Raw genomic sequence first — 70471 nt, 5'->3', positions numbered from 1 at the left:
ACACACATTTTATTACTAAGATATTTCTTCTTTTCTAAATTTTGGCAGAACATGAAGTTTCTTTCACATTGAACCTTTATCAGAAAGGATATATCATTGGGAAGCCTAATGAGGTCTGTCTGAAATAAAAGTCCCAAATTGAAGATCATTAACAATTTCTAGTTTATAGTGTGTTCCTGATGATTTAAGTGTGATTGACTGTGATAAGCTAATTCATTTCTTAGTATGGATGCTTTTCTAATGTAGGCTGAAACTTGTCAGACGGAGACTTTTCAACCTCTTCTTCAAGATTTTAAATCACTGCATCCATATGATAGGGCTTCAGAGACCCTATTTTCTGTAAGTACCCTGCCCTGCTCACAAGTTCCCTTTATTTTAATTTGCATTTATTGTGAGCTTTTTCAACATGGTCCTCGGGTGTTTTTTTTTGTTGAACATGGATTTACTGAAAAACCATTGTCAAAATCATTGTTTGGATGATGATGTAAATAATTGACCTAATAGTGACTTTAATCTTGCTTTTTTTTTTTTTGACATAAAGCCAAATGTAAGATGCCTATTGAACTTTCGAGTAGCTGGTATTGTTTCATTACTTTATTAGTTAAATGCTCATTAAGCAATTATGTGATCTTGACCTGTGAAAGATACCCTAAGAAATGAACTACTCTAGTCAAGTAGTGTGCCCAGATTCCACCTAGGTAACCCATACCATATTTCTATTTGTTAACTTTATGATAAATAAGAGGGTGAGCCTTGGCGCAATGGTGAGGTTTTTCTATTATGATGGAAATAGCCTCTCTGCATGTAGAGGTAAGGTTGTGTACATCTAACCCTCCCCAGACCTTGCAATGGCGGAGGCTTTGTGCCATCCTTTTTTTTAATTAACTTAATGATAAAAATACCACACCTTTGACCTCAATATAACAGTGGAAAGATTTCTGTTTTTCTTGGAATCAGAAAACTATGGTTTCATAAAATGTATGCATTAATGCCACCCACACACACCCCATATACATATGAATGCATGTTCATATTCTTATAGAAAGTGTTATATGGACATGAAAATCGGATCCGGACACACTTTCAAGTGTCTAACACAGCAAGAAGGAAAAGGGGGGGAGATTCCCAGATACGTAGATAGCATAATTTAACTAAAGCATGCATGATTTAGATATTTGATACCAGAAAAATTAAAAATATTATTTGTTAATATTTTTCAACAAACATCCCAATTAGCTTAAGGATCTTAGAAAAATCACATTTTGCAAAGTTATTTAATACTTACCTTCTTTATCAATCTCTAAAAAGAACAAAAGCTCATTTTTAACATTTGTTATTGTGTGTCAAACTAATTGTTAGAAGAGTCCAACTTTACCAATTTCTAAAGCTGCAACCAAAAAAATGTTATAGGTATCCAAGTGTCAATACATATTGAATTTGGGTATGTATCTAACATGGATTCTGGGAGTTGGAGTAGAATGTATAGGTAACACAGCCCATATATACGAAACAGGCTCACATATAATCACCAAGAATTAAATTTTTATATAAAACTACAAAATCATTAAATGTTCTGATCTTATTTTACATTTTAATTTTGGTTAATTGCATGTGTGATGCATGATATTGGTGAAAAACCAAGCTTTTGCACTTCCTAAATAGATTTCTAAAAAAAATTAAGTTTCTACATCACCTGCTTCTATTAAGTGCTTTCCAAGATTTTGCCTTATCTGCCCTTTATGTCATAGACAAATAAAAAATTCTTGTATCCTCTTCCATCATGCCTTAAAAATTGCTGTAGTTACCTTTTTTTTTCTGTATGTTCATTTATGTCCCTACAGGCAATTGAGTCAGGGTGGTTGCCAGGAGATCTTCTTGATGATATACCTAGCAAGTATATTGATGGGACCCTTGTTTGTGAGGTTAGCTATTCTTCTTGCATTGACTGTAGATCCTAATTTCTTTGTAATCTGTATTATGTAAGTGATTTTATTGGTTAAGAAAATTGTGATCTTCCTATCAACTTGCAAGTTGTGTTCAGTATATATCTCTTTTTTTATGGTTTCCGTCTAAAAGTCAATGATGCTACAGGCTGGACCAATGGGAACCATTATCCTTATGTTTCAGATAAAGTAGTAATATGCCAGCTCAAGTTTGGTTGTCCAAATTAAGGTTGCTTAGTAGAGAGTATTACTGAGCTTGATGCATATATTGTCTAACCTAGTTGGTTATTGGATATATACGAGGTGATGGCTGGAGTTTTGGATCAATGCCAACACTTTAACAATCAATCAATCAATTAACACTTAACCCTGGCAGAATCCTATAGACCTTTATGAGGCCTACCGAGTGCCACATATATAATCTCATTATGTTCAATATGAATCTTATAGTTACATTATGAATAACAAGCTTTTGGGAACATCTGCCACTAGGTAGCAAACCCATCTCATGTGGCCTTGGCGAGTACACGTCCCTTTCGATTTTGAGGGAATAAGGAAAACTTATTTGGGCATTGTCAGGGGAATAAGAGTTCTTCTGCTGGATAGGCGCTTTTGGAGTTTGATTGGAGGGATAAGTGCAGGAAATAAAGTGCATTTAAAACGCATGGGATTTTGCTATGATTTAGATTTTATCACAAGGGCGAAATTGCCCTCTTACTTCTTTGTGTGTTTAGTAAGTGGATAAAGGTAAAAAAAAAGTACCTTTGGCTTATACCTTTGGCATGGTATAACTCCTTTTCAATGGTATAACTCTATTCTACCAAAATGGTGGAATAGACTTATACCTTTGGCTTCCCGTTTATCCCCTTCCATGGTATAAGCCTATTCCCCCTCCCTTTTTGGGTGTTTGGTAGGATGTCTCCCCATTTTGGGGGAAATTTCCCCCCACTTATTCTCCATCCAAATAGGGCCTTAGGGTTGTGGACCCGCTTCCGAATCTCCTTGGGAATCCGACCTGCTTCTGGTAACTAAGGTTGGGTCATATGTTGCTATACATCTATAAGTGGGTGATAGTAGTTAGTTGTATCTTGGAGAGGCCTTGGTGATCGGAGAGCGCAATAAAAGAGAATATAGAATAAAACGATAATCTATATGAGCATTGACCTCTTCCTTAGCCCCCACTCTCTCTCGCTCTCTCTCTCTCTCTCTCTCTCTCTCTCTCTCTCTCTTAAATGCAGTATGAGGTACATGGTCTTTTGACAAGCCAAAAATAAAAAAGAAATAGCTTGAAAAGATCGATAAGATTCTGAAGAAACATCAAGGGAAAAAAGGTGACAGGGGAATTAGAACTGAAGGGAAAAAAATTGGGCAAAATAAGCTATAACAACCAAGAAAACAATAAATAGCCTTAAAGTGGCAAAGCGAGATTTCAAAACATTGAAAAAGGGGGAAAAGTTCACATGTAGACAAGGGTTGGCTAGATTTTTATGATGGAAGAACCTGAAATTTTGCAACTGAAAGAAGTTGGTGGGAAAAATTGAGATTTCAACTGGAAAGTTGTTGCTCCTCCAGCAGCTAGCTGACGGCTAGTGGTTAATAAGAAAGTTCAAAATCCCAAACTACACATTTAGCAAGAGAAAGATATTTGTAGATGAAAGCAAGCCAAAGGGGTTGCAACTTGTGAATAATATCTCTAGGTTCTGCATAATTGCTTTAAGCCTGGACACTGCTTATTTCCAAAGTGCACAAGAAAAATTCAGTAAATTCATTTATGCACTAAATTATGAAGAATATATTTCTGTTTTCCATTTTGCTCTATGCTTTCCTTAAGGAATTGATTGATAGTCTTAAAGTGTCCAAGTATTGAAAGTGTAAATTCGTAAGTACAAAGGAACGCAATTTGTATTGAAAATCTGTGTAAGTAAGTTCGTTCAAGTTTTCAAAATCGTTATAGCATGAACAGGCATTCAAAACAGTACAGGTTACCAGCATCAAAACATGGATACAAAGCTTTGGATGTGTCCAAGTGTTTGACTAGGTAAGAGGGGAAAAAAGGAGGTACGATATATGTAGGATAAATTATATATTTTAACTAAGCTATATGTTTATGCCTTTAAATATTGTTTGTTGAAACATTAAAAGGAAATATAAAGAAGGTATTGTTTGTCGAGGTCTTTCAATGAACATGATTTCAAACTTCCCAATTAACTTAAGAATATAAGAAAAATAATATTTTGCAAAGTTATTTCAAAATACCTGTCCTTGGTCAATCGCTAAAGGGAATGAATACTAACTTCTATTTTGAAAAGGGAGAGCCAAACTCATTGTTGGAAGAGTTCAACTCTCCAATATCTAGGAGCGGCAATCATAAAACTTCATTTGTATCCGAGTGTTTAATATGTATCTGACACAGATGCACATCCGGAATGGATTTTTGGAGCTGGACACGAATTTAGGTAACATGATTAAAAACTAAGGTATGGACCATATTAGTCTGGACTTGGTACACTATGCACTATGTTCTGTATTGGTGCTGTCCTAGCCAAACATGGCTTGGGCCAGCCAAATGCTTGTTAGGACCATTTTTGGCCTCCATTTCTTTTTTTTATTCTTATTTTTTGATGCTTCTTTTACATGAACATATGGTAAGTTAGTGATTTAAATGCTTGAATATTCGTCTTATGTATATTTTCCTTTGCTATGTATTGTATTTTATCATGACATAAATCGTTAAAAAATACATCAAACAATTATATTTGTGCCTTACAAACTTTCCCACAATCGGAGCTCCAAGGTTCAATTCCTGATGCATGAAATCTCCCTACTGCTTCTCACTCTAGCTCCCACCTTCAAATATGTGGAAAAACAAGAAGAAAGGAGTCTTGAAGTGCTCGGTACGCAATGATACCGAATATACCTTCAAATATGTGGAAAAACAAGAAGAAAGGAGTCTTGAAGTGCTCGGTACCCAATGATACCGAATATATTCATGCTCAGTTTTGGCTGGATCCACTCTGATCTGGCAAGATACACAAGGTGCTGACCTGATTCACCAAAAGTGGGGTGTATCAAGGCTCCCCTGTACCGGTGTCCCACGAGTATGGGGGCCATAGACCTGGTACTTCCATCCTTGGTTGGTAAATATAGTAATTTTCAAATAATTCTGTAAACAGATAATTCTCATAGACAAGGGATGCCCGTACTTTCCTGAAAATGTTTGTTAGTTAACCTTATATGCTCTGGAATTTCAGCAGCTGGCAGTGGATGGGGGCTAAATCCTTTTTGACAATAAAGCCTAGGCAATAAATTCTGGTTTGATTTGTACACTTTCTGTTATATATAAGTTATCTAATGTAAAGATTTCCTTGTTTATTGATACATTCTCTATTGTCCCCCCCACCCCCCCACCACCCCCCGAAATTGGTTTGTCATATTTTTCTTTGCCTGCTTGCTGAACAATGTAGAGCTTTATGTAAAACTTGTTGCAAATTGGTTCTGAAATATTTATTGAAAAATTTATTTCGGTATCTCTATGCTTTTGTTAAGTGTTGATTTCTCTATGCAGGTGCGTGACTATAGAAAATGCATATCTGAATCAGGATCTGCTGTGGATGGGTTTCCTATTGTAAATAAAGTGCGGTTGCGAATGTCTCTTGAAAATATTATTAAAGACATTTCATTGATATCTGATGATTCTTGGACCTACAGTGATCTAATGGTCAGCTTGCCAATTCTCTAAATATGTCCTGCTAAAGCATCTTTTTTTAATGATTACTAAAAAAGCATTTTTTTTAATTGAGATTTGAACTCATGTATGTTATGATTCCGTGCTATAGGAAGTTGAGTCACGCATAGTGAAAGCACTGCAACCGCAACTTTGTTTGGACCCTACACCAAGGCTGGATAGGCTTTGTAAAAGCCCTACTTCTAGCAAGGTACTGACTATTTGCTAAGATTATGAACAAGAGGAAAACCACATTTTCTAATGCAATTTGTTATATACTGATTTCACATATTTTATCTGCAGCTTAATCTTGGTATTGAAAGAAGAAAGAGATTACGGCAAACTCCCGAAGTGACAGTCACATCCAATAATCAAACTCATGGAAAGAAGGTCTGCATTGATAGGTTACAAGAGAATGCTAATTGCAGATCGGGAGACCAAGGAACCCTGTTAGGCAATGCAACAATGCAGCAAATTCATGAGAACATGGCCAAACAAAATGTACCAAGCGGTGTTACATCCTTAAGATCTAACAATTTTGCACAAGAAACTGTCCGACCATCTTTATCTCTGCCCTCCCAATCTAAGTTTCAGCCAGCTGGAAACTACCCCGCTGTTGTGCATGATCGTGGCTCTGGACCTCCCATGAGTTTTGCAGGAGTTAACACCACTATGCCTTCATCTCAGAACTTGATGGGTTCTTATACTGACAATATCAATAGTAATGCACCCCATTCCATGAAGAGGGAAAACCAAGATGCCCAATCGACATCCTTACTAGATATGAAGAGACGGAAACAGACACCAATAGGACTAGATGGTATTCAGCAACAGCAACCAGGGGCTCAGTTAGTTGCCCCTAATGGGCCTGATATGCCGTGGAAAAACCAACCGTTACATCCTCGATTAGATGTGGTAAATGGAATGCAGTACTCTTCTACTGTGGGTGGTCAAAGATATGCTTCTCCGATGATAAATAATATTCCTAATCAAGAGGCAGGGTCATCCTTTTATTTTAACCAGCAGGCTATGAGATATGGTGCTAAAGAAGAGCAGATTGACACAGAAAAGAGGGATAGACAAGAGCTGGAGCGGTCTAAAGATGCTCTACAGACTCTGATATCACAAAACAGTACAGGGGACCAGCATCAATCACGATCTCAGAATCTATTGCAGCAAGAATCCATGAGAAACCATCTTCCAGCCCTTACACAGTGGCATAATGCCCGACAATTGGCTGAGAAGGATATGAAGAAGGATGATATGCATCAGAAGAGGAAATCGGTGCCCAGTCCACGAGTCTCTTCTGCACCGATGGTTCAGTCACCCATGTCATCACGATCAGGCGAGATTTCTAGTGGTTCGGTAGGTGGCCAGTTTAGTGCTGTTGCAACAACTTCTGCACTAGGTTCACAAAAGGATAAAGTAGCTGCAAATTCTAATCCTGCTGTTGGGGCCCCTTCTATGACTTCCAGTCCCGGTGGTTCTGTGCATTGGCAACACCAAGCTTCAGTGGCTGGGAAATGTAAAACAAATTCTGTCCCCAAAACACAAGCCATGAGTGGAGTTGGATCTCCTGCCAGTGTTAGTAATATGAATGTTCCACTGAATGCTAATAGCCCATCAATTGGGACTGCACCTATGTGTGATCAAATAATCCTTGAGAGATTTGCAAAGATTGAAATAATAACACAGAGGTATGCTTATATTCAGAAATATCACTTATGGAAAAGATAATCCTTTGATGCTTTTTTCCTTTCATTTTGGTATCACATGCTATTATCGATTATATATTATTTATTTGTATCTTTTTTAACATTCAAGCTACATGGGCCACCTAATTCTTTAAGCGGAAGTTTCTATGATTTGTGCTTCTTGTTATTCCTTCTCAATAGTAATAAACTAAACTATATTGTAACATATTGAAGGAAAAGGTTGATACAATGAGTACAGAGCTAATTGAGTAAACGCATTATGTAATATATAATAGAATCCTACAAGAAACAGTAAATCAACACCTAGGGACCCTATCAAATGCCTCCAAGTGCTTTCATTTTCATTGCTCCTAATCTCCACTTGTATTCTTTGAATTTGCAGTTCTTTCATTTAATCATTGTGCATTGCTTTCTTCAATGATACAATAAAATTTGAAATTTTGGCACTTCATGGGATTTTACTTGAGTGGGATTTGTGAAAATGTTAGTTATATGTTATCAACTACTTAATCCTTTTCTAGTCATAGTTATGTATGTGTGTGTATTTTAAACCTCATCTGCTGTACATTGCATTGAAACTTGGCAGATACCACCTCAATCTTAAGAAGAACAAGGTTGATGATTGCCCTGCAAGGAAGCCTGTAACACATGCAAATCAAAAAGTTGCAACATGTCTTTCTGATTCTTTAAATGTTGAGAATTTCAGAGACCCAATAAGACCGATGTCCAGGTCTGTTCTTGGTGGAACCATTAATACCTGTAAGACCAGAACAATATGTTTCGTGCGTGCGGAACACATGTATCAGGGTTTGTCATTGCTCTCTGAAACAAAGCTGAATGCATAATATTTAACTGAAAATTGGCAACTCCAGTCTACTGACTTCAATGCACTTTGTTACAGCTGTTCCTCCTAGAGCTCACTACCGGATGACCTTGACCGAGAAGCCGTATGATGGCACAGTAGCAATGCATTATGGAGATATTGATGAGTCTGATTTTCCTAATACTCAGGAATTTGTCACATTACCCACAACTGTGAGTTCTTTAATGCTTGGTCTATTACCTCTTGCAATGAGTTGAATCTATTCATTAACCACTTGAATGTGTATTTGCAGCACTATGCTGATCTTCTTGCAGCTCAGTTTTGTGCTCAGGTAAGTGTTGTTCTCCATGACACTTGAATCTCAAAAAAAAATGGTGAATCATATTCCATTATCCAGATTTTGAACTCATATGTTCTCTGTTTTGAAGATGGAGCGTGATGGATATCAGATAGCTGAAGATCACATCCAACCTATACCGATGCGCATGGTTGCTCCTTCCAGTAGCATGACTACAATTCCAGGAATGGCATCAGATAATGCTGCAGCTGAAGTGAAACACCCGGAAGTGGCTCCTGGTCCACCATCTCATGTAGCGGCTCAAGCTAACGCAAATGTTATGGGACCTCTGAACGCAGCACAGAATCTTCCCAACAGTGCACAAATGCTGGCTTCTGCAAATAATAGCCAGGCATTGCAAGGTTACCTGCCGGGGGCTGCAATGCCTGCTAGGACACAGCAGCTTGATCAAACTTTGCTTCAGCAACAGCAGCAGCAGCAGCAGCAACTACAGCAAAATGTGCAATCACAGATGCAACAGCAGCAACTTCCATTGCCTCACATCCAGAGATCGTCCTCACTGCTCTCAACCAATGCACTCTCTCAATTAATGGGGCAGAACTCAAATCTGCAGATTGGTAATAATCCCATGGTCAACAGCAAGCAGACTGCTTTGCAGCTTCAGATGCTGCAGCAACAAGCACAGCAACAGCAGCAACAACAATCACAACTCCCCAGGAAGGTGATGATGGGTCTAGGACCAGCCATGAACATGGGAAACATGGGCAATAACATGATGAGCCTGAGTGGTCTGAGCAATGTCATGGGCATGGGGGGAGTTCGGGGCATATCCTCCCCTATGGGGCCCATGTCAGGATTAGGCAACGTTAGCCCGAACCAGTTGAACCTGGGATCTGCATCCAATTTTGGTGCAGGACATCGTACAGGTTCCATATCGCATGCACAAGCTGCTGCAATGGCATCAAAGCTGCGGATGGTACAACAAAACAGGACTGGTATGTATGGCCCTCAATCTGGGATTGCTGGTATGGCAGGCAATAATAACCAGATGCTTTCCAGCTCAGCAGGCCTGTCTATGTTGGGGCATGCACTCAACCGAGCCAACGTGAGCCCTTTACATAGGAATGTAATGTCGCCCATGGGTCCACCTAAGATCCCTGGGACAAACTTTTACCTGAATCCTCAGCAACAACTACAGCTACAGCATCAACAGCAGCAACAGCAGCTTCAGCAGCAGCAGTTACAGCAGCAGCATCCGCAGCAGCTTCAGCAGCAGCAGCACCACCACCAACAAATAAGTTCTCCGCTGCAACAGGCACAGGTGGGATCCCCACCGGTGGTGGGTTCCCCCCAGGCAATGATAATGCAACAGCAGCAGATTAGTCCTCAGCAAATGGGCCAGCAGCCTGCAATGAGTCCTCAGCAGTTGAGCTCTGGTGCATTGCAGCAGATTAACAACTGTGGCAATGCAGGGGCTGGGCCAGCTAGCCCTCAGCTGAGCTCACAGACACACGGGTCAGTTGGTAGCATCACAAGTTCACCCATGGAGCAGCTGCAAGGTGCGAACAAAGGTGGTTCTGTCACCAATGTTTAAGTTGGGATGCAGTAGGAAGATACATTTGATGGACGCCCCAGGTTTCTGAATTCAGTTCCATCCTGCATCACTATCCCAAGGCAAAGATGAATTTGTCCTTCAAGGTGGGTGATTGACATTAACAGTTGCCTCTGAGTTCCTGAGCATGTGCCTTGATCTGTATAAAATGTAAATCAATTATTTGGTTTTTGCAGCCATAACACCTAACTAGTGTTGCATGATGTATATTTGCAGATTATTTATTTATTCTGCTGCAGTCGCAACCTGTGCTTGTTATGTAAATTGACTAGATGCTTTATGTTGCAAGCATTGTACTTGTGAATAAGGGTCCTTTTTCACATCATGCAATCGATTGAATGATATGTTTAAAATACATTTCTTGTGACAATAGCTCTGGATTTGTTCATAGGATTTGCCAGTCTGAAGAGTTGCTGGCTTTGGCAGCATCAGGGCTGACACTGCTAGGATAAACATCGTGAAACATCCATGCGATAGGATTGCTATGCTTACAGATTTTGGGTATTTTCAATTCCAAGTTTGCTTTGAATTGTTCTTAAATCAGCTTTGAGCTTGCAGGTTTGGTTATACGTGCGAAGCAGATGTAATGTAAATGCATTGGCGTACTGAAAGGAGTAATATTCCCTCCGTGCTCCCCTTTAGGGCTCGTTTGGTTCGCGGGAAGTATTTTCCCTCCTAGGAATATGATTCCTGGGAATCAGATTCCTAGGAAGAGGATACCTAGGAAAGTACTTTTGGCATGTTTGGTTAACCATGGGAAAGTGACAAATTTCCAAAGTGCTTATGTTTGGTTGACCATCCACTTTCCTAGGAAAGTTAAGTATAATTCCTATTATGCCCTTAATAAAAATTAGGTCTTTAATGCCTCTTTAATGCTTTTTTAATGCTGAAGGGTCTTTTTGGGAAAAAATAAAAAAGGAGTGATTCCCACCTCATGGGAAAGTAACTTTCCCATGTTTCTCATGGGAAAGACTTTCCCATGAAATGTGGGAATCATATTCCCATGGGAATACAACTTTCCCATCTTTCTCCTTTGAAAACTCCAACCAAACAAGAGGCATTTCATTACTTTCCCGTTGACCACACTTTCCCCCCTCCTTTTCCTGCGAACCAAACGAGCCCTTAGAGTGACCTCAACAACGGGGAACATTGGATGCATTCTGGACCTCATTTCTTCGTCCTGGCCAAGGTAGTTTCGGCCTGAACATGACTTGTCCACATATCATCGAGTCATTTTGTATTTCTCCTGCTGATAATTTTGTTGCATATCAAGTATATGTCCCTCCTGATAATTATGTTACATATCAAGTATGCCCAGGATGATAGCAACATGAGTTAGTCCATTTCCCATCGTATATATTTTTTTACTGGAGATAAACATATTTAGCCATAGATACACATCCACAATGATGTCGATACTTTCCTTTTTTGCTTTTTTTTTTGGAATTGAATTGATGCCTATATTTGATTTTTCATTCGTTAGTATTTGGCATGTGCAATGAATATAATTTTTCCCTAAGAAACGGAGGGACGGAGACAAATAGGCCCAATTGGAAATTTGCTTTGAAAAAAGGAATAGGGTGATGGATTTCACTCCTGTTGTCGAATAGAAATTTCAAAAAATATATGTAGTTATGAGGCAGTGGGGGAGGGTGGGGTGTGAAATGGAGGTGAAGTTGAAGAAAAAATATCTCAATCATGCAGTAGTGGTAATGATGTGCATTCCATGCCTTACCACTCAATAAAGTCCGTCACATGAGAACAAATTTTGGTATAAATTAGCGATCGTAAAGCTGCTGAATTTAGTACCGAAGAAAAAATTGCAAATATTGCTTGCTTTATCTCTAGAATATGCCTGAATTTAATCTGGCTCATAGTTTGCTGAATATTTATTAAGCATTACTAGCAAAGGTCTGACGCTGGAAAATAAAAAGGGAAAGACCAACACAACGAGCAAGCCAAAATCACCAAGAAATCTAAGAATAATGGTAAACCTAAATTTCCAAGGACAAGAACAATGGATAGATAAAAACTCACCATCTAAAGGAATCCACTCAAGGGATACAAAGTTTGATGGAAAAGAAAACTCACCATCCAAAGAAATCCATCCTAGAAATACAGAGTTCTAATGATCACCACTCATAGACAATTTTCTCGAGATATAAAACAAGAATATGCTCACGACCCAAAAAAAAGCATCGAAATACATAACACTCAAAAAAGGAACTCGTCAAGCCAAAAGCTTAATTCTTAATTCACTTAAACTTAAAATTAAATTCTCTGAAAATATAATATAAGGCATGCCTTTATATAGGCACATTTAGAATACTTTTTAAGCAATTACAATCAATAATCCTAAACGTGAGGAGAAAGCAAAACACCATAGAAAATAGACCATAATGAAAAACGCAAGAAAAAACATTCTAAACTTGGAAAAAACGAAAAAATACCATAAATAGGCATTCGAAAATTTACCTTTGCTTAGGCATAAACTAAAATAACTTACCATAATTTTTTTTTTTTTTGGCTCCTTAGGTTGAAAAGAACTCTCTTTAAGCACTTGTATCAAAATTGCTATAGACAAAATTTTTTTTTGCCTCTATCATTTGAAAAGGACTCTCCATAAGCATCTGTTTTAAGGTCTGAAGATACGAGAATGCTAATCCAAAGCTCCAATCCTACACCATGCGTCCAAAACTTGGGTCTGTCCGTCCCCTTTTTCTAGTGGATCAGATCCAGTGAAGATGGACCCAACAATTTGTCTCAACTTGGAAAAATAAAAAAAAAAATAGCTGTGTTCAAGATTTGGAGGCCCAACCATCATGGGAGTCAACTGGACCTGAGGACATGAATTGGTACGGGACCATGTACAGGTCCAACACCAACAACACTCTTTGATCCCACGAAATCTTTAGCTTCAGCAGTGCGCAAGGCCAGTGGACCAACCATATTAACCATTTCCTTATGGTTGTTACGGTCACCAGGAATCCCTGAGCTAAATTTCACATCTAATCAACCACCCTCTTGCGTCTTCCTTAATGCATGCAACCTTTTAGTGTCATACGACTTTGTTTAGTAACCCAACACTGTTGAGTTTTGCCCCACCAGGGTCACCCAATGTTGCCCCCAAAATATGATTTGGCACACTGTTCCATTGACACGGATTATTGAAGTGAAAAGTTTTAAGAAGATATTAATGAACATGAGGACGTAAAACCTAAGAGTTTAAGCTTTATAAAGAATAACCCTACATCTTCTTCTTCTCGTTTTCATGATACTTGTTTTACAAAAAGTCATGTTGTATGATTATTGAAAGAACAATCACTGATATCCAAATAATGTGTGTGCTGGGAAATGAATGCAAAGGTGTATTTTCTGGGGAAAAAATTACAGGTTGTTATAGAGGTTCCAAGAGCCCGCTCTTCTGCATGCAATACTACTATATTAACTAAGGTTCTCTTTCTTCATGATATTCTTACCACCTTTCCATAATCCAATAAATCACAAAAATATGTTGGAACTTGGGGCTTTTTTTAAGTGGAAAAATACTTCCGACCTCCTGTTATTTTCTTGTTAAAAGTTCATCGGGTCCACAAGTATTAATTTGGTCATTTCACAAAAACCAACAACAAACCTCGCTGGTTGCATTTGAGTGTACGTGGTTCCTTCTATCTCGCCTGTTTAAATCATCATAGAAATTCCAAAACAAATGAAAATTCCAAAGTCTTGCCTAAATGAGCTTTAGTTAAATAGGTAAGAAAACTTTCTCAAGTTGGGTGTTTGCATTCGCACGCTTTTTATTCTAGTGCATGGATATTTCTCGCTGTAGATGTTTTTGCCCAATTGCATACGGAAGAGATTGATTGAGCATATATAAACACACATTGACTAGTCGAGATGAAATAGAGAATAAATAAATAATGCAGCATGTTGCATCCGGAAACAAGAGAGTTTTCCTTATACTCAGATTGTTTAACATACGTAGCATTAAATCTTTTAGAGAAAGCCGTTCTCAACGGCTGCGTTAGCCTCAGTATAAATGACTCAGCAATACATCATTTTTTTAATTAGCATTAGTGTAAAGAAGGAGAAGGGTCTCAATGGGGGGTCCTTTGCTCATTAGATGATAATTAAGGGTAGCTCAATAGGTGGATAGCAGGAGAGATTTGTTGAAAAATTGTGGTTTAAACAACTTTTATCAAGCGATATGTGGTTTAAAAAAAGTTGGAGGAGGTTGAGATGATATCTTGAATGGGTTGGAGAGAGAATTGAGGATTGAGGATTGGACATGCTACAACCCTTTTGTTTTTGAATAAAGAAACAAAGTCTGATAATTACTTGAGAAAGAGAGCTCGATCAGATGTCTCATGGAAGCGGAGGCCAGCTATTCTGTAATGAAGCTTGAATTTATTTATCAACTTCGAAAGAATAAAACTTGGAAAGTCATGCAAGCATCTTGACTGTCTGATTTCTATCGATGTTGCTGCTAGTTCGACATTTTAAGAGCTCGTACACTATTTATTTCTTAGAGGGAACTCTAACTATGTAGGAATGACTTGGAAACCCATGCTGGATGGCATACATTCTTCAGCATTGGGGTTAAAGACATCACCCTCTACATGGATTTTTTATTTTTTGACTCACAATTAATGGTATGTAATTTGAAGCTTTTCCTATTAAACTCTAATTTCTGCATATAAAATGCTACATATAAAATCTAAATCAAAATTGAATGTACTGTAAAATTTAATTGATAATTATCTCTTAAGGTGGCCCCTACACCACATTCATGTACAAATTTCTTGATAAACTAAAGAGTTGGATAAACATTATTATGAGGTAGTTGTGGAGTTAACCAAAATCAACGTTAGTATTCTATGATGGACTGAATGTTAATATTTATTATAATAGAGAATCAAGGGTCCCTGGTCATGCCTGTAAAAGGGGTTTGTGTTTGTGTACATCTATTAGTACGTCCTATAAGGTTAGAGAAGGACCAGAAGTCCCTTTTCTCACTTAAGTGTTCTTGTCGAGTTATCTTGATCGGGACTTCAACGCTGGAGTTTAAAAGACAAAAGACATTCACTATGGCAGGACGTATATGTTTCTATTTTCGCTCCGATATTCGGATTATTCATATATGTTTAAGAATTTCATGTACAACCTATAAAATTAATCTATTAACTTATCATCGAAGAGAAACGATTTTGTTTCTAAACTCGACTCTTTTAGAGATCATCATTAAGACTATACTTTAGCTCACCGAGCCTCACCATAATAGCGAACATGACTGTACGGTATTTTTCTATTTCGACTATAAGGGTTCCTATCTCTCGTCCGATGGAGGAAGCAAAAACATGTGCATCATATAATTGAGGCGGTTTGATTGAGAGTTGAACATTGCAAGAGTTAGTGTAAGGAGGATAGGGAAAGAGGAAATGTGGTCCCTCCGAGAACATGAGCAAATCTATACAAGCGATCAATTTTGATCAGAAAAGTCTATGTTTGGTCCACCTGCATCTCCTCTCTTCTCTCACCTCAATTTGATGACTTCGCACTTATTCCAGAAAACAAAAACAAGATGCGATGTTGTTGTAGTATGCGACCACGCTGCTCCATTCACCTTACAAACTTGACACATTCACAATAATTTTATAGTTGCAAACTTTGTTTCTGTGGACATAATTCAACTATGCATTGGCTAAATGAGCCCCATTTACCCATGTGTCATCTCTCTCTCTCTTTTTAATTTCTCACAACCATGGCGGTGCTCGAGCCATAATTCATAGATCTATATAATTTTTCATGAGGATAGCTTTATTATTTGGTCAGGTATAGTGAAGGCTGAAGGACCTTGGGGATATGAGAAACCAATGGACAATGTTAGATACAAAATGGAAACAAACACAGCCAAAACATATACAATTTACGAAACAACGACTGGAGAAAACCCATCGCACAGCAGACACCAAGTTTTCATCACGATTTTCCAATGCACAACACTCTATGGTTTTCTAATGCATCACTAACTATGATGGTAAAATCAAATCTCAAAGGATACCATGTATTAGCAGCCACAAGGAAGGATACCAAAATCCAATCCAAAACAGTCGACCTATTGAGCTGTTTGCTGCTCAATAAATGGTCCGTAAAAAAGTTGACTCTTTTGAAGCATGAATTAATGGATGGAGCAAGTATTGCACCACCAATATTGACTGTTGCAACTGTATTTTCTATCTTTCATTAAATATAATCTATTCTTGCATTCTGTATTTACTATAGTATATTTATTGCTTGACCAACCAATTACTTGAAATGGAATGAAAGATTCAAAGAAAAAAAAACTTTTAACCAAAAAAAATTATAAATTTCGCCTATAATTGAAATGTGGAAATATGATAATATTTTTCTTTCTTTTCTCGTTAGAATCATTAAAGATAAATGTAAAAAAAAAAGAGAAATGAAAAAAAAAAATACTGTTGGTTGATGAACCTTTGATTGCATCCCTGCCACTTGGAGAACCAATCGTCTGCTTTTTGCTTGGCTAAAATTTTTAGAGTAACTCGACGTAGAAGTTTTTTATGTTCATGAAAAAGAGAGAGAGAGAGAGAATTTACATAAGAAAAAAACAAGAGTAGAGTTTTTTTTTATTGAATCGTAATTCGTCTCGATAGCTTTGTGAAGATGCTCAGAGCTCTGACAAATGGTGCACTGCACACCCAACCATCTGAGACCAATTAATGGCGAGGTATTTAACATCGTTCGAGCATGGGCCATCCTAGGTTAATAGCCTGCTAACCAATGCAGAAAGCCAGAAACCAGACCATAAAGCCTCTTCACTGGTCTCCACGTGAAGGTCTCAGCAGCATTAAAAGAGAAATAGCAAGAAATCAGAACACCTAGGTGGCTTTACCTAGTTAATTCATCATTTAACCATTTTTTTTTTTAAAGCTTCCTGTTTGTTTATTCATAGTTTTATTTGGTTAAATGTTTTTGAAATAATGAATGTGATGAGAGCAAGGACAAATGTTAGAATTCAATCTTCAAAAAAAAAAAAAGAAGGCTATACTTGATCCAATCAAAATCATGTGTTTGGCCTCAAAATCTTAAGCCACTCCTCATATAGATCAAGCTCAAACTCTGCTTCAATTAGATTAAAAATGTTGAAGTTTATATCAAATACACGATAACCTAAGAAATTCACTAATTGAAAACAGAAAGCATAAGCAAATAATTTTTTTTTTCAAAGGGAAAAATATTGATAAATAGCTGAAAACATAATGCTGCGATAAGTTCTTATCAGTGATATTCATGTCATTATGTTTGCATCCTCACTTTTTTTTTTCTTCGCATTTCCAAACATACTTTAACTGGTGAATCAAAAAAAATATTTGATCTCTTCATAAATACTTTGCTGCTTCTCTCGTGTTCTTCCAGCTGATCCTCTATCTTTTGTACTTTTTTTTCCCCCAGATCAGAAAGAAGTCCAACTTATATTGAGAAGAAGTACCAAAACTTAAAGAAATGAAAAGCTGATACTCGATATGGCGGACAGTCGGTGCTCACGTCTGTATTTCCTTGGCTCCATATCTTGTAGGACCGCAACAAAGTTAGGTTAATTTCTTCTTCCACAGTACAAGAAAATAATGCTAGTATAACTTCCCTTGACCAAATGTCCCGTAGGACTGCAGCAGAAATCTTTGAACCATGCACGTATCCCAGTCCTTGTTAACTCAACTATAACCAATTTTGGAGTTACGTATGGTAGTGGGTTGTGTGATGCAACATCTCCATTAAAGGAGGTTGATAGACCTCAATTCCTCAAAGCCAATCTTCTCCTGCTGAAACAAGCAATCTATTTGCTTGGTTCCTCCATCTATTATAGCAAGGCATTCAGAAATGATCACTCATTGGACTGAAATCCCCATTCTTCTTAGGTATTAGACACAAGGTAGGCAAAATTGAACGTGGAGTTTTTCAAAGTGCCCTTTGCATGCTGAAGTGCTCAAATGGAAGACGATCGAAGGAAAATGATTCAACCAAGAAGATGAGAAGAGATTCCTTAAGTAATAGGGCAAGCAAGAAGAGATGGACTCTTGTGAATGAATAGAATTTAATGTCATCATGATGAAGCGTCGCAATGTGATTCCTTCTCTTAATTTCCTGCACATGCTGCTTTATGCAAGAATGCCGTATTCTTGCCTCACTCTTGTAACCATCTCAATCTTGGTTCTCCAAAATCTAAAAACTACAATAAAAAAATGAACTTGAAAACGGATGGAGTTGAAAGGGAGGGTTTCGATTATAACAGCAAGAAGATAAGAGGGAACAGACTACGAAATGAAAACAAGAATAAGAGAGAAAGATTGCAACAAAAATAATTTTTGATGGTTAATTGCTTGTGGTATTTTTTATTATATGTTATTAATTATTTTCTGCATTGTAGTATAAATGCCACTATTTTTCAATAAATATTTTTTTAACTGATGGTACTTAATTGCAAACGCAGCTATAAATTTATATTCTTCGATATATAATTTAAAGTGCTGGAAATTAGAACTGCTATATGGTATTTAACTGATACGCCAGTAAATAATATTATATTTTGTGGGATTTTGGAAGATTATCATGAAACCTTAAATTGTTAGCATTACTATATATAGGTCACTGGTTCGATCGAGCTTATATTAAAATATTAAAAAAATTATTTAAGATAAAATATAATATAAGAATATTAATATGTTTTGCATAAAAAATCATCATTGCCTTTTATTAAAACATAAATAAAATAATCATGAATTAACTATTCTTAAAAATTTTGTAAAATAATTATATATGAATATAGTGACATACAAAAATTATTTGTAAAATATTTTTAACAATAAAACTTTGAAGATATCATGAAAATGAAATAAAGTAAGACCATTTTTTTAATTTTTATGAAAATAAAAAGAATTTTTAAAATATAAAATATTAAAATCTACACTAAATAATTATTTAATGATGTAAATATATATTAATAAATTAAACAAACTATTTTTGTATAATAATAATATAAGTTGTACCTTGGTGGTTAAGAGTTAACTATTCTAATGAGGGATCACCGATTCGAACCCTTCCTTGGTTTGAATTCTAGATTATAAGGCCACTTATAGTGGCATTAAAAAATAACGTTAATAACTATTTGGCCTTTTTGCTATGGTGCTCATGTAACCCTTTTAAAACTAATTATCCTATTAACCTACCATTTGTATGGAACAATTGTATTCCTAAATGGTGTTAGGTTATTATATCATGTAAACTATGATTATTACAATTCATTCAATGCCTTAGTTCTTTAAAATGAAATTATGCAAGCCTTGTTGTACTTGTTTAAAAGTCATGAAGTGTTCAATAGATTTACATAACTATTTTCATTTTATTCAAAAATAAAATGATTAGATGACATTATATAAAAAATGTTTTTTATTTTTAAAATAAAATTAACCGGATAACTTAATAGAAAAAACTATTGTAGCTTCTTTTTTTTTCTCTTAATTTTATTTTAACTAGGATTATTGAAACTTTTTTATTTTGTTTGAAGTACTATTATCACCTCTATCAACCCAGTTCTTTTCAATTCAAAGTATCACCCATGTCTATCTAATCTTTAGTTTGGAAACTTTGTAACCAAACTCTTCTATATGATTTTTGGTGTTTATGGTACTGGATAAATAGATAGCCAATTAAGATGTTAGAAATATCACTTGGATAGTCTAAATCTCTAAATATAATTGATAAGGAAAAGGATATTGACCATTATCCTAGCCTCCTTAGTTCCACAGATCCTCTCCCTTTCCTGAAGTACACCATTCATAATCACTCTTTAATAAATAATATAAAAAATAAAGATATTAAAACAAACAAAAAGTATCTAAAAATTATTATAAATAATTAGATTATTAAAAATATAACCATCCATCAAATAATTCCACTACTAAGATTATGTTTTTAAAAATTCTTTTAGTATTTTTTAAGGCCCTGATTTCTTTTGTTCTTTTCCCCCCTTCTCGGCCTCTCCTTATTTTGTTTCCAGAAACTATTATCACCTCTCTCTCGCGCTTGGCCGTTGGCAATGGCTCTCGCCCCTCGCCACCTCCCCTCCGATTTGCGAAAGCTCGCGCCTTTTCCTCTGAGATCCATGCCACCTCTCATTCCCTTCATCCCCTCTTCTCCCCTCCCATAACCCTTCACCTCCCTCCCTTCTCCTCCTCTCCTCCCTTCCAAAATCGCATCTTTTCTCGTTAAAAGTCGCTCCTTTTTGGCTTCCCTGTTTCTTGTTCTTCTTTCCTCCTGTATCCGAGGTCTTGGAATCCCTTGCTGGTCTCTTCTCCTCTTTCGAATTTGATCGAAACCTTCTCTACTTCTAGCTTCTTGCCGCTCGTCTTTTGGCTTCTTCTTGGAGCTCTTCTCACCTCCCCTGTTTCGGCCCTGCTCTGTTCTCCAACAATGGCGGGCGCCGCCGTGGCCTCGCCTCTCTGCACGTGGCTGGTGACAGCCTGCATGTCTGTGGCGTGCAACGAGGAGCGGTCGCTGGGGCGCCGGAGCGCGTTCCCGGGGCGGCGGCGGGCGCTGCTTTCCGGCGGCGAGGTCCAGGGCTCGCCCAGGCGGCTGATCTCGGCCTTCCGTGGATTGGGGATCCGGGGGCTGATGAGCTCGTTCTTGGCCTTGGAGCCCTGCGCCGAGTTCCACAGTTCGAGAAATGGGTCGGCGTTCTTTGGGGAGAATGGCTTCTTTCTGTTCGGGCCGTGGAACGCCGAGAGTAATCGAAGGCAGCGAAGGGCTGCCCATTCTTCTACCTCCTTCGGTAATCAATAAATTCTGTAGTTCTTCATATGTTTTTGAGAACTAAAATTAGTCCGTCTTTCTTAAAAATTGTGAAATGTGATTCTCGCTAATTTCTCCCTCCTCTTTGTCTGTCGTTTGAGGTCTTGATTTAGGAATTTATATTGAGGTTGGTTCTTTTACATTTTTTAATAATTAAAGATAAAGAGTTTGGTGGTTCGGATTTTATCGCATTGTTCGCATGCATTGCAAAGATTCACCATTGGCGGAGGAATTTTTCATCAAACAATGACCTTTTGAATTCTAGCTGTTTTAAGTTGTTGGTATGGTAATCAGTGTAAGTGCAAGGAACCTTGATGCTTCTTGGCTTGGTTTCTCGTTTTTGTTAGTGGTAGAAGAGCTTATGATGAAATTTTCAGCCTTTCAAGATTCCTCTGGTTGGCTCAGCAGACTTTGCTTCTTTGTACTTCGATCTTGATAAACCAAACACTAGCATTTTTGAGTTCCGTACGGTTTGGAATCCAATGGACTTCAAAAACCCCCTTCAGTTGGTTTCAAGAAAGGAGAATGGTCTAGGGTTTTGATTTGGTTGCCGGTGCAAGAACTTTAACCTTGGTTCTGCTAGATTAGGTCTCTTATTTTTGTTAGTGATAGAAGAATTTATAAAGAAAATCCAGTCTTGAAGATGATGAATTTCCCATTTGTTGGTTTCCTGACATTTTTTGTATCTTGATCCTGATAAACCAAAATCAGGGTTGAGGTGTTTCTCTCCATCCTATAGCATGTTCCACATTTTATGGACTCTAGTTTCTACTTAATGCTAAGTCTACATGTAAACCCCTCGAGGTGGTTCCAAGAAGTTATTGTCATCATGTGAGGTTGTTGATTTCATGATTCCAGTAATTGTAACCCTCTAACAGTAACAAGGCACAGGAAGATCTGCAAACTCATGAATTAAGTGACATAATTTCTGCTGATAATGCTATATAAAACCTGTGGGTGTTGGTTTAATGTGGCTTATAGTTGCAGGAAAAGTCATGTCCATTGCCGTGCAGCCTGAAAAGGAAGTTGCAGAGAAGAAGAGAATGCCAACTAAACAGCGGCGGGTTGTTGTGACGGGGATGGGTGTGGTGACTCCACTAGGCCATGATCCAGATATTTTCTATGAAAAACTCCTTGAGGGCATCAGCGGCATAAGCAAAATAGAAACATTTGACTGTTCGAGTTATCCAACAGTAGGCTTTCTTCAGAGCATCTTGCTGCCTTCCATGTTTTGACCAAATTTTTGATTAAGCTTAATTTAATCATTTAGTGGAGCACTAGCAAGCAGTATCAGTTGAACTGATCATGCATGCAAATATTTACACCAGTCTTGATATCAGACTCTTTTGTAGAGGATTGCAGGGGAAATTAAATCTTTTTCCTCAGATGGATGGGTGGCACCAAAACTATCCAAAAGAATGGACAAGTTTATGCTTTACTTGCTTACTGCTGGCAAGAAAGCACTCGAAAATGGTGGAGTTACAGAAGATGTCATGAGTCAGTTGGACAAGACAAGATGTGGAGTTCTCATTGGGTCTGCAATGGGTGGAATGAAGGTAGGTCTTATGTGCTTGATCATAAATCTGGATTGGATATCAATGCCTGAAGTGAGTAATTGCTGGAAATATTTAATAAGTTTCATTTTAATTGTGGTGCTATGCCTAACAGGTCTTTAATGATGCAATTGAGGCTTTAAGGATCTCATACAAGAAGATGAACCCCTTTTGTGTACCCTTTGCAACTACAAATATGGGTTCTGCAATGCTTGCAATTGATCTGGTGGGACAAAACAATGCACGATTTTACTTTTTTGTACAGCTTGTTGCTTCAATTATTTTGGATTACCTTTTGTAGAGCCCTTAACCATGTATAAATCTTTTCCGTGGACTGTAGGGTTGGATGGGTCCAAATTATTCGATTTCTACTGCTTGTGCAACTAGCAACTTCTGTATTCTGAATGCAGCAAATCATATTTTAAGAGGTGAAAGTGTAAGTCACTCACTTTAACCCCTTGTTGATTTACTTGTAACAATTTAAAGTTTTAAACAGATATATTTTGCTTATTGCTTCAATCATGCAGGATGTGATGCTTTGTGGTGGCTCTGATGCAGCAATTATACCAATTGGTAGTTCTGTTGTTCTTGATTATCTGAAGGAATCAATCTTTCATTATCACCATTATTGTTTTTTATATGAATTGTATCTGAAGCATGCATTTTCTGAGTATTGGACTTGCGTATTGAAGGATTGGGAGGTTTTGTGGCATGCAGAGCACTTTCACAGAGGAATGGTGATCCAACTAAAGCTTCTCGCCCCTGGGATGTTGTATGTATCAGTCATGTTCCCTCTTGACTCTATCTTTAAATTCTTCCTAAAAGATTCAGTAGCTTGGTTCTGGATAGGACTGTGCTTGGCCTATGTTCTGATGCTGACTGGGGTTAAGATAGGTCAGGCGATGATGATTGTGTTGGAAATTTCTACTAATATTTATTGTTAAAACTAAAATATTAGATCTGTAAGATAAAAATCAAGTTTTGATAGTATGTAATGCATAAGCGGAAAAAAGTAGTGCAAATGTGCCTCAAGTCATGTTGGCATTTTTCAAAAGTTGGATTTTCTTGTAGCAGATTGTGCAGATATTAACATTGCTGCAGTATAAATGGTCATATCTAAGTTTATTGTCCACAACCATATGCCAGGATCGCGATGGATTTGTTATGGGGGAAGGGGCCGGTGTGCTTTTGTTAGAAGAACTGGAGCATGCTAAGGTCCATATAGATGATGGAATTAGTTGATTGGTTCTTGTTTTTGTTAGTTCGCGGTTTATCTTTTTCTGATTTTTTTTTTTCATTTTACAGCAAAGAGGAGCAGAAATCTATGCTGAGTTTCTAGGAGGAAGTTTCACATGTGATGCTTACCACATGACAGAGCCACATCCTGGAGGTAAGGAATTATGATGGAAATTAATGACTTACAAAATTTGTGCTTCCTTTTTTCAAAGTATTTTGTTGATGTTCTCGGTCATGCTGGTATTTTCATTTTGATGATATGGGAATCAGGAACAGGCATCATTCTTTGCATTGAGAAGGCGCTAGCAGAATCAGGAGTAGCCAGAGAGGATGTCAATTATGTAAATGCTCATGCAACTTCGACACCCTCTGGTGATTTAAAAGAATATCAAGCTCTAATCCATTGTTTTGGCCAGAATCCAGAGGTATGTGAGTAACTTTAGGAATGTTGCATTTCTTTCATCTAGCAGGCTCACAAATAAAGTTCTGCAGCTGAAAGTGAACTCAACAAAATCTATGACTGGTCACCTATTAGGAGCTGCTGGTGCTGTGGAAGCCATTGCTGCAGTACAGGTATGCTCTTGATGTCTCAAATCATGAATTCTCTTAATTGCTTTAATACCTATGGACTTCTCAGCATGCCTCCTCTTTATCAAGGTTCTGTTGTTATGGTTCCCTTTGGATTTTTTTTTTTTGGGTTCTAAATCTTTAGAGCCAATTTTCCAATTGACTTATGTATCTGCCGTTTTCAGCAATCAATATATATTATCATTCAGAAGGTTTTAAGTTTTCTTGTATATGTGCAGTCGGCTTTGTGATTCCCTTGTTTTTGTTGCTATCAAGGGTGTAGTTTCTTCTCTATAGTTTCTCACTGATAACATATTGTAAAAACTTCTCCTTAGTTTTAAGAGCATTATTTTTCTCATAGAATGAAATGAAAGCTTGCTATGAGTAATTGAAAAGAAGACATTGGAGAATCTGGCTGCAGCCAAGTGAGAACAAGTTGATCTCATATACATGAAAGTGTATAACAAAATTCCAGGTTTACTTACTATGTCAGTGGAACGGAGCTTGACTTTTTGAGCCATCTAAGCGTCTTGAAGTTTTTTATCCATTGTAGTAACTGTCTTGAGAAAACTTGTTGGAGATAGGGGAAGAACAATGGAATAAGAAGATTGAAAAAATCATATGCACGAGGAAGTTTTTTCTGTATAAATTTTTCAAAGAATGTAGGAAAACTTCATATAATAAGTATCTGAAACCTATCAAAACTTAACAAATGGGGTCTGTATAAAGCTACTTGCTTGTGGAAATAGATATAGAACAGAGTGTTGGAATAAAACTGGGAAGAGACCACCTTACTTGATCACTTTCGCAAGCTTCTATCCATTATCTCGAGTATAGAAATATGGTGGACGAAATCGAGCAGTGCCTTCAATGTGTTGTTTGACTCTGACATGCTCTTGATTCTTCAGTCAAGCAACCCCATAAGAAAATGATTGAGACTGGAGACAGTTTGGTCGATACAGGGGGCACATGAGATGTTGGTGTTACCTGTGGTAGAACTAAGAAAGGTAAGGCGAGAAGTGTAGAAGTTGCACCTGTGAAGGATAAAGTGGTGGGTAGCTAATCATATTAGTCTGACTATCTAAATTACCTTGTTGTCTGGAAAGTAGGGCTAATAGTTGTCTTGAAGGGTCAAATTGAAAGATGGAAAAAGCTAAGTTGATGGGAGCTTTTGGTCTGGAAACAGCTAGTGGCCTTTAATGAAGGTATAGAGAAGAAGGATTTATAAAGGCAAATGCAAGATTTTGGTTAGGCTGCTTAGTTATGGTGGCTATGGATGGAAAGAGAGAGAGAAAAAAAAAGAGAAAAAGGTGGTTATGGTCTTCGTTTGTTGGTTCAGCTGTGGAGGCATCCTTTACAGTTGAGAAGGTTGGGCATGCATGTATACTTGTTCATTGAAGCATACTTACATGAAAATATGGAGAAAGTTCATTGATGGTGTTAGAGAACATTTGCTTTTGGGAAAGCAGTTCCCGATACTGGGTGTGATTACATTGACTTTTCATAAGAAGTGTCAGAAATTTTAGTAGTTATGAAGAATTTTGGTTGGTTGGTCTCGGAATTTGGAAGAGCTGAATTATCATTCCTTAAGTAAAGATTAAATATCAATCTTCAATTTTTCCATGTTTCTTTTTTGCATCAAAGCAAATTACTGTATGTTTTTACCAAGGATTAAAACTAACAACTGATGATTATATCTTGAGAATCTTTCTCTGTATTCTAAACTTAGCTTGAGATATTGTGGATTTTTATGTCATATACTTGTGTGAGTAAGGTAACAAATAGTCATTTATATTATTGTAAAAAGCTCTATGCACATAGTTTGTGCAAAACCTAGAGGACTGGCTACAGTTGCTATGTTGTGGTGTTAGGTCCGTAAAGGGAACTGGTATATGTGGTTGGAAAAGATGTAAATATGTTTCAGTTGCTAAAGTATTGGTACATGATGAAAAGAACTCGTGTTTATTGTTGTTGGTGTCGCCTGTTTTCTCAAGCTCAATTTGTTCTCAAAAAGTCTTCCGGGGTCTGGCCCAGGTTCCTTCGAGTAGTTGTCTAACCTGGGCTATTTTTAGTATGGACATATTTAGTTTTCTCTATCCAGGTTGTCGTCTGTTGGCCTATGTGAATAAAATCTTGTTGAATTTGATACTAAGTTTTAAAATTGAAAGCTTCACTTCTTTTGGAGTAATTTAATAAAAATTTTGAACTCCAAAAAATAGTAGCACCAGTCATGATTCCTCTTCATGAATCTATGCCTGTTTGGTTCGATCGAACATGGTAATATAAGTTCCATCTTCCCTGAAGCTAGCAGCACCAACTATGGTAATTTGAATTTCAGTTCCTCAGTTGTGGGTTTGATTAACCTAGGTTGTATTTACACCAGTTTGGTTCGCATACCAGATTGTCAAGTTGATGCACATATCAAGTGTGATGTATGAAGATCCACTTGATATGCTAAGTTATTCCATCTAGGTTATTAAACATTGAAGTAGACTGCAAGAAAATAAACAGAAAGCATCCATGTATATGTTTGGTTTTAGCTTTTGTACTTTTCATGCTTGTGGACGATATATAGTTATACTGTAACACTATTATATAAGGATGGATGCATGCATGTTTGCTTGCTTTAGCAAAAAATGCATTGACCAGATTTTGTGATGAAACATTTAGGTGATATTCATAGACATGTCTGGTCTAGTTCACAAAGTTAAACAAGTAAAAGGATACTTCTATTAATAGTTTATAGCTCTGATTCATCAGATCATTAGATCACATCGTGTGAATAACTAGATATCATTAACCAGTAAGTTTGTGAAAATTTATTGAAGTGATCACTGATAGGTGGTCATTTATGCTGCTTTTGATGGTTTTTAATTTCAGTCATTATTCTATTGGTGCTGAAAATAACTATTTGACAATTCAAAAGAAGGTTCTAGCACCCTTGAAGTCCTAAAAGATGGCCTTGACCCTACATATATAGGCTGTAATTATGTAAACTATAATATAAACTTGGTCTATCAGAAATGAAAGAAAGGACACGTCCTGAATCCTATCGCCAAATTTTCAGCCGATGTAATTTCGTTAAAGTGATTCTGCGGGTGCACTTTAGACATGCTATAGATGCCTTCAACGAGTGTAATTATATAAGAATAGGAAGAAAATCAAAATTAACTTATAAATTGAAGACATATCCAATCAAATAATACTAGGCATTCCAAACTTTTCTGGATTCCTGATTTGGGCCACAGATTATGACCTTGGAAAATTATGGCTGTTATTATGCCTAAGTAGTGAGAAGTTTAAAATTAAATTAGAAACTGAAGGCATCTGATTCTAAACTGCTAACTAAACATAACTACATCAAATTTGGAAAACTAGTTTGAGCAAACCTGTAAAACAACTTGCACAAGCAGTATGTCCTAATCCTATATATAGTATCTGGGTAAGTCAACACTTCCAGAAGATTGTGTTGCCAAGGTTTCTGATAGTGTGAAAATGGATCTTGGAAGCTTATGTGCCTATCCTTCAGTGTTTATGTTGTGATTGAATAAAAATAGCTTTCATTTTCATGATGATGCTAAACATACTTCAGTATTTATTAGAACAAATTTTTCTAAGCGAGTCTTTACTGTTACCCTACATTAAGAGACTCTAAAGACAACCTAAGTTTACACAAAAAAAGGTCTGAAATAAGTGCAAAGTTCTTCTCTTGTGTCATTCACCTCCACTTCGAAGAAACTCTTTTTTAGTGCCACCATGATCAGCAAAGATCTGCTTGTGTCATTCACTTGTACTTCTAAGGTACTCTTTTTTTTTTTTTTTTAACGGCAGTATGATCAGCAGATACTGAATTTCTAAAACCAATCGCAATAGGTTCAAGTTGGGGAATATCCAAACCTTAGGCGCATTCATTTATCTCCCATAATGAGATAGCAGTCTGCTGGAGAAACAAATTGGTTGTAATAGCAGTCTGCTGGAGAAATAGCTTCCTTATAACTTTATAGGAATTTGTCCTACCAAAGAAAATTTTAGGAACTTGTCCTGTGTTGAAGGCTGACAAAGTGAATATTTTCCTGCTACCTATCCTTCTCAATAACTTGATGTATTTTCACCAGCAGATTCTCTTTTACTAACAATTTTATATCGAAACACAAACACTATCTTGCCAAAATGAACAAACCTTGCCTTTAAATTCCTTGTTTTATCATTGTGATCAATTTGTTTTGCAATTGGTCGATTATAGCTCATTAAACCATTCTTTGATAAATCTTTGTGCCGTTGCAAAGGATTTGGTTTTGATTATTAACCTTTTCTTCAATATTCAATTCCTCTATGTTATTTTTGTTGTCAGGATGAATCTTCCTTGTATGTAGAAGTACCAAAATAATCTGATTAAAAGCAACTTAATGAAATGGTTGAGCAATCTTTAATAATAAAACTATCGAAGTTCCCATCAATAATTGTTATTGTAATCTAACTCCCCCTTGATTTTGTAATATCCAAATTCTACAAATTCTGAGAAAAGCTATCATCTTTGCTGCATCGACCGAAATCAGTGGTCTCCTGAAATCATGGTTTCATAGTTTTTCCTACTCCTTAAAGTTAGTGCAGCTAGTGCATTTACTGGTCTTGTGGGTGTTGCTTATGCTTTAATGAACAATTGCGTGAGACTAGGCTGGTGCTGGATAAGTTTTACCCTCTATTGTTGAAGCAGCTTATATAATTTCCTTGCAAATGCACAAGAGCAGGATGGTGGTTAATATATTGAAAATGTTCAGAACCAATTCTTTATATTATATTTGGTGACCAAAGTTTCTCCGAGTTATCTGCCTTTTCTTTTCTGCATTACTACTGGTATGGTGTTCACGCTTGTACTATGACTGCAGACATGGAACTTTAACATAAAATGTACAAGGTACCCCCTTTTTAGAGTTTGTTATCTTATATGTAGTGAGGATCTTTTCCGATTATTAACATTCTCAAGAAACATGAGTACCATAACACATTGTAAATGCAATGTCACGATCAAGTTTTTTGACATTCTGTGCAAGAAATCCCTTCCTGCTATGCTTTGTTCTTCTGACTAATTTCTGGTTCGTGCCACTTGAATGTAGGCTATTCGAACAGGGTGGGTCCACCCAAACATTAATCTAGACAGTCCAGAGGAAAATGTGGTATGCTCTCTTTATCTTTGGATTCTTCAATCATCTAGTAGCATTTGCTAGCTGGTACTCGAAAGATAGTTTTGGATCTCAGTCACAAGCATCTGGAAAACAAACACTGCATTGCTTTTTAGACATCAATCCTCATATTATGTTGAGTTTGGCTATCGTTGGACAAATTCTGAGAAATACTTATCATGTCTAATTTTTCTAGGCCTAAAAGCCATTTGTCATTATTGGAATCTATTGGAAGTTGTCTGACTTTAAGATGTTGTTTCAGGATGTGAATAAGCTGGTGGGCTCAAACAAGGAAAGATTGGATGTGAAGGTGGCTCTATCAAGCTCCTTCGGCTTTGGTGGCCACAACTCTTCTATCCTGTTTGCACCTTACAAGTAATCACACATTGAAGTTTCTGAAGGCATCGCGCAGTGGCTGATCAGCTATGGATAGGCCTTGTACCCCTGGCTTTTTTATGTTGATTTGCTTGATTCTTCATAGGATCTTAGCCAGGGGATTTTTTTTTGTCGGGATTTGAGCAGGGCCTACAAAAGCATGAAGCTCATCTTCATGCTTATTTGATAATTTGTATCTGAAATGACTACGTCCGGGTGCTTATGCTTTTCTTCAGCACCAGCATCTTGATTACATGGGATTGGTCTCAATCCTATATAAGCTCATAGAATGGTATATGTCTAAATATGATTCCATACCTGGGTGGGATGTGGATTCAAAGTTATAGAAAAATGATAAAACCTATTTGGTCTTCTGGTTGTTCTAGGTTCCTTTTGGATAGCAAACTATATATCTTGAATACTTAATCAAACTAAAAGCATTTATGCTTTGGATTTATCAATGAAAAACCAGTTACAATGATCCAAAACTCAATCATGACCAACAAATACTTGACAATTAACGTACAATAATGATTGACTAAAAGTTTGAAAAAAAAAAAAAACAACTCTCAAGAGTTATTTGCAATATCCAGATATGTTCTAACATTATTATCTCTACACCATTAACTTATCGGACAAATTTCATATATCAATAGTTTAGAAATTGAATAATATATAAATAAAATTAATATTGTATACAAAATAATCTGGATTGTCGGGGTATAAAAGCCTTGATTCCAAATCAGAATTTTCAATGGGTCTAAATTTGGACCTATACCTAACCAATTCATGGACAAATTGGGGTCGGGTTCAGGTCGGGTCGGATACCGGGTTTGCGTGTTGGAGTGACGGGCAGTCCGACCGGTGATAAATATGTGGCTCTATTCAACGTCCCAGTCTCCCAGAGTCGCTAATGGTTATCGCAGGCAGGCATGCATCAGCATTCTCACTAGTTTTATTGATAGTCTTTCAGCACCGTTGCCGTTTTTATGTTCTTTTTTCCTAGTGAAATTCCAAGCAGAATGACATGGAAGATAGATTTCTCACCAAAGTTGCACTTTCCCTTGTCACTGGCTTGCGGAAGCAACAAATATTTGCTTCCAAGGGTGTGAAGATTTTCAAAAAATAATTTAAAGAACAGAAAGGTTTCATTGTACATGGGGGCAGTCTTTTTGGATTTATGGACACCAAAATAGAAAACAAAAGCCGGGCATCACCTATGCTAGGCAGATCTTGAGGTTGATAGTATTGCAGTTGAGGATGACTCGGCTACGATGGTTGGTTGGATCCAGGGACAAACTGGGCGGCGAGTTCACACCCCTTCTTATATGACATTTGGAGGAGCTCAAGAGAGTGTGCTTCCTTCGTAGCTAGGCATATCTAGCGTGAGGCGAATGGAGTGACTGATTGGGTCGCCACCTATGTAACGCAGCACTTAGAGGAGTTTTTGTGGACAACTATATCAGCTGTCCCGATCACTCTTTGTGATTTTTTATTTTTTGATTTTTTAGATATATTTGTACTAGAATCTGTTCGTTTTATCAAAAGGAAAAATATTTAAAGAAAAAGGAATTCATTCATTATTGTGATTCTCTTAATATGTTAATCTATTTGACTTTCAATGAGTGCTGAGTTATGCATTTTTGTTTGGTAGGAATAACAGATCACCCAACAGATGCCTTGCTTCAAAAAATTAACGCGTAAGCATCAAGCATTTGAAAAAGCCGTCCATTAGTTAATTAAGATATTTTAATCTAGACTACTTATCAAAGTAGTTTATACGGGCCATTTTCTCGCCAATCAAAGGAGTTTTGACGGCTATGACACCCAAATCATGTCACCATGTATTAAATAAGATTCTCATCTTCATCAAATGTTTAAAATATTGTTCTCTACGGTCCCTGATTGTGATGCAAAAATTCGTGCCACATCAGCTATTACATACTGATAACTGGCATTTGGTGGAGGGAATACAAAAAAACTATAGATTCTTATATGATTCAAGCATTACATACGTGATGTATTATTTGATTTGACTGCAAATACTAGAATTACATATAAGCACTTACGATTCTCTTCATTTCCAAGGTTTATTGTCTGAATGGACTGAAATTGGATAATCTTGCATGAGAGTTGTGAATGGTTAAAAATGATTTAGAAGATAAAAGACAAGCTTAGTTAAGTTAGTCTGGGTGGAGTTACAGTTGTTATTAAAAATAACTTGTGCAAATAACTACAAAGAATAGTGCTCAAGTGGATCATTTCAGATTATTTGGACATCAATATGGCTTTTGGAGCTGGAGCAGAGAGCGGTTCAACCTTTGAGGAGCTTATATGTTTATATTTTTGTAGGTGTTTCTACAAGAGTTTGTTTTAGATAATCGATCATTTCAAGTAGTATCACTATTTTTAATTTTATTTTTTCAAGAAAACTGATGTTCGAAGGACAGCTGAAGCTATGCACTATCTACTAGTCATCGAATGCTAAATGTCCACTAAATACTTATTTGGATGGTATCACTCTGTCATTTGAGCAAGAGTTGAAGGTTTGATTCCAAGTGGCATTCGCTCTCATTTCAAAATCATTAACAAAGCTTTGGTTTCGTAAGTTTCGACTCGCTGTACCTAAGAACCTGGACTTCATCCTAAGTAGAATGGGGTAGGAATGGATAAGGAATTAGAGATGAGCCCCTCTTTATATCAATAGAAAATTGAATGCTAAAATGATCTCTAGACTCAGGATAATAACTAAAGCAACTCTCCACAAGGATCACCTGAAGTAATATCAAAGAGTTTATTATTGAAGTAACAATATCCAAAATGAAAATCCTAAGACAATGTAGCATGATCAGAATATAAGTTTTATCATCATAAAAGAACTTCAAAAACTAAATGTTTCTATAATCATTCATGATCTCCATTATAGGGTTCCAAAATTACCTGATTTGTTGTGGGCATTGTTATATTGTGCCCTCACAATTATTTTACTCTTAACGCATAGAGTTGGTTCATGAGTATCATATCTCTATAAAAATTATTCAATGATCTTTTAGCAAGGAAATGGGGTTCTTCTCTCCACCACGGAACATTCCCGGTTGAAATAAAGGGAAGGGCAAAATTGTCGTTTCGAAATAATAAAAAAAAATTTCTGCAGAAGCAAATTTTCGGCACGCAGTCGCCGGCCAAACTAATCACAGTATATATACACCGCAAAATATTTAATTTCTCACCTTATTCTCAAAAAAAAAATGATTTCTTTCCGCTAATTCCCATTCCACCCCTGCGGGCGCCGTCTCACCCTCCCCGCCGTCACCGTCAGGTCTACGTTGCCTTCCCACAGCCTGTCCACGCTTCCGTTAAACGCCGTCCGGTCCAGGTCAGGGAAACAACCCAGATGTCCCCGCTTCCTGACTATCCTCCGCGCCCATCCCCACGTCGCCTCCTCCTCCTCCTCCTCCGTCGCCTCGCCGTCACCCCGCTCCTTCTCGTCACTGCCGTCATCGGCGTGGAAGTACTCTATGAACTGGGCCTTCGGCGTGGCGTTGCCGTCAGCTTGGCCGCTAGGTGACGGCTCGGCCGACGCCGGAGCCGAACCGGATTCGGCTATCGTGGGATCCAGAGGAGCCGGAGGCTTGAGAGGCGGAGGGACGGCGGATATGAATCCGACGGCTCGGATGCGCCAGATGCCAAGGGCGGCGGCAAGGACGACGAGCCACGCCCAGAGGGAGCCGGCGATGGCGGCGGTGTAGCGGAATATCAGAGCCTCCAGTGGCCCTCCGAGGAGGTCCATTTTACGAAGAAGAAGGAGACCCATCCAACTTCTCGGAGCTCGAGGGGTATTTTGGGAGCCGGAAGAGAAGGGAACTGAGAATATATCTAGGGAGGTGAAGAGCAAGCTGGGCCGTTGGATAGGACTGAAATCGGTGGGAAGTTGCCGGAGCTCGAGCGGCGGGCGACGGCTTTCGTTGCTTCCTACTGGCGGGTATCGCGACACGTGTAACGGCGTAACGGCATAACGCTCATATCTTTCGATATATCCTCGAGTTACAGTAACGGATCCCTTCCCCAAACCGCTGTTCACCGTTATTATGTTAATAACGTTCATTTCTTATCCAATTCCGTGCTGTTTTAGTTTTTCTTTCATTACGCCCAGTCACTTACACATGAGCCCCATGCAAAAGGATTGCTTGTTATCAAAAGTGCACATATGCATATTGTTCTTTGCTGCAAGCTATCTAGGCTCTTGTTAAAGATTAATTGGAGGGTCTGTGTGAGGAAGAAAGACTTGCATAGCTTTCATTTGGATTGGTTGCTACTCTAACCCCTGTACTCTCTGCTACAATATATAGCTATTCCTTTCTCTTGCTTCTTTTTTCTTCTTCTTCTTCTTGTTGCATAGTTTTGATTTGGATTGGTTGCCTTAAGGTATGTATCAATGTTGTCGATGCCTCCTTTGATCCAAAATATCCCACGGCAGCGTTCAAGACCATGTTATGTAAATGGGGGTGGTAGGTCCAAATCTAGATTACTGATTGAGATTAATATACAGTGGTAATTACAACTGAACTTTGCTCTGGAAGATAGTTCCCAGTTTATGTCGACTTTTCGAACCTGTGAAGGCTGAAACTGTGACGACTTCCAATAGACAGTTCTTCAGCATTTGAAGTGCTAAGCTGGAAAAGGATCGAATTTGGGTCGGAGTAAGGCATGACCAAGACCTGGTCTATCTGAGTAATAGATCATGATTTTATTTGCAGGCTCAATCTGACCTAGTCCAATCTTGAACAAATAAGATTGATCAGTGTATTAAAAAGTTGATGATGATCACTCTATGCTGATTCAAATATGTTTAGGATATTCTCCTCATGGATATTTGGTATATCAGATCAAATAACATCATGACTTGATCACTCGAGCTCAACTTAATAATTAATGAGAAGACTGTTGACACTCCCTTGGAGCTTAACGTAAAACTCCGTCCCACTGATGGCTCACCTAATAAATGGGCCATCTTGGTGGTTAATTTTTGTGTGTTTTAGATTTTTGAAGGACTCCAAACGTGACCCACTCCTAGGTACTTCAGTTTCCTTTTCATCAGCCTGAATGTGTTGGCTCAAAGTTTCCTTAGCTTAAGTCAAAGAATGCTATGTGTTTGAATCCTATCAAGTGAAAATTTCAAGATCTCCAATATCCAAAAAAATAAAATAAAATATAGAAATCAGTTTCAACGTCATCCTAGAGTACTTATGGTAGTCTAGTTGTGTGTGTGTGTGTGTATATATATATACATAAATGAAAAGCTCTTGGCTAAATTTAACAACTATATGGGTGAAGACTGCACCTGTTTGATTTGTTGTAAGTGGGTTGAGTTGAACCTGCGGCTTTGCTGAAGTAATTTCGGCTCCTTACCAGTCGAAACCACTTTAGGCATTCTTGAATCAAATTTCCCTGGAAGTGAAAGTTCACTTCGATTACTTTGAACCATTTAGGAGCATACAAACATCAGAAGTGACTTCCCATCTACCTGAAATAACTTTAGGGGCCTATTTACCATGCAGGCAACAAAACAAAGCCATACTTCTCTTACTTAATCACACAGATGTAGCAAATTAACAAAATATCAATCACTAATAATCTAGCTACTATTCATACTTGTGCAACAATACCACTGAACCTTGCTCATCTTCATATACCAAAGATGAAAATGGATAACAATTTCATTAAGCAGTTGAGATGGATAACAAGGATGCAGTTATGCACTTTCTCCTTACCCCATCTGTTTGGGAGATGTCATAGACTCAAATCTAGACATCCTTGTTGTCAGGACAAGGCATCCATTGAAGAAAGAAGTAAAACGGAAGCATGGCATGCATGGCCACTGTGGGCTTTTAGACTGACAGATTGTGTAGGTCTCAGTGAGCCTCAAGCTTTGCTTTCAATCCTTCGTCGGCTTGCTTCCCTGGCTACAACAGGGCATGGTCCCGCTGAAAGTTGGCAATGAAGCATGGATACGTGCATGCAGATCTCGAGCTGGGGGGCCGTTGATCATGGAGGGTCGCGAGCTCGCAATCGATGGCATGCAGTGGGCCCACGCAAGTGGCAGGAGTGGTCTCCACGCGCTCTCCCTCAGGGACAAGCCCAGAAACCATGGTGGTGCCTTGAATGCCCTCCTAAAATTCTGGTGGTGTTGAAAGTATCTTTACCAGAATTCCCCCCCGCACTGGTGGTCCAAAGTTTCCTGTCCTTTCCGGGAATACCTCCATGGGCTCTGGGGGGCATCATTGTGGCCCACACAGGATGGGCATTAGGCCGTCCAAAGGATGGGCTAGGGGAAGTGACTCCCGTGGTCCAGTGTTCTGTAAGGTCAGCAGACAGCGACGCCCATTGGATCCGGTATTCAAAACTTTTGTTTTTCTTTTTCTGTTTTGTTTGAAATTAATGGTGGTTTTCGATGGAAAAAATTCAAATTTTTCTATAAAAGGTTGTTATTTGAATATGGTCCCGGCAATTTGAGGACTAGGGATCGATCTATCGTGCGGGTGTACATATCGAATATATATTAGGTGGATCTTGCGTAGTGATTGTCACGCCCCGAACCCATCACCCAGGTCCGGCACGCGACCGGCCGCATGAGCCCTAGAGCGGTGCCCTAAAGATCATGCAAGGCCTAAAAGGTACAACATTCACATATATGCCAAAACCAAAGATTGATGTAATTCAATCAAATCCAGCTACAATGTACCGATTTATTACATAATTTCAAATGTCCATAAATAAAAGATAAATTGACTTCTAACTATCTAGCAGTCTGACTCCAGATCGAGCTCACTTCTTGTCCCATCCGACAGATTCTACGAATCCAGTGCCTCTGAAAAAAAATGGAAGTGTAGTATGAGCTTTTCCAGCCCAGTAAGAATCCCAACAGCCACACACAACAAAATCATAAAATAATCAAGTATCAAAATATATATAGCATTTCATCATTTCAAAAGCTCAACAAACAACAAATATATGTAATCAGTACATATACACAAATCCTTTGTTGTTTTCACATTATGTGATCCATTCCCATATTACTCAAATTCCAAAGTTTTCAAACTTTTCATTTCTGGCGTTGGACTAACCAAGATCATGTCCCAGTCCAAGACTGCACAAATCCCACGCATCAGCTCGTGGCCGCTATCCTACGCATAAGCTCGTAGAGGCTATCCCACGCGTAAGCCCGTGGAGGCTATCCCACGCATCAGCTCGTGGCCGCTATCCGTAAGCCCGTGGAGGCTATCCCACGCGTAAGCCCGTGGAGGCTATCCCACGCATCAACTCGTGGCCGCTATCCGTAAGCCCGTGGAGGCTATCCCACGCGTAAGCCCGTGGAGGCTATCCCACGCATCAGCTCGTGGCCGCTATCTTATGACAAGGTTAGTCCAACCCATATTACATGTCTAGTTTTACATGTTCAATCACATTCCCATCACATCACATATTTTCATAAATTTTTAAAAATATGTTATTTCTTCCCAAATGAATTTATCTCAATATTTTCATTATAAACAACATGCACGCCTCATAGGTGCCGCATCAACTCATAAACAATAACAACATAATAATGAAAATATGTTGATAAAAATTCGTCTCATATGTATCATATCAACTCACAAGCAATAACATCAAAACCGTAAATAAATCCAACGATAAATCAATATATGCATAGAAGTGCTCAGATGTAGGGATTCTTACAGAGATTGTAGACTGACTCAAACACGGTCCGAATCACAACCTACGCGCTGGGGTGCTGAGTCCCCTGATCAGAGTCTCCTGGCACCGCCGACTCTTCCTCTACAATCATCAATTATAATTCACAACTAAATCATTTAATATTTAAATATTCAAAACTATAATTCACATCTACTATGGGGTCCATCACCAGGTCCCCAAACATCTCAATCCCTCCAGATCTAGGGCAATCGGGGTGGCCCGACTCCCACTCCGTACCACCGGCCTGTGTCGTCGCCAGCCGGGGCCGCTGCCATGCCGGCGACGATGGCCGGTCTCGGTGAAAAGATCAAAAGAAAGGAAGAAAGTCCTTCATGGTTGGGAGTACACCTCCCTCCTTCTATTTACTTGGGTCCAAGGGTAATAGCCATGGTGGCTGTGCCCTTTTCCTTCCCTAACCCGACAACACCACATCCACCACTAGCCATATCATCGCCGGCCAAGAGGAGGGAAGAAGAGATTTCTTCTTCTTCTTCTTCTTCCCCCAAGAACCTGCATGCTTTCCTCCCTTCCTCCTCCCCCTTCATCCATGGAAGACCACCCTGAGAGTGGCTCGGCTCCCCCCACCCGACGGCAGCCCCAGTGGCCCCCGACCGCCGCCACTGTCGCCGCCGGTGGCCAGCCGACGCGAGAGGGAGAGAAGAAGGAGGTGGAACCGTGCGGTATGCCCTCGGTCCACCATCCCCATCCCCAATAAAACCCTAGAAATCCCTCACCCATCTCCATAAAACCCGATCGACGCCCAAAACCATGGATCCCGACCAATCCCGGCGGCCGGCGGCGGCCAAAAATCGGAAAGAAGAGGCCGAAACAGGGGTACCCTGTTTCGGGCTCTTCTCCGACGATTCACCGGCCAAATCCCTAACCACATCAGCCCTAAATCTAGCAATTGACATGCAAGGAGAGGAGCCACACTTACCTCGGTCCGACGGGGTGTTCCGGCGATCTTTCCGGCGAGAAATCGGAGGAGAAAATCCGTGAGCAACCCGGATCTACGCGCACGGCCCGAGTTCTCTTCGCCCGTGGGGATCTTCACCGAAGGAGAGTGGCCTTCCGTCACGGCCGGCCGGATCTCGGCGTTCGATCTTCCCTCCGGCGATCAACCCAGCGCCGCCGCCGCCTCCCCTTCGCACTCTCCCTCTTCTTCCACGATCGTGCCCTAGGCACGATCGTAATAAGGGGGATGGGCCCGGTCTTTTCGGGCCGGCCCATCCGCCCCTTTCCTTTTTTTTTTTTTTTAATTTTGGGGGTTTTACATTCTCCCCTCCTAAAAAAAAAATTTCATCCGCGAAATTAACGTACCTGGATTACCAAAGAGTTGAGGGTGTTTGGCTTTTATTTCTTCCTCGAGCTCCCAAGTGGCCTCTCTTTCTGGGTGATTGCTCCATTGCACCTTCACATAAGGAATGGTCCGACGTCGCAACACTTGATCCTTTCTATCCACAATCCGTACCGGGTACTCATCATAAGTCAGATCCTCATGCAGACTTATAGGCTCAAAATCTACCACATGGTTCAGGTCCGGAATATATTTCCTTAGCATTGAAACATGAAATACATTATGCACACTTGATAAAGCTGGTGGTAAAGCCAAACGATATGCCACTTCTCCAACCCTGTCCAAGATCTCGAACGGACCAACATACCTAGGGCTCAATTTGCCACGAACCCCGAACCTCATCACACCTTTAGTAGGAGATACTCTCAAGAAAACATGATCGCCAACCTGAAACTCCAGTTCTCTTCTCCTATTGTCAGCATAACTCTTTTGTCTACTCTGAGCTATAAGGAGCCGTTCTCTAATCACCTGTATCTTATCCACTGTTTGTTGTACTATCTCTGGACCCAATACTTTTCTTTCTCCCACATCATCCCAACAAATTGGAGATCGGCATTTCCTGCCATACAGTGCCTCAAAAGGAGCCATCTGAATACTGGCCTGATAACTATTGTTGTAGGCAAACTCGACCAGCGATAAATGACTATCCCATGCTCCACCCAAATCCATGACACAAGCCCTCAACATATCCTCCAAGATCTGGATAGTGCGCTCCGACTGTCCATCAGTTTGTGGATGAAAAGCTGTACTGAAGTCCAGTCTTGTACCAAGTGCTTTATGAAGGCTCTTCCAAAATTGTGACACATATCTAGTATCTCTGTCAGATACAATTGAAACTGGAATCCCGTGCAGCCTTACAATTTGCTCTATGTACATACTTGCCAATTTTTTCAAAGAAAAACCAACTCTAAAAGGCAAGAAATGTGCTGACTTGGTCAGTCGGTCAACAATCACCCACACTGCATCATTACCCCGAGGAGTCTTAGGCAAAGCAGTCACAAAATCCATGGTGATATGTTCCCACTTCCACTGAGGAATGAGAAGAGACTGTAGTGGTCCAGCAGGCCTCTGATGCTCAGCTTTCACTTGCTGACACACTAAGCACTGTGCAACATATTGAGCTATATCTCGCTTCATGCCACTCCACCAAAAATTTTCCTTCAAGTCCCGGTACATTTTAGTACCTCCTGGGTGCACTGTATAAGCTGAGTTATGGGCCTCATCAAGAATCTCTTTCTTCATTTCTGGTACGTTTGGCACACATACTCTGCTCCCGAATCTTAAAGAGCCATCTTCATGCACCCGGAATTCTGACTGCACACCTGACTCTACTGTTTCTCTGATCTTCTGTAACTCTGGATCCTCTCTCTGAGACATCCTGATCTTTTCAATCAGAGTAGGTTGCACTGTGAGGGTAGCCAAATGTATCTTAGGATCATGTAACCGTATCTCAATCCCTGATCTCTCCAAGTCTAATACAATATGCTTCTGTGTAGTGATCAATGCTGCCAGTCCACTTGAGGATTTTCTGCTCAAAGCATCAGCCACTACATTTGCTTTCCCTGGATGGTAACTAATAGTCAGGTCATAATCTTTCAGTAGTTCTAGCCATCTCCTTTGCCTCAAATTCAACTCTTTCTGTGTGAAGATATACTTCAAACTTTTATGGTCTGTGAAAACCTCACAGTGTTCCCCATACAAATAATGCCTCCATATCTTCAGAGCAAAAACTACCGCTGCCAATTCCAAATCATGTGTAGGGTAATTCTGTTCATATGACTTTAACTGTCTAGAGGCATAAGCTATCACCTTTCCATTCTGCATCAGAACGCATCCTAGTCCTTTACGAGATGCATCACTGTATATGGTGAAGCCTTCTGTTCCAGATGGAATAGCTAGCACTGGGGCTGTCACCAGACGCTTTTTCAGCTCTTGAAAACTCTGTTCACAGTCATCTGTCCATTCAAACTTTACTCGCTTCTGAGTCAAGCGACTTAGAGGCATGGCAATACGGGAGAACCCCTCAACAAATCTTCTGTAATATCCAGCCAATCCCAAGAAGCTGCGCACTTCAGTTACATTGGTAGGTCTACACCACCCAACCACTGCCTCCACTTTCATTGGATCAACAGAGACACCTTCTTTGGAGATCACATGCCCAAGAAAAGAAATACTATCCAACCAGAACTCACACTTTGATAGCTTTGCATACAACTTCTTTTCTCTAAGAATTTGCAATACTACCCTTAGATGTTCTTCATGTTCCTGTGAGCTCTTTGAATACACCAAAATATCATCAATGAACACCACTACAAACTGATCCAAATAAGGTTTAAATATCCGATTCATAAGATCCATGAAGGCAGCCGGTGCATTTGTCAAACCAAAAGGCATGACCAAAAATTCATAATGCCCGTATCTGGTCCTGAAAGTTGTCTTGGGTACATCCTCTGCCTTTATTTTCAATTGGTGATAGCCAGAACGAAGATCAATCTTCGAGAAAACCTGAGCCCCTTGCAACTGATCAAACAAATCATCAATTCTTGGTAGTGGGTATTTATTCCGTACTGTCACCCTGTTTAATTCTCGATAGTCTATGCAGAGTCGGAGGCTACCGTCTTTCTTTTTCACAAATAATACAGGAGCGCCCCAAGGGGATACACTAGGCCTGATAAAATCCTTATCCAGTAACTCCTGTAGTTGTTCCTTCAGCTGGAGCCATTCGATATGGAGCCTTTGAAATTGGATCAGTGCCAGGAATCAAGTCGATGGAGAATTCAATCTCCCTATCAGGGGGTAATTCTGGCAATTCATCTGGAAACACATCTGGAAATTCTGCCACTACAGGGATATTCTCTAACTTGGGCTCCTCTTTCTGGGTATCTAACACAGCAGCTAAGAATCCTTCACAACCTTTTGCGAGAAGCTTCTTAGCCTGTAAAGCTGAGATTAATTTCATTTGATGAGGTGACTTGCTACCCACCAACCCAAACACTGGCTGACCAGGGATCTGAAACTTGATCGTTTTCTCAAAACAATCAACAGTAGCATGGTATGCTGCCAACCAGTCCATTCCAAGAATCAAATCAAAGTCATTCATCTCTAAGACCAACAAGTCTGCATTCATTTCCCTGTCCTCAACGCCCAATATACAGTTCTTGCAAACTGAATTAACTAATATAACATCTCCACTTGGCGTTGAGACACAAAGATCAAATTCTAATGGCACTGGTGATATTTCAGTATTTTTTCTAACAAAATTGGCCGATATGAATGAGTGGGTAGCACCAGAGTCAAATAAAACATTTGCATCATATGACATTAACCTAATCATGCCTGTCACCACTGAATTAGAAGCCTTGGCATCTTGCTCTGTGAGTGCATAAATCCGACCCTGGGTCCTAGGCCTCTGCTGCCCTCCCTCTTGTTGTTGTCCCTCCTGAGGTGCTCGATTTCCAGGGGCTCTCTGAGAAGACAGAGGTGCCTGTCGCCTCTGCTGTTCCTTCCCACTAGGACAAACAACAGCCTTATGCCCTTCTTGACCACAAGAAAAACATGGCCCTCCAATCCAGGTGCAGTCTCGCTTAAGATGAGGTCCTCCACAGCGGTAGCATCTAATAGCACTTCGAGCTTGTCCTTTATCTCTGGTGACAACTTGATTCGGTTTCTGATCCTTTGACTTGAAGGGTCTACTATTTTGGCTCGGAGAATCAGTGGATCGAAACCTTTTCTTCATATTCTTTTCTCTGGCAGCCTGGGCATTGTCAAGCCCTCTTTCTATCACCAAGGCTTTGTTAACCACATCTTTATAACTGGACAGTTCAAATGCAGCGACTTGTTGTTGAATCCTTCCCCTGAGCCCATTTTCAAATTTCCTTGCTCGATCACTTTCCTCTGATATCAAAGTCGGAGCATATCGGGACATCTCTTCAAACTTTGCTGCATACTGAGCAACTGTCATATCACCCTGCTCCAGTCGGTCAAACTCCCTATATTTTTGGAATCGGATACCCTGGGGAAAATACTTCTCATGAAAAACCTTTTTAAATTCTTCCCAAATGAAGGGGGCATCATCCGGACCAAGCTTCCCTTTCTCTATCTCCCACCAGTCAGCTGCCTCACCCTGTAACATAAATGTGGCGAAAAGAACTTTCTCCTCATCAGGGCACCTCAGAGCTTGAAAGACTTTCTCCATCTGTTTCAGCCAGCTCACAGCCTCAATCGGGTCAGCTGTACCTTTAAATGCTGGGGGTGCATACCTCTGAAAATCCAACAGACTGACTCGGTGCTCCGGCTGAGCTGTAGTGCCTTGGAACTGTTGTTGCTGCTGTTGTTGATACATAGCTTGCTGCTGCTGCAACTGTTGCTGCAAGAACTGTTGCTGCACCTCTACCATCCTCATCATATCTTCCCTGGCAGCAGCTTGCTGTTGCACCATCATTTGCATCAACTGTGAAGCACTTATCGTCTCCTCAAGCTGAATACTTGGTCCTTCGGATGTCCCAATCTCCGGAGCTCCCATCTCTGGAGTACTACCAGTAGGGTCCATAGTGTGCTCCTGCTGTGGCACACTCCGAGTTGGCGTGGATGAGGTATCTTCCTGCTGTCCAGAGGGTGCCCAAGCCGTGGAGCCATCTGCAAATCGGGTCGGCCTCCTGGCACGCCCCCGACCACGCCCTCGCGCCATATCAACCTACACAATTTTTCCAGCATCAAGATCATCAGATTAAGAAAATTTCGCATCCTTCATATGCTAATCACACCATTTAATATCTTACGTATTTAGTGATTTTCCCCACTCAGGCTTACTCGAGCCTAAACCCTATGATTCCTAAACCTTAGGATACCTTAACCTTAAGCTCTGATACCACTCTGTCACGCCCCGAACCCATCACCCAGGTCCGGCACGCGACCGGCCGCATGAGCCCTAGAGCGGTGCCCTAAAGATCATGCAAGGCCTAAAAGGTACAACATTCACATATATGCCAAAACCAAAGATTGATGTAATTCAATCAAATCCAGCTACAATGTACTGATTTATTACATAATTTCAAATGTCCATAAATAAAAGATAAATTGACTTCTAACTATCTAGCAGTCTGACTCCAGATCGAGCTCACTTCTTGTCCCATCCGACAGATTCTACGAATCCAGTGCCTCTGAAAAAAAATGGAAGTGTAGTATGAGCTTTTCCAGCCCAGTAAGAATCCCAACAGCCACACACAACAAAATCATAAAATAATCAAGTATCAAAATATATATAGCATTTCATCATTTCAAAAGCTCAACAAACAACAAATATATGTAATCAGTACATATACACAAATCCTTTGTTGTTTTCACATTATGTGATCCATTCCCATATTATTCAAATTCCAAAGTTTTCAAACTTTTCATTTCTGGCGTTGGACTAACCAAGATCATGTCCCAGTCCAAGACTGCACAAATCCCACGCATCAGCTCGTGGCCGCTATCCTACGCATAAGCTTGTAGAGGCTATCCCATGCGTAAGCCCGTGGAGGCTATCCCACGCATCAGCTCGTGGCCGCTATCCGTAAGCCCGTGGAGGCTATCCCACGCATCAGCTCGTGGCCGCTATCCGTAAGCCCGTGGAGGCTATCCCACGCGTAAGCCCATGGAGGCTATCCCACGCATCAGCTTGTGGCCGCTATCCGTAAGCCCGTGGAGGCTATCCCACGCATCAGCTCGTGGCCGCTATCCGTAAGCCCGTGGAGGCTATCCCACGCGTAAGCCCGTGGAGGCTATCCCACGCATCAGCTCGTGGCCGCTATCTTATGACAAGGTTAGTCCAACCCATATTACATGTCTAGTTTTACATGTTCAATCACATTCCCATCACATCACATATTTTCATAAATTTTCAAAAATATGTTATTTCTTCCCAAATGAATTTATCTCAATATTTTCATTATAAACAACATGCACGCCTCATAGGTGCCGCATCAACTCATAAACAATAACAACATAATAATGAAAATATGTTGATAAAAATTCGTCTCATATGTATCATATCAACTCACAAGCAATAACATCAAAACCGTAAATAAATCCAACGATAAATCAATATATGCATAGAAGTGCTCAGATGTAGGAATTCTTACAGAGATTGTAGACTGACTCAAACACGGTCCGAATCACAACCTACGCGCTGGGGTGCTGAGTCCCCTGATCAGAGTCTCCTGGCACCGCCGACTCTTCCTCTACAATCATCAATTATAATTCACAACTAAATCATTTAATATTTAAATATTCAAAACTATAATTCACATCTGCTATGGGGTCCATCACCAGGTCCCCAAACATCTCAATCCCTCCAGATCTAGGGCAATCGGGGTGGCCCGACTTCCACTCCGTACCACCGGCCTGTGTCGTCGCCAGCCGGGGCCGCTGCCATGCCGGCGACGATGGCCGGTCTCGGTGAAAAGATCAAAAGAAAGGAAGAAAGTCCTTCATGGTTGGGAGTACACCTCCCTCCTTCTATTTACTTGGGTCCAAGGGTAATAGCCATGGTGGCTGTGCCCTTTTCCTTCCCTAACCCGACAACACCACATCCACCACTAGCCATATCATCGCCGGCCAAGAGGAGGGAAGAAGAGATTTCTTCTTCTTCTTCTTCTTCCCCCAAGAACCTGCATGCTTTCCTCCCTTCCTCCTCCCCCTTCATCCATGGAAGACCACCCTAAGAGTGGCTCGGCTCCCCCCACCCGACGGCAGCCCCAGTGGCCCCCGACCGCCGCCACTGTCGCCGCCGGTGGCTAGCCGACGCGAGAGGGAGAGAAGAAGGAGGTGGAACCGTGCGGTATGCCCTCGGTCCACCATCCCCATCCCCAATAAAACCCTAGAAATTCCTCACCCATCTCCATAAAATCCGATCGACGCCCAAAACCATGGATCCCGACCAATCCCGGCGGCCGGCGGCGGCCAAAAATTGGAAAGAAGAGGCCGAAACAGGGGTACCCTGTTTCGGGCTCTTCTCCGACGATTCACCGGCCAAATCCCTAACCACATCAGCCCTAAATCTAGCAAATGACATGCAAGGAGAGGAGCCACACTTACCTCGGTCCGACGGGGTGTTCCGGCGATCTTTCCGGCGAGAAATCGGAGGAGAAAATCCGTGAGCAACCCGGATCTACGCGCACGGCCCGAGTTCTCTTCGCCCGTGGGGATCTTCACCGAAGGAGAGTGGCCTTCCGTCACGGCCGGCCGGATCTCGGCGTTCGATCTTCCCTCCGGCGATCAACCCAGCGCCGCCGCCGCCTCCCCTTCGCACTCTCCCTCTTCTTCCACGATCGTGCCCTAGGCACGATCGTAATAAGGGGGATGGGCCCGGTCTTTTCGGGCCGGCCCATCCGCCCCTTTCCTTTTTTTTTTTTTTTTTTAATTTTGGGGGTTTTACAGTGATATAAGAAGGAACTTAAATAATATCTTCTGGTTAGTTTTTTTTGTGAGATTTTGAATTGTGACAAATAATATTAGAATGGATCCAGTTTATGACTCATATGAACTAGAAGACACTGCAGGACCGCAATAGTTTGGACTTATTAAGCAAATTCTCATCTGAGCATACTTAACTGCTGAGTTTGATTAAATCTGATACCAAAGCATCAGTATTATGAACTCGCCCTGCTGCAAATTATTTTCAGGCATATCAAAAATCTAGAGTGCACCTAAATTTTGTAGAGGTTTCATGCAATTTGGCTTGATATTAGACAGAGTCCACGGAGAGATTAGGATGAGAGCCCACCGTCAAAACTAGGGTGAACGTGGCAGCTATAATTTCATGGATGGTCCTGAATCTGAGTCCTCCTGCTATAAAGCTCGGCTGAAATTTATCTGTCAAGCTTTATGGTGGCCCACCTAAAAAGCTCATAGGTTGATCTCAATTAGGCTACACATCAGCACCACAAAGGACCGATATCGATTTATATAGCAGTTCAACCAAAAAAAAAAGGAACGAATTTTATATTAGCATCTCGTGAAACCTATAAGGCAACATATATACTAGTCTGCAGCAAATCTACGAGCTATGTTAGCGTAGAGGTGGCATATGACTAACAATAACCCATTCAAATTGGCTAGAGTTATGGCTCTTAACTCCCTTAGGAAATCACATTTAAGTGCAGTAAAATATGAGAGAGTGAGAGTGAGAGTGAGAGTGAGAGAGAGAGAGAGAGAGAGAGAGAGAGAGAGAGAGGCTGTTCATATGCATCAGGTCTGCACGCTCCTGTTGGTACCACAGCATTTAATTTTTCTCTCTCTCTCATTTCAGACTTCGAAACACTTTTATACCAGTGAAAGAGATAAGGAGGGAGAGGAGGGGAAAAAGAGAGGGATCTCTCTTTAGGGGATTGGTGGGGGATTCCCATTTGTCTGCTGCTCCACTTCTTCACAGGACTGGTGATGAAGGGATTGGTGGGAACAGGTCTATCAGAAGGAAGGGCGCCTTCGGTTTGATGTTATCCTCTCACTTGTTTCTTTCTTCTTCTTTTTTTCATGAAGAGAACCAGTAGATATGATTGCTCTCTTTTTATCTTTATCTTATCCCATGAGATGATGTTATTTTATTTTATTTGATTGGTAAATGCATTCATAATTTAGGATAGTGTCGAGTTCATGAATAGTTTTTATTTCTTATCTAAATATTTGTAATAGAAAGAAAGAATAATAATAACTACCAATAGTTAGAACACCATCTTTCTTGAGAAAAAAATGAAGATAATGCCATTGTATGATCACTTCATACAAGTCAGGCACATCAATCCCCTTAGTATCAATCTTAAACTTGTTTTTCTTATTCCTTCTTGCTGTTGTGCCCAAGATTCATGGTGTAACATACATGCTTTATTGGTGGAGACAACATGCACACTGTATGTTTTCTGTTAATTTTCGTGCATACTTGGATGGATGTAGTTAGAAAGAATGTAGAGAGTAAGGCACATCACACGGCTGTTTACCTTTAATTTCTGCCTTTCTTGACCGTGAATTTTATATATTCTCCAATTCCACCCTCATGTGCTTTAAGTTTAGTAATAAGTTAATCATGAGAATGATGTCTCACTTCCTTGTGTTAAAAACGTCATTCTGTTATAATGCTGTATCAATGTTTAAGCATTTAAGTTTTGTAGTCTCCGAGTTTATGGTTGTATATGTTGTGCCCAGCTCTTTATCTAAGAGGTTTTCGTGTAGCTCCTATAGAAAAGTTATTTTGCTTTTCTGAGAAGGATACGAAATTAATAACATGATATTAAAATGCATATCATCACTAAGGTGCGTAATATCTTGATATTTGCATCTACTTTTATACTTCTGTACATACACTAGCTAGGTGGTATCCACCATTGTCCACTTTCATTAACGTGGCTGTTAAAAATTATTAATTGGGAATACCATCAGTTTTGAATGATGTATGCACATAATTATTCTCCTTTGGTTCAAAAAAAGGTACGATAACATTCACCAGGTCATATGATCATTAATGAAAATTAATAAAGAAACAATATCCAAATTGTAGTCATATAGACAAAATTTACAAATAATCCTTCTCTTTTTTTTTTTTTTTGGTAGAAACCAAAATCCTCCTTTAATTATCCCCTTTAAATGGTGCAAGTAAACAATACTGTCTGGTGTCCGTGATAGATTACTGAGTCCTTATATTGTTTTTTCTTTTCACAGAACAGGTAGGAGGAGCCGTTTACTACTCAATGTTATTAGTCTCCCAACTCTATATCATTTTTTTTTAAAAATCAAACATATAGGTCTGCATTTTCTCTGCAATTGTTGCCTCTAACCATACTGAATATTTGGCAGAGAGAGAGAGAGAGAGAGAGAGAGAGAGAGAGAGCATGTCTTTTGAGCAGGAAGTATGACACCTTTCCCAAAGGTCCAAGTTTTCTTTATCTTAGAGGAGTATATGGAGAGGAAATGAGAGATTTTCTGTCAGTCTCATAGCCGCTGCTGTAGGTCTCAAGTAGTTTGGTCCCAGGATACAAAGCTTGCAGCTTCAGCAACGCTGTAAATTACCACAACACCCATACCCACTTCACAAGATCGCCAAAGCACCTTGTGATTATTTACCAAACTGTAAATAAGGCTTGATGCAATGACGAGGGTAAGTTCTCACCTCTGTCTCCAGGGCCAAGATGCTGTGATGAAGGAGAATGATCCTTGAACCTTTTGTTCTATTCCTTGTAAATTGGGTTTTTTAACTGCAGAGCTGGCTGTGATGATGGGAGTTTCGCAACAGCAGTTTGAGGAGGCCTAGCTAAGACCAGGGACTGTATGTTCCCATATAGAATGATTGGAGATGGCTCCAAGACCTTGGTAAACTTAGCAAAGGTCTTGATGAAGTATGACAAGAACAGTAGTTACCACTACCATAAATATTACTTCAGCCACCTAAGGAACAGGTAGAAGGACTTCACACTAGCAATTTTATCTAAAAAATTGCTAAATATAATAAAAGCTAGAAGAGATATTGTGACTGTACTCAAATTTTATAGGGTCATTTAAATAATAATAGTAACAATAACAATAAAATATGACTCTAGCATCAACTCCACGACTATCTTTATGATCTCTAGAGACACACTACGGGCTGATAGACTTGATAAGACTCTAGGTTATCCATCTCACGACATCTTTCTCCACAAGCCTTTTTCTCTCAACCCTCTCTCCTTCTTCAAGGTCTGTACATAAATTCATTAAATCGAGAACCTCAAACTTTATTTTCCTAACCGATTTCTTTGCCTATCAACCTCCCTGACTTTAATGTCATTGGCACTTCTTTTACAAAAGGAATACCAAAACTTCACCAACTCAATCATCTATGACTATCTTTGTCTTCTTTAAGTTCTCTTCCTCTTACTATAATGGACCTCGAGTTTGCATAATTCTTTTACCATTCACCTTCAGTCAACTGGGAGTGAATTATAATTTTTTCTCAATGAAAAAAAAATACCAGCTGATACTATTTTGGACCATATCTGAATTTCCTTTAACCTAAACTTGAGCTAATCTGTAGCCAAGTTCGCAATTTATACTTCAAGCCTCATCCAAGTTAGGTATATATATTAGCCAAAACTGGCTTGTTGGAGGCCTGCTCAAATTTCACTCTATCAAGTACTACCTAGATGATACCTAGGATCAAGATTCCTAAATGGACAAGTATATATACCAACCTCTTGGGTACAACCTAGTTGGTGATATTTAGAAGTTTAAATTTAAAGACTAAAAACTAATTATTCACAGTGGCTGGTATTGAACTATCCTATTATTGCTTGCATACTAGCTAATCTAATGTCTAGTTTTGTCAACAAAAAAAAACTCTCTGGCCGAGGGGTTTCCCATCTTTAACCCTAAGAGAGAGAGAGAGAGAGAGAGAGAGAGAGAGAGAGAGAGAGAGAAGGGAGAGGGGGGGTAAATTCTCCAAGCAAAATAATATAAAATATTAAATATAACCATAAAATAGCAAAAGAAGGAAAGTCGATGTACATTCCAGAGGTTAGATATGCTTTTGTTTTTTTCACCATAATATCATCATAAATTAGTAGGTTATAAATATGATATGTTGGTTATTTAGCCATATATATCAGAAGCATAAGTTGAACAATTTTGTTCGGACTTTAATTTTTTAATGTATTTTATGTTTGATAATATCAAGAGATTGTTAAAAATTTCGATGTTCATTTCAAGAAATCTAGCTATAATTCATTTATATGTAACTTTTTCGTTACCAATGTGTAACAATTTCTATTAGAATTTAGGCGGTGTGAAGGGGATGAGTTGAGTCAAAAACTTTTGGTTCATCTTTCTCAATTAAAATGAGGCTCTTTTTTCTTTCCTCATTACATTGTAATAATCTCAAAAGCTTGCTATTTTATCTTAGCAAGACTTTATTGGAGTCACTAAGATGAAGAAAGATAATAACTATAATGGTGAGGAAAAGATCCACCGTCAAAATTGAGCAGTCTCACTATGATAGCCATTCTGCATCCCAACCATCGATTTCTCCAATATCCAACCTGTAAAGTAAAAAGGAAATAGATCCAAAATAGAAACAAAATCAGTTCCAATATAATGAGTGTAATAAAACATATTAGAATTCTTTTCCATTTGAAAGTTTTATGAGTCAAATTAAGCCCGTAGTCAGTTTAAACCTGATTAAATTATTGTAACTACCAGTTTGTGTTTAAATCTAGACAAGTAGCTAGGTTAAAGGCATTTCTGAAATCTGATTACACAAATAATTGAATTGATTGTAACCTACAAGACATTGACATCTACATGGATGACAATAAGATTAAGATACTCTGTTAGATTCCAAAACTTTAAAATGAATCAAAATAAATGGAATGCAAATACACTAGAGCTCAAAATCTTTAGTATATATGTAGTGCTACAATAGATCCACAGGGAGCATAGAGCTTTTCATACCATGGCAAGGTAACATCTTTTAAGTAGTCCTTTGTGTGGCAGTAGTCATCCATCTGTTGTTGCAAGAGGTAGTTGTCCTTGCCATCCCCAACAGAGCCATCATTCAACCAAGATGGTATGTCCAAAGCCTCATCGAACACATGAAAACCATCTTCATTTAGTCCTCTCATCCTCTTATTGGGGCTTTCTTCCATGTGCTTAAGGAATTTACTCCACCATGCTGATGTGACCAAGTTCATCGTGTCATTCCACTCCATATCATACTGTTCTCCAATTGAACGGATCTCAGCAATCTCCTTATCATCCATAACGGGATGCAATATCGAAGAAACTGGGTCTGATACAACCTCGGAAACACATGGGGGCATATTTGAGACGGATGGTAATTTAAGACCCGACACAGTAGAAGGAGAAGAGTAAGAATAAGAATGAGAAGATGATGGCGGTGGTGATGGTGATGACTGAATTGGTGGATTTTTGTTATGGTTGTTGCAAAAGGAGATGTCGATGTCACTGAAGCCTTGAATATTGAGATTTAGGCCTAAGGGTTGGTTAGGGAGAGGAAGGTTGAGATTATCGATGGATAGATGTGGGATTGATGGATAAGCCCAAGCAAGAGAAGAAGGGTAAACAAAGCGTGAGAAAGAGGGGTCAGGTAGGTAGTTAGAAAAGGTATAGTTGGATGGATAGGTCCTAACATTTCTTCTAGAATCAATCAACTCTTGGTGTGGCTCCTCTAAGGTTGGTGGAGATGTTTGTAGAGCTGATGGTACAGATGGAAGTTGATGTTGCCGTTGTTGTTGTTGCTGTTGCTCATTTGCTTGTTTCATAGATGCTCTATGAAGCTTGAGTGCAGTCACAATCTCTCTTCTAGCTTCCGCCATATTAAGCAGCCTTTCTTGATAAGGTCTACTTGTGTGGAGTCTTCTTCTCACTTGTTTCTTAGGTGGCTGAGATTGTGATGGCCGCGGTGGTGGTTGTTGTTGTTGGACTTCACTATGGCATTCACCATGTTTAGCAAGGTCTAGAGGAAGCCTATCTCCATGCGCTAGGTTTGGAGACTTCATATTCATAGGATCTTTAGACTTGGAGGAGCTCAATTGTTTGACGAGACTGCGGATGTAGGCACCCGAGAGATGAGGCTCATCTTTTAGCACAGGCTTCTCCATCTCCATGGTCTTGTTGTTCTTGAAGGAGGAGCGGCTTCTCATGCGTATGATCTCTCTCTCTCTCTCTCTCTCTAAAAGGAAGAGTAGAGAAGGAAAGTGGAGGGGAGGTAGGATGGAAGAATCGTGGGGGTGCTTTTCTTGACTCCGGATGGAAAGTACACGGAGCAGACTTTGTTGCGTGATGGGAGCCTCAACCCTCAAAGGTTGCTATAAATAGTACAAGACATTCTAGGATTTCTTATCATATTCTACCACTGGCAATCTAACGATCATTTGCTGATATTTTTGGTATTTGAGTGAGGGTAATCATAGACCTATTATTTGGAGAATCTACAAGATGCCAATTTCATTTAAAAAACGAAAAATGCTTCAGACCCCAACCAGTCATGCATGCGCATTAGGACAAACCCGGCAAATTGCACAAATTCCTTTGTACCAAGTGGTTGGGTGCATGACGGGTGCCCTATAGCACCAACATAATTTTTTCCTTTTTTGGCTAAAATACTAGTATTATTTTTATAGTCAGCCAACTAAAACCCATGTAGAACTCACTTAATTATCACTGAAATTAGACCATAACATGAAGATAAATTCAAACCAAGCAAACCCCCAGTAGAAGATAAATCCACACCTAAGGTGGCATGCCTTTTTCTTTTTGATGGACCTGTTCCCACTAATCCTGTCACCACCAGTGAAAAGATGGTGCAGAGTTGATGCATTTGCACATTTATTATTTTTTGGGTAAATTAAATTTATTAAACCAATCTAGAATACATACGCCCATGAAATATTTTTCTTTTATTATGACTTAATTTATTGCTGTCGAATGCTATTTTCCTGATGCTAGATCAATGGTCATAACCTTATCTATTGGTGCAAGCATTCTTGCTGGTCGTATGTTACTATTTATTAATATTTATTAGCATTGTGGACTTTGCAAGAACCTTGAATGACCAAACGCCTGCAGGCCATAGATGGCATAAGATACAATTTTTTTTTTTATGTCCATTCTTACCTGTTGTCAACTGGCCCAATTGTGATCAAGTGGTGGACCAGGAAGTTGGGCCCACCACGTCATTTGACAACCGTGATCCACCCAAACATTGCACAACATCAGGCTCATCGACACTGACGACTATTATTTCCCACCGTTTACTTGGGCATTCAAGTGGGCGGGACCACCCATCCCATGATCAACGGCTAGCACCTCATCTACATGACACGTGGGAGCACGTAAGAGGACGAGGTGAAGGCACAAGTTTGGCAGCTTCGGGCCGACAGAGGCCGTTCCTGCAAAAGGCCCAGCTGGGGCGTTAAAAAAGGCCCGAAGTTTACTTCTCTCATTTATTGGGGGCATGCTTGGTGCGTGGAGCCATGGATGTAGACCCTAGGCCTCTGAGAAGGTCAGGCCTTTACCTCCTCTATAGACTATAGCCCAAAGGGGGGGGGGAGCCTGGTCCCCAAGCTATGTAGTGGGGGTGGACCATTTCATCAAAGCAAAATTTACCAACACAACCACCACATACTGATGAGGCTGGCTTTGGTGTAATTCTTATCTTCTAGAGAATTCTAGATAGCCTAGATGGTTATCAAATGGTGCTTGTCATGCAAGGAAACCATTTGAACTTGCCATGGCTAGGGTAAGAAAAATTCAGCTAATGACCAAACTAGATAATGGTTGTTATTTTATTTTATTATTTTTTTAACTTTTCTTTCTCAGAAGATGGTTGATTTAGTTATAACAGCTTAATTAATTATTAAAGTTTTTGAAGAGAGTTTGTTGTTTTTGGGAGAAAGGAAATAAGAGAGTTTGTTGTTTTTGGGAGAAAAGAAATAAGAGAGTTTGGAAATTAATCAGTTGGTGGGCTAAATGGTTAAGGAGTGCCTTGGCGGTGTCATTTCGTAAGCATTGGTTCCATCCATTCATGGAGGATAGGGTTGTCCCTCCATTAATGAGCAGGTTGCGTTCCGAACTTGGCAAAGTTTAGGATGTAGATGGTGGGAGCAGAATCCAAAGAACAACCAATAAATTGACGTCAATGCCGCCGAAAAAGTATCTACAGCTGGAGCAACTTAAAATAAATTTTTTTTGATATATTACTAGCACCAATAACGCACAATAAAATTACTGGGTGCAATGGTGTTTGGATAGCTACGGCAAAAAAAAAAAAAAAAAGAGAAAAGAAAAGAAAAAAAAAGGCACAAGTTGAATGAGTTAGGTTACTGTCAATATTTTTTGTATAGAAAAGCCACTAGATTTGGAGCTTGTTAGGTTCCATGATATCTTTCTCTTTAATTTTTAAAATAATTATAAATTAGATATATTAACGAGGGCAATTGATATTTATAAATATAGTTTTTTCTTTTTGTATTTTCTCCTTATAAAGCTATTGTCATCTAAAAGCTGCCCCAAGTGCCACTATGCAAGTGCCAATATGTTATTATAACTGCTGTATCGCTGCATATTTTTATATGTTTTATTTTATATAAAACATAAAACAGATATAACTCTTTTTTGGAACACAATAAACAGATATAACTGTCAAATATTCCTTTAGCTTTGAAAATCTAAAATAAGGTAAAAGAAAACTGATTTTGTTTTATTTAAAAAAGAAGAATGGCGGAATTCAGAAGACCCCTGGTTTTACATTTTACAACACAGGACACTCACACAAAAGTAATTTTATTCGGTGTAGTTTTCATTAGGTATTGTTTGACAAGGTGAAGTAGAAGTCAATCTACAATCTCTATGGTACGCTATACTTGATTTGAAGTCTAGGGTGGTTCCGTAACCATTCGAGAGTCGTGTTCCCTTGTTCTTGGTCCAACTTGACCTTCTGACCCTGCACTCTCGTTGACTCGCTCGAGATAAATTCGAAAGAGACAATTATACAACATATTTGTGAATCAAGTAATAGCTATTCATTTTGTCAAAAAAAAAAGAAGAAAAGTCATACCTAATCACATAATACCTTGAAAGAGATAAGAGCAAAAGTCATTGAAATGTTTTTTTTTTCCCTCATCTGTACCACCATTCAAAGTCTTCAAGCATACGTCTCTCCATCTCTCCTGCTCTCTGTCACAGAGTTCATATTTATACTTCTGTGCTTAAAGGTTGTGTAGCTATAATATCTAGTTCTGTAGTATTTTGGATCTTGTAATTCTGTTTCTTGCAATATAGCTCAGCTCCTCTTTTTACCTGAAAAGCAAAAGGGGATGCACATTGGATTGGGTTGGCAAATAGCCCATGCAACCAGACTACACTGGATTTGGCAAAGATTTTCTCTGTACTTCGATCGTTGTCAGTTATCTGTTAATCTTGTTATGAATGCTGGTCAGATCTGAATTGAAGAATATAAAGGTGGTTGGCCTTGTTGTAAAAGCAAACTTGACTAGCCCAAATAAATATATATTTTGGTAGCTATCTAAATAAAAGTTCATAGGACTTTGAGCTAGGCTTAATATGATCTACTCTGTTCCGTAACAAATTCTGCAGTTTTAAGAAAGAACAAGGAAGAGAGAAAATAACCACTCGGTGGTGCAGTATCTAGTAATTGCTTTGTCACCAGGGCCACTGCAACCTTGTAGGCAAGGATGTTCAGGGTCATAATACTGGAGAATAAAGAGGTGAGAAAGAACCTTGACAGTTTGGCTGTAGCATGGAAAAAGATACATAAAATTAGGGATATTACAATTTCATGTCCTTATTTGAGTACATTGTTTCTTTTTTTTGGTGGTAGTTTAATGGTTTGTTTTAGGGATTTGTCAATTAAGATTTTGTAGTTTTCTCTCCAAAAATGAAAAAAGAAAGCAAAATAAAGTAACTAAATATTACTTTTTTTTTTTATTTTTTCCACCCTAGTATGTATGTCTATGTGAAGCTATAAGATGCCCTCCAAAGATTTGAAGAAATCTTTAAATGATATAAGAACTTTGTAAAGACATCATGATACTTTACTGTGGTTTCTCTAACTTCTACCAAACTTACAAGCAAGCCTCTAAATACTGGTGTTAGAACTCTTGACTCTCAGAGCATGACCTTGAAAACAAATGGAAAAGAATTACGAGATTCTAAAAGAGAGAGGAGGATGCCCATCTCAAAATCCTTGGTTATTGAATATTTAAAACTAGATTTTTATCCAAATTGTAAGATGAATGATCATGAATATTACGAAATGAGAGAATTTACCTGCTTTTATATATATGTTGGGTCTGTGCTTGTTGCATTTTTGAATTTGCTTGACTTGTCAACAAGTTCGAAACTTTGGCCTTTTTGTTTCCAACTAATTTCATTGCACTCGTGGCTGCCCAAAAAACTAAGCAAAGATATGTTCGTTGAGAAGCCTCCTTTACAGTTATCCACTGGAATATATATAGGCATGTACTATCGAAGTCCTCCGAGCATCTTTCAATTCTTTTTATGTTGCTATGTATGCGATGAGAGAAGATCTCCTTTTTTTTTTTTTTTTTTTTTTTTTTTTTTGCTAAAAAAAGGGAGCTGGGGGGAGGAAGGGACAAGCCCAACCCCGCGTAGCAGCCCCCACTGGGCCCCCCACCCCGCCAGGAGAATGTTCGATGCGGGCAAACCGGGTCGTGTGTTGGGCACGCCGACCTATTTTACTTATACCCTCCCCACCCGTGAGCCGGCTTGGTTACCCGACCCGACCCTCCCGGTGAGTACGTCACACCTGGCACCACCCAGGCTATCAGTCGACCAGTAGCACTTCCAGACCCCGTGTCCAGGCGTGGAGCATTCGGTCCCCAAATTTAATCGACGCCCGCGCGTTTCGAACCTGGAACCACTTGGTTGGAAGTAAACGCCCCGTTCCAACTGAGCTACCACCTTGGTGGCAGAGAAGATCTCCTTCCACAATATAAATTTGTAATAAGAATGATGATTTAATTTACTTCCTTGTAGTATTTTATATGATTCGACAACTTGCACATGCAACCACGCTCACAAATTAGATAACATGAACAGTAATTATTAAAGGTCAAAAACAAGCGCCATCTTTATTGTCCTCTTTGCGCAATGGGTCGGTGACAATGAAGAACAAGGAAAGAGAAGAATTTCGGATGGGTCCATTTTGGATGCAGGTGGCAGCTTGAGTCCAAATTTCACTACTTCCTATCGGATGCCCATTTGATTGGAATATATCGTGGAGATTTTGTGAGGACCCATGTACCCATGCGGGCATTTATATAGTGCTAAAAAATCTAAATAATATCTTTTAATTAGTATTTTTTGGTTGAGATCCTAAGTTATTATAAATAGTATCAGAACAGTCCGTCTTTTGGCTTGGCCTGCATGAGCTCGGTCTGCATGAGCTCGGCTTTCTGAGCTCGGTCTTGCTGTCGAATTTGGGTGCTTTAGTTGTATTTGTAGGGTGGCCCATTTGTCCCCCCAACAGATACAGTTAAAAAAGTCGAAAAATAATAAGTCCCGAAGTGCACCGAATAACCCCTCATTTCCACTCAAAGAATATCTTCAGAGTGATTGGCCACATATGAGATCACCCAATTGCCTGCCCCGTTGGTCTTTCTATATACATGTTTTGCTTGCAAGGCCATCCTACCACAGACCATAGCCCGGATATCCCTAAGCAGCGGGTGATAGTCGCCCACCCCACCCATATTCTGCTAGATCCAACCAATGACTGTCACTGAATCGCCCTCGAGCAATATAGCTCTAGCCTGCAACACCCACCGAACATAAATCAAGCTAGCCTAAGTAGCTCTCAGCTCAGCCTTAGGACCGAGGTGTCGAAGATCTAGCAACCACCAACCGCAATTATCCTGGACTCCGAACCTTTGATGATAAAGTACCTCCCCTTCTCCTATCATCTAGTACACATCCATTGAAATTTACCTTGAGGAAACTCAGGGGTGAGGGCTCTCAACTTAAAAACACCGTACAAGACGCTCCATGAGCAAGAGTAGAGCCCGGATATCCCGAGCTATTAAAGATCCATCCAATAGCTGCAATTGAGCAATCTTTGCTGCCTGGTAAGCACCCAGATCCTCCTCGCGCATTGGCACAGAGCAAGACGTGGTTCACTGACTCAACCACCTGGCATAAGGGGCACTGGGGGTGAATATCTAGACCCCTTCCACTCAGGACGAGTCTCGTCGGGAGCCAACCCCAGGCAACCTTTCAGAGAAATAAGCCCACCTTCAGGTACATGTCGAAGCGCCAGATCCAGGCACAATCCACCCCGGGTGCTGCTCGCTCTAGAGAATGTTGTAGACATCGCTCACCCTGACCCTGGATCTGCAGGTCGAGCTTTACACCCTCACATCGAGGCTGGCACATCGCGGAACTGGCAATGACCGAATCCTCTCCGCAAGCTGATCTCCAAATAGCTAGGTAATCTGGGTAGTATCCCACCCTGCCCCTTCGGGGCGAAGAAGATCGTAGACCCAAAGTCCTCCCAGGGCCTCGACATTGACCATAGCTGGCCAACGCTTAACTGGGAGCGAGTCAAGACTAAAGAAACTACAAGCAAATGGAAGAGTAACTCCGGCGCCTCGCCGGTACCAGTGGCGAAGTTCCTCCGGGCATGCGGCGGAGTCGGATGGAGCAAGGGTCAAGTTTTATGAAACATGATCCATTCTATGTGGATCTCTTTGATGGAAATGGGTCAAGTTTCTAAGTTAGCAACGATTTGGTTGGACCGGGAGGAGTTAGACCGCACCCAATTATATATACATATTCCTCACCCATTTATTCCCCAGATGGATTGAATGCTAGCCCAAAATATTGTATAGTTATCGCTAATTGAGCTGGTGTGGCCTTGTAGTACCATGGGGATGAACCCAGACCACAACCTTACCTCTTTAATTAGTGCACCCTGGGTTCTCATCTGTTGGGTAGAAGTAGACCACAAACTGGCCTCCTTTTTGAATTTGGAGAGACCCACATTCTTTCCATCCTGATCCTGCAAGGTGAAGGGGGCGCATCACCTTTGGACACCTACAAGCATTCATTCAAATCTTTCAGAACTATTAGCTCCAGCACTTGAAAAGAAGAACGAAAAGAAACAAAGTAGAGTCACATGACCCAAGTTTAAAAGTTAGCTATATACGCTATTGCTCCCTAATGTCCAGGTGCTTGAAACGAAGTAATGTTAAGTTTATGCATCCAACAAAGAAATTGCCTAGGCGTTAGGGTGGGAAAAGTTTTCCTGACAACATAAATCAAGAGATTTGAAGGTAGAAACTTATGTGGAGTTGATGTATTGTTATGTGTAAAGAAGAGAGCATGTACCTTAGCACAAATGGGTGTCCTTGCAGGGAAAGTAGAACATGGTATGGATGGGGTGGTAGGGGTGGAGAGCTTGGATCCATACACTTGGGAATGTGATGACTTGGAGAGGATGGTGAGAGTTGGGGAGAGTGGATCCTTCTTGGAGATTGGAGCTTAGAGGAAGGGGAATAAGTGTTTGGAGAGAAAGAGAGAGGTGCAGGCCATTGGGAGGCAAATGGGGGTTCTTTAAGGCCTCGTTCTCTCTTCTCGGGGAGAGGAGATGGTGGGTTTAAGACAGACGCACGCACGCACGCACGCACAGATATATATGTATGTATGTATGTATCATATATGTATGTATGTACACACACACATATATATATATCTGTGAGCCTATTTTTGTTTTCCAGGAAAGTTCGTCAATTTCAAGGAATTTTCAGTTCCAAAGAGGAGGCTCATCAACAAAGAAAGAATAGATAAAATAACAATTACACAAACTTTCTTGAACATGAAGAAAAGAATAACTTTACAAGAATAATTGAAATATATAAATACTACCATCTCCCTTCTGAGGAGCCAAACAAAGGCCTCCTTATTTGTTCTGAGTGAGAAAACAGAGTTTCCTGTACACTATTCTATTGAGATATACTGACAACATCATGTCAGGCCAGCATGATCACCGAAGAATATGTACACATAGGAAAGCAGATCCACAAACTTTTCTTCATTCTGAGTTTTGTTCTGAAACCATTTACATTAACAGGCTCTTCCACCAGTCCATTTTGGAATTTGTAGCCTAGTAGTTTCAACGGCTAAAAGCCATCATTTTACCAACATGATGCAAGCAAATATCAATTGCTTCGGCTTTCAAGAGCTGATGCAGCTGATTCCACATGGCCAAGTAAGCAAGCATAGATCTTCTGCTTCAACCGATCGATAGTCTCTGTTTCAGTGCCTACCTCATTCCGGAGCTGTTCCAGCCAATCATTTGCGTCCTTTAACTGTGACAGTGTGACTGCGATTCGCTCATCTGATTCCTTTGAGTGCCCTCCAGCACGATCTTTTGCGCCCTTCTTCACTCTGGACTCTGCATGGAATCCAGTATCCAAGGCACCTTCCAAGAAATTCAAAAACCATGACTGTGTTTCCTTTCTGAGAGTATCCCTGACTTCTTGTATCTCTTTGAAACCATCCCCTCTTGCCCACTCTAGTTTTTCATTTCCATAAGATTCCTCCGGGAACTTTGGAGCATTTATAACATTTCTACTGTTAGGTAGTGAAGTCTTTTTACTCAGCTTCTCTTTATCTGAAGGTGCTTGTTTAGGCATCTGAAAGGAGTTATCTTTCTGAATGGCGATATTTGGATGATCTATGAGCCGGTGAAGTGAAAAGAACTTTGTAAGGGAGACATGGGGATTATCCTCGGTAGCAGACTTGCGTAGATCAGCAAATATGCTGAACAAATTATAATAGTCAGAGCAAAATCAAGATAGTACAAAGTCACATTACTTTATTCTTGACACATAATTTCACTGCTCAAATATAGTGATGTCTATTTCTTAATGTGATCTGAAGATGTTCATATAAGCCTCAGACAACATAAATAATAGAAGTCCTTTAGTTTATGAGCATTAATTGTGGTAAAAAAAATGTTTGCGAGTTTTGTAAATGATGTCATTTAGGGGAAAGCTTATTCATGCATACATTGCAAGTGGCATCATCTGGTATCCTGGATATAACATGCCACCTCCAGGCAATTTTCAGCGTGCATGAGAAAAAATATTTCCATAAACAGATAAGAATGATATTACCACAGGGACAAATTTGAAATCAATGAGCAGAGCAAAGATAGTGGATGTGCTGGAAATTGACATACTATAATAAAATGACTAAATGGATCGAATTATTCCCTTCCAATTTTCTCTGGAAATTAACATACTACAATAAAAGACCTAAATGGATTCAATTATTCCCTTCGAATTTTCATAGGCAACTTTCGACAATGGAGGTGCATGCTAAGATTTCGAGCTATCTATTTAAGTGCATTATGAAGGAAGCATTACCTATAAATTTGGTTTTACAACTTAATGTCATGCAATGTTTGCGAGCCTTGATGCAACGATAATATTATTTTATTATAAAGTGGGTGTCATAGGCTCAAAACACAAAAGCATGCTCTCCACACACGGGTTAAGGCTGCATACATCTAACCCTCACAGACCATGCTGTGGCGGAAACCTTATACACCGGGATGCCCTTTTAACTTACTGTCATGCAAAAAAAGAACAATCTTCCAAAATTTCTCTATTCCTTGATTGAGCCAATGTGAAGAGCAAAGAGAACAAAGTTTTGTACATGTTTTACATTCATCTACTTAAATGAAGCCAAGAGGTATATTGGGAAAAAATATCATCTACTTTTAGCATTTCCATTTTTTAAATATCATTTCCTAACAAGAAGGCCCGTAGGCTTGGATGAAAATCTACTATATCCTAATGTAAAAGATACAAAGTAAGTGATTTGGTTTACAAACCTGACTTGGTAACATATCCCAATCTAAATTCAATGGATAATGAATTAGGATAAAAAACATCCTAAAAGATATGCTCACCTCAGGCCCTTGACAAGAGCTGCAGCTGCAGTTGCTTCTCTCTGAGCCTCAGCTGCTACAAGAAAAGCCATATTTTTCCTTCTCACAATTCCCTATTAAGAAACTTAAGAAATAAGTGAGAGAGAAGAAAAGAGAACTTTTCAGGCAGACTAAACAGCATTGTGTAAAATTAAAACAAATGGAGTTTTAATGGAGAGATCAAATATTCGTTTGATAGACATGGCTACATGTTTGAACCATCCTGCCATTTGATCAGTGTAACAAGTTCAAAATATGTAGAGGATCGGTACTTAAGAACAAAATGGACGGCGAAACTTGTCACTACAAGGTTTTCAGTAATCTTGCTAATAAAATTAGTATTATATGTGTCGCTAAGACTGCACATACATTAATAACCACATATGTACATACATGCATGTATTTATGTATGTTATTGTAAGTGTTTATATTATGTATGTGTAGATATATGGATGGATAGATACACGGATATATGTATAACAAAACTGTGCAAAATGTCAACTGGTCTCGATGAAATCCACCTAGGCCAAATGTTTTTAATTCACAATGTACTCTACTTTTGTTGTAGATCCATGAAACTACCATGTATGAATTGACATGGGCAAGACCTATTTTACAAATCAAATACCTTGCCAGGTTTGATTAGGTTGGAAGGAAGAGAGTCCCAAGGCATGTTATCCACAACTCTTCTTCTACTATTGCTCAAAGAAGACGAATGGAAGTTGGAGGGTGTCCTCTGCTTTATGATGGAAGTATTTTTAGTTGATGAGTTCTTTGTAGGTGTTGAAGCCTCTTTTTGACTGCCCTCAGTATAGTCTTGCTTCACCTTTACAGCATTGCTCTGATTGCGAAGTGTTGGGGACTCCTTTTGACTTCCCTCAGAGGACTCTTGCTTCACTTTTATGTTATTCTGATAGCCAGAGGTAGTAGTAGTAGAAGGCCATACCTGTAATACTAATACCAAATATAATCATCGATCATCTTAAAATTCAATTTTCAACAATCAAACTTATTGTTGAATATTTTTTAACACTGAAAGAAAAGTACTAACAGATTCTTTGATGTTGTGAACTGGGATCGCATATTTATCAAGGTCAGCTATAACAAAAGGATCTATAAAACTAACGACAGCAGAGCTTATTGGTTATGGATATATTATTGTGAGGTAAATATGGTAGTTGTGCTCTGTATACTACTTCAGTGTGAACAATTAAGCACATGCATACCTGAGATTTTAGCTCTTGCTTGCTTTTAGAAGCAACAATCTTCTTCTGCGGCTCAACATCACTTGCATTACCATTAACTTTATCGCCAGCAGCATTAGAATCCGAGCCAGCGCTCTTTGCATTGATGCTCGAAACACCCTGCATGTATCGAGAAGAAACGACAGCCTTCTCCTCTTTAATGACCACCCTACGTTTTGGGCTTTCCTTCTCTCCATCAGATAACTCACTTGATTTAAAAGTGTTCGTTTCATTATCCTGTGCTTGCGGAATATCAGGAGGTACTATCATATGCATTAGATCCTTAGGATTCCCCATACATGGGTTTCTCCCAGGCAACGGGCGCACCCCAATAAGGACAGGAACTGGGGTCCCAGCCTCTATTCTGTCGACATATATAAATTGTCCAAGTTGCAGTTTGTTTGTCAAGATGAGCTCATTGTCATCTTTTGACAGAGAAACATATGTGGAATGGGAAGAATCAGAAACTTTTATGAAGAATCCATGGTCTGGCCATAACTCTGAGCCAGTTATAGCAGGCACAATGCTGATCACTTGTAGAAGAATGGACCGGTATTCTCCACATACTTTTACATCAGAATTTATGTTCTTGAGAAGCTTTATTAATACTCCTGGGGTAAGGGATGCCATTTCTCCCTGCTCCCTTTTCCTTCTGACCACGTCTAAGCACATGGTATTAGCGCTATGTCATAATAAAGGCGAGACCAAGAATATCATTGTTTCCAGCTATGCAATGAAACACTGAAAAAATGGATTAAAAAAGGTACCCCAAATGTATAATTATTGGGTCAAAAGGTTGGCATGAACCTAAAAGTTCGATACAGAATGACAATTCTCCGGGCAGACTTTTGCAAAATGGAGGCAGACTAATGTACAAGGTATCAGAAGACCATACAAGTTCTTGAGAATCTATTTGAACTTTGATATTGCATTTAAGTCGAGTGTTCACATTACAAGAAGCGGTTTTTTTTTCCCCCAAAAAGTGACTTAGATCTTCAGATGCTTGAGCTGTGATAAGCCCAAGGACCATTCATGGGTCTGAAGGTAAAGAAATATCTTTCTACAAGAAACATTTAATTTTGAAGGATAACGTATGAAAATTATTCATCTTTTGAGTATAAAACTCCTCGTTCCAAAAGAAACTAAAGAATGAAAAAGAACTGCAAATCTCTAATTTGTTTGCATACCAACAAATACATCAGCAACCAGAGATGCATAAGATAGGCCTAGGAACCATTCATAATATTGAAAATAAATAATGAAAGATGACATAGTAGCAAGAGACAATCATATCATATGAAGCAGTTGAGCTAAAACTTAAAAAATTAAAAAATAAATAATAGTGATATGCTTCAGTTCAAATAGCACTTTACCCATTCACAGTTTTGAAGGCAAAGTAGGGACTTGCTGGTCAGAAATATTTAATTATAGAAGAGGATACAATAGAAAAAAAATAGTTGTATAATTAGAAGTAGCTAGAATGGAACAAAAGAGAGAACATCGAAAATATTAACTCGAACAGGCCCAAGAACCAGTCATGGATGCGAGGAAATGACTTCATCTCTGCTGACTATTAACCTCCTTGACACCCAAGAGAAGCGCAATCGGAAAATGTCGAAAAGAAACTATTTTGGCTCATTTTAACTCAAATACAACCAAAGAAGCTTCCCACTAGGAACCTATTCTGTGTAAGCATAACACAATATCAAAGATAATGAGCAATCAAAAATTCAAAGAAAAACAAAAGGAGGAAAGATATTTTCATCTTAACTCCTGCAATTCATGAATGTTGAAGGAAATGTGGGATATCATTGACCAAGAATTATATCTATTTTGAACCAAAAAATTTAAAAAAAAAAACTGAGAAAATGCATACCTTTTGGAAGAACTCGAAGCCAAGGAATGTGGGAGAGCTGTGGTAATTCTGATGTGCCGTTCTCAGCCCACTTATTCTCTTGCTCGGCCGTCACCCGCCAAGGTAAGCGCAACTGGTCCCCCGTGCCTTTCAAGCGAGAATTCCCAAAATGTCCCCTTTCCTCTCCAACGGTCACCTAAGTTGACCAAAATGACCAACATACCCTCAAATTCAAGGGCCTGTAGACACGTGTAGCAAGGATCCAAGCCGTTCTTTGAGATTAACGATGGAGATTGGAGGGTATTTTTGGAATTTAAAAGGTTGGGGCGTCCCTTTCGAGCAGAGGAGAACTGGGGAGCCGTGGTTCTCTTTTGGATGGATCCATGCACCGGAAACCGGTGCGCAGTCGTAATCTCGTGAGATGGTGGGTTAAGTTGGCATGGGCCAAATGTGGCCCATTAGGATTATGAGACAATATTTTCCATTTGCTTATCACGATATGTTTTTCAGTTTTTGGGCTTGGATTGAGTTAATTGATCACCCACCTCTGACTTTTTGGACTTTTATTATATTTGAGGTGCAACTGTTTGGTCTGGTTCAACTTTGTCAAGCTCACCTAACTCTTGCCATCTTGTTTGTAGACTTGTGGCTGTCCTTGCTATGTGAGAGGATTGCATGCATTCAGATTGCACAAACCAGGATTTGATCCCATATGGTGCATGGTCATGTCAGCATGAAGTGGTGTAATTCAGTTCAAGCGCTTTGGGTTGGTGTAATCGGTACAAAGTGGAGTAGCTTATGATAGTTCAAACATGTTTTTGAGGTGGCTAGGTGCAAGTTGCGCAAATTGTCACAATCTAGTATGATTTGATCGTGACCTATTTGGATTTTTTTCAATACCATGCTAATTCAACTTGCACTATGTCAGCATGCTCAACAAGGATACTTTGATAATTTAAAAGATAAAAAATAAACGAACAAAACAAACGAAGAAAAAAAAAACAATCTTCTTATAATAAGGTGCAGCATGCCATGTCTCTCCTATCTTTGATCGAGCAACCAACTTAAGTCTTGATCTATCACATCTCAATATCTAGTATGCGATATTTTTATAATTTTCTTTACTAAACCTTTATTAATACTTTCTCAACATTTCGCTTCAATTCTCTTTCTTTTGCACAGAGAACTAGAAGAAGAGAAAAAAGAGAAGACAATTATGATGATGAAGACAAATGCTTGCATTGGTTGGTATGATGCCTTTAACATTTTGCTTTAATTTTTTTTCTTTTGCACGAAGAAGAAGAAGAAGAAGAAGAAGAGAGAAAAAGTAGACAATTATGATGATGAAGACAAAAGCTTGCATTTGTTGGTTTGATGCCTTTAGAATTCCTCACATGAGTGTCCTCTCACTGCTGACTCTAGGGGTATAAAAGGCTTTTGCGCAAATGGAGCAGAATCAATTAATGCTTTAAAAAAGCGAACCCTCCCATGATTATACTGGCATCTCACTTGATTGCCCTAGGAAACATACATTATGATCATGCCTTCAACAACTCGCTAAGAATTTATGGAAATCCAAGGCAGGTTATCAGAAAACAGAACAAGTACACAACAGGATACGGTGACAATTTGTATATTGCTGGTATCCAAAATAATAGTAATAATAAAAAAGGCTCTTCGGATTTCTTAGGGGAGTGCTTGGGCCTCCATTTCTGCTCGAACCATTGCAGCATACATCCCATCGAGATGGTTCGCGAGTAATGCATCATGGCTTCCAAACTCGGCGACTTTGCCATCCCGAACCACAGCGATGCTGTCTGCCTCTTTGATTGTTGCAAGCCTATGTGCTACGATGATCGTCGTAGCACGTCTCGATACCTCCTTCAAGGCCTCCTGGACATGCTTCTCAGATTCTACGTCCAATGCACTGGTTGCCTCGTCCAACAATAGAATTCTGGATCGCTTCAGGATTGCGCGTGCGATTGCTATCCTCTGCTTCTGACCGCCCGATAGCTGGACGCCACTCTCCCCTACCTGTTCAACATTTTACTCGAATTCAGAAAATCGTATGGTATGAAGCTCATTTCCCTCAACTTTGTATGAAAGCCCCATGGAAGCTATGATTAAGGTGTGTCCCTGCGTGATGATTGTTCTATCCATATGCGTTTGTGTGTGTACTCACCCTCCTTGCATTTCCTTTTCCAAGCTTTGGAGAGAGAAGCAAGAGTATATTGAAAATATCAATCTAATTGGTTAGTGATGAGAGTGTTGGACCTCAACTTTTATAAATTTAGTTTCCTCAAATTTTACGTAAGTAAACCTGAAAACAGTATTACAAGAAATACATATTAGGAATATATGAAATATCTCTTTGGTTCTTAGAGTTTTTTGCAAATTTGTGAAATTGTGGGATGTTTTAGAGAAACCGGGGAGATTTTTGCCAAAATAACTTAGAGACCAGCCCAATGATATTCTATGGGCCTAGGATGTCATAGTCCAAGTACAGTATTTCGAGGAATAACTAGCATAATTAAAGTTTTTTTTTCTTTTTTGGTGAAGCTTAACCAAATTGAATCTAACATGAGGAAATTGGGAAGAGAGCAGGGCGCTTACCTGAGTTTCATATCCTTGGGGCAGCCCACTTATGAACTTGTGGATATGGGCCTCCTTTGCGGCCTCCTCTATCTCAGCCCATGAAGCTTTTGGGCCCCCGAATGCAATATTCTCTCTGATTGTTCCTCCAAAGAGGGCCGGCTCCTGGCCCACTAAGGCGCACTCTCCCCTCAGCCACTTCACATCCATCTCCCTCACATCCACCCCACCCACCATAACTCTTCCAACATCAGGATCGTAGAATCGCTGCACCAGCCATATCACCGTCGACTTGCCGCTTCCGCTGCCGCCAACAACCGCCACCGTGCTCCCTGCCTTCACCTTCATGGAGAAGTCCCTCAGCACCATCACGTAAGGCCTCGTTGGGTATGCGAATGTCACCCTCTTCAGCTCCACGTCAAGCAACTTTCCCCCCTTCATCACCCTCCCATTCTGTCGATCGCCATTGATCAATGGCCTACGTTTCACGATTGAAAACACCCTGTCAATTGCCATTGGTGCCCCAGAGGTGTCAGGGGCCAGGCCCGCTAGCTGGCCCACAGCGAATGAGCTAAGGACCAATATCAAAAATATCTTGTACACATCGCCAAAATTCGAAAGTCTCTTCTTGATCAGGTATGCACCAACAAATAGGGTCAGGGTGTAGGCAGCATACATGGCCCCCTGGGAGAGCCCAAGCCCAAGGCCCATGATCTGCGACCGCTTCATGGACTTGCTAGTGGGCTCGGACAAGGCTTGCTCAAATGATGACGCGATCTTTTCTTGGGCCGAGAATGTCATTACCGTCCGAATGTTGGACACGGCGCCGGCTGCAATAGTGCTCGCACGTGCGTACGCGCTGTTGTCTAATTTGGGCCCTACATTAATGAGCAGGCTCAAGTAGCTAGCACCTAGGGTAAAGGGAGTCAAGGCCACTGCAACAAGTGTTAACCTCCAATCGAGGATGAAAGATATGCCGAGCCCAACTGCTGCTGAGCCCAAGCCCATTAAGAGGATTGAGTAGCGGTCACCGAGCATGGACCGGAAGGCGGTGCAGTCCGCCGAGAGCCTCGAGACCAATACACCTGCCGAGTTCTCCTCGAAGTCAAACCAGCCAGGCTCCTGCCGGAGAATCGACTGGAAAAGAAGGTTGCAGACCTTGACCGTGAGCCGGGTTCCAGCCCACCCGCAGAAGCCTTGCTGGCCAGTCATGGAGACAATGCTGGCTAGGCCCAGGCCCACCAGGCCTAGTGCCAGGTAGCCCACATCTCTCTTCATCTTGGCGCCGTCCTCGTCGAAGTAGAGTTGGAGTGCCAGGCCGAGAAGTAGTGGGAAGATGGAGAGGATGGCGCCGGCATTTATACCCAAAAGAAACCCGACGACGAGGAGTGGAAGCTCCGGTCTCTGAAGGGCCCACAGCTCTGAAGTGGTGTAAGGTTTGGTTGGATATTGTACCTCTATTTTGCCCTCTTCTTCTTCTACCACTTGCATGGATTTCACGTACTTGGATCCTGAGAGGTCATGCTCTGACTGGTCAACCAAGCTGGTCTGACGGGCCTTGTGCTGTGGGTTGGGCCAATTGGGCCGAAGATCACCATCGTTCCCGATGTTATTGGATGCGGCGAGCTTCACTAGGCTGGCATAAGGCCCAGCCCGGCCCATGAGGTCTCGGTGGCAGCCGGATTCAACAATAGATCCATGGTCGAGGACAACAATGGTGTCGGCATTCCGGACCGTAGCTAGGCGGTGGGCGATGATAATGGTGGTCCGACCAACAGATATGCGGTCGATGGCTTGTTGGACTACAACCTCAGACTCAGAGTCCAGTGCACTTGTGGGCTCGTCGAGGAGGAGTATCCGGGGATTCCTTACCATTGCCCGAGCCAATGCAATTCTTTGCTTCTGGCCGCCGGAGAGTTGTGCTCCACGATCACCAACCTAGCCGAAGAACATCAAATAGCAGAGTCCCGATCATGATGTCAAATTTGGCTATAGCAATTATGCATATGCATGCATGCATGCAAAACTACATAGTTGTAGATACATGAATGTTCGTACATTTTACAAGTATATGGCATCACCTGGGTGTCATAGCCCTCCGGAAGGCCGGAGATGAAGGTGTGGGCATTGGCAGCCACACATGCAGCAATGGCTTCCTTCTTGGTGGCATTCACCTTTCCCACCATCACATTCTCAAGTATGGAGGTTGGTAAGAGCATGGGCTCTTGGCCCACCAGCCCCATCTGCTCCCTCAGCCACTTCAGCCTAAGAGTCCTTAT

General features: G+C 39.9%; 7 protein-coding genes across 12 annotated transcripts in view; 2 read left to right on the top strand and 5 right to left on the bottom strand.

Moving 5' to 3' along the window:
- Window positions 1-10485, top strand: part of LOC103702361 (protein PHYTOCHROME-DEPENDENT LATE-FLOWERING-like) — a 13576-nt gene extending 3091 nt beyond the window's left edge. Inside the window, exons 3-13 of one of the 3 annotated variants that reach the window (XM_039127187.1) lie at window positions 49-113; window positions 247-339; window positions 1842-1922; window positions 5509-5661; window positions 5780-5878; window positions 5971-7364; window positions 7969-8189; window positions 8284-8417; window positions 8498-8536; window positions 8634-9742; window positions 9774-10219. In XM_039127187.1, the coding sequence (XP_038983115.1) occupies window positions 49-113; window positions 247-339; window positions 1842-1922; window positions 5509-5661; window positions 5780-5878; window positions 5971-7364; window positions 7969-8189; window positions 8284-8417; window positions 8498-8536; window positions 8634-9742; window positions 9774-9801 (3416 nt within the window). In that variant the 3' untranslated portion in view covers window positions 9802-10219. Of the gene's footprint in view, window positions 1-48; window positions 114-246; window positions 340-1841; window positions 1923-5508; window positions 5662-5779; window positions 5879-5970; window positions 7365-7968; window positions 8190-8283; window positions 8418-8497; window positions 8537-8633 lie in introns of all 3 variants that reach the window. The other 2 variants (XM_039127186.1, XM_008784770.4) reach the window with 2 other exon arrangements.
- Window positions 10486-20184: 9699 nt separating this feature from the next.
- On the top strand, window positions 20185-30282 carry LOC103702348 (3-oxoacyl-[acyl-carrier-protein] synthase II, chloroplastic-like). Of its 3 annotated transcripts, none has more exons than XM_008784758.4 (13): window positions 20185-20961; window positions 21963-22174; window positions 22334-22537; window positions 22650-22760; window positions 22875-22970; window positions 23062-23107; window positions 23227-23306; window positions 23681-23749; window positions 23840-23924; window positions 24047-24195; window positions 24263-24343; window positions 29452-29511; window positions 29780-30282. In XM_008784758.4, exons 1-13 carry the CDS (start codon window positions 20604-20606, stop codon window positions 29894-29896), a joined length of 1668 nt encoding a protein of 555 aa, XP_008782980.2. In that variant the 5' UTR covers window positions 20185-20603; the 3' UTR covers window positions 29897-30282. The 3 variants fall into 3 exon arrangements, with proteins under 3 accessions (XP_008782980.2, XP_008782961.2, XP_008782971.2); XM_008784739.4 differs by having other exon boundaries at window positions 20186-20961; window positions 24041-24195; XM_008784749.4 differs by having other exon boundaries at window positions 20187-20961; window positions 21969-22174; window positions 24041-24195.
- A 2736-nt stretch (window positions 30283-33018) lies between these two features.
- Window positions 33019-34145, bottom strand: LOC120111216. The gene has a single exon (XM_039127777.1). It carries the CDS (start codon window positions 33995-33997, stop codon window positions 33155-33157), a length of 843 nt encoding a protein of 280 aa, XP_038983705.1. The 5' UTR covers window positions 33998-34145; the 3' UTR covers window positions 33019-33154.
- An 8098-nt stretch (window positions 34146-42243) lies between these two features.
- On the bottom strand, window positions 42244-43553 carry LOC120111156. Its single transcript, XM_039127717.1, has 2 exons — window positions 42348-43553; window positions 42244-42255 (listed from the first exon to the last, which is right to left on the bottom strand). Exons 1-2 carry the CDS (start codon window positions 43551-43553, stop codon window positions 42244-42246), a joined length of 1218 nt encoding a protein of 405 aa, XP_038983645.1.
- A 7156-nt stretch (window positions 43554-50709) lies between these two features.
- Window positions 50710-54297, bottom strand: LOC103705172. Its single transcript, XM_008788798.4, has 2 exons — window positions 51458-54297; window positions 50710-51045 (listed from the first exon to the last, which is right to left on the bottom strand). Exons 1-2 carry the CDS (start codon window positions 52666-52668, stop codon window positions 50997-50999), a joined length of 1260 nt encoding a protein of 419 aa, XP_008787020.2. The 5' UTR covers window positions 52669-54297; the 3' UTR covers window positions 50710-50996.
- Window positions 54298-60349: 6052 nt separating this feature from the next.
- On the bottom strand, window positions 60350-65688 carry LOC103702341. Of its 2 annotated transcripts, XM_039127185.1 has the most exons (5): window positions 65622-65688; window positions 63728-64397; window positions 63130-63447; window positions 62484-62575; window positions 60350-61327 (listed from the first exon to the last, which is right to left on the bottom strand). In XM_039127185.1, the coding sequence occupies exons 2-5, from the start codon at window positions 64373-64375 to the stop codon at window positions 60724-60726; spliced, it is 1662 nt and encodes a 553-aa protein (XP_038983113.1). In that variant the 5' UTR covers window positions 64376-64397; window positions 65622-65688; the 3' UTR covers window positions 60350-60723. The 2 variants fall into 2 exon arrangements, with proteins under 2 accessions (XP_038983113.1, XP_026658630.1); XM_026802829.2 differs by having other exon boundaries at window positions 63728-65683.
- A 1394-nt stretch (window positions 65689-67082) lies between these two features.
- Window positions 67083-70471, bottom strand: part of LOC103705162 (ABC transporter B family member 19-like) — a 6693-nt gene continuing 3304 nt past the window's right edge. The window contains exons 7-9 of the mRNA XM_008788788.2: window positions 70274-70471; window positions 68214-70130; window positions 67083-67634 (exon numbers count right to left, since the gene is read on the bottom strand). The exon at window positions 70274-70471 is cut by the window's right edge and continues 26 nt beyond it. Of these exons, the coding sequence (XP_008787010.2) occupies window positions 67287-67634; window positions 68214-70130; window positions 70274-70471 (2463 nt within the window). The 3' untranslated portion in view covers window positions 67083-67286. The remainder of the gene's footprint in view (window positions 67635-68213; window positions 70131-70273) is intronic.

Source organism: Phoenix dactylifera, chromosome 6 (genome assembly GCF_009389715.1).
Source record: "Phoenix dactylifera cultivar Barhee BC4 chromosome 6, palm_55x_up_171113_PBpolish2nd_filt_p, whole genome shotgun sequence".
NCBI lineage: Eukaryota > Viridiplantae > Streptophyta > Magnoliopsida > Arecales > Arecaceae > Phoenix > Phoenix dactylifera.
The sequence above is the reverse complement of the archived record's forward strand: the minus strand, read 5'-3'. Positions and strand labels throughout refer to the sequence as shown.

Coding starts and splice junctions, on each gene's coding strand:
- LOC103702348 (XM_008784739.4), top strand. CDS start 20,604: ATGGCGGGCGCCGCCGTGGCCTCGCCTCTCTGCACGTGGCTGGTGACA. Junction 22,538..22,649: donor CTGCAATGGGTGGAATGAAG/GTAGGTCTTATG, acceptor TATGCCTAACAG/GTCTTTAATGATGCAATTGA. Junction 23,750..23,839: donor AAGAACTGGAGCATGCTAAG/GTCCATATAGAT, acceptor TTCATTTTACAG/CAAAGAGGAGCAGAAATCTA.
- LOC120111216 (XM_039127777.1), bottom strand. CDS start 33,997: ATGAACGTTATTAACATAATAACGGTGAACAGCGGTTTGGGGAAGGGA.
- LOC120111156 (XM_039127717.1), bottom strand. CDS start 43,553: ATGGACCCTACTGGTAGTACTCCAGAGATGGGAGCTCCGGAGATTGGG.
- LOC103705172 (XM_008788798.4), bottom strand. CDS start 52,668: ATGAGAAGCCGCTCCTCCTTCAAGAACAACAAGACCATGGAGATGGAG. Junction 51,046..51,457: donor AAAGATGTTACCTTGCCATG/GTATGAAAAGCT, acceptor TTTACTTTACAG/GTTGGATATTGGAGAAATCG.
- LOC103702341 (XM_026802829.2), bottom strand. CDS start 64,417: ATGTGCTTAGACGTGGTCAGAAGGAAAAGGGAGCAGGGAGAAATGGCA. Junction 62,576..63,129: donor ACCTAATCAAACCTGGCAAG/GTATTTGATTTG, acceptor GTTTCTTAATAG/GGAATTGTGAGAAGGAAAAA. Junction 61,328..62,483: donor GCTCTTGTCAAGGGCCTGAG/GTGAGCATATCT, acceptor TAATTTGTTCAG/CATATTTGCTGATCTACGCA.